The sequence below is a fragment of the Urocampus carinirostris genome, chromosome 15, assembly GCF_059441175.1.
Source record: "Urocampus carinirostris isolate Australia breed hairy pipefish chromosome 15, RoL_Ucar_1.0, whole genome shotgun sequence".
In the NCBI taxonomy this organism is placed as follows: domain Eukaryota; kingdom Metazoa; phylum Chordata; class Actinopteri; order Syngnathiformes; family Syngnathidae; genus Urocampus; species Urocampus carinirostris.
The window spans coordinates 1,369,973-1,442,061 of NC_142363.1; the positions used below are offsets into that span (position 1 = coordinate 1,369,973).

A 72,089-nucleotide genomic window follows, 5' to 3' on the forward strand; every position below is an offset into this window, starting at 1 on the left:
AGCCTTCAGTTGGTACAAAATGCTGCAGCGAGGCTTTTAACTAATACAAGAAAGTTTGATCACATTACCCCGATTTTAATTTAATTTCCCCCTATGTTTCGGTCTGGAGCTTTCGCTCTGAAAATGTTGGTTCACTAGTACAAGAGCCAAGAAGAGATCGGCAGGTTCAAGAGCGTTCTCCATTCAGGTCGCGGTGCTGTGGAATGCTCTCCCCCCTGAGATTCGATCTGAAACCTCATTGGAAATGTTTAAATCCAAGCCTAAAACACACTTCTTTTCTAAAGCATATGAATAACCTATATTTTATGTTGACTATATCTGTGTAGTATTTGCCCTCGTGTAGGTTTTAGATCAGGGGATGGTGTCATAATAGTCTGTGGTTTGCAATAATCTGTGGTTTGTCTAGCCCTTTGAGACTTTTTGTGATTAATGGCTATACAAATACACTTGACTTGACATGTTTATGTACAAACAAATTTAAAATTCCTTTAACATATGGCTATTCTAAAACAGTTTTAGGGAGTTGATTACTGTATATGCGATGTAGGCTAATGTGCGAGTATGTATGGTTGTGTTGGTTATGCTGATCTTTTTTTTTTTTTAAAGTTGAATATATTTTACTATCTCTGCTTCAAACTACAAATTCCTATCATTGGCTACATTTGAGAAATACACATGTTTTTTTATTTGGGTTGCAGCTTGCCATTAATGGCGGGTCCAGAAGTCTCAAGTCATGGGTGAGGACCCAAACGTTGGTCACAGACCCGTTTTCAGTTGGTCGCGGGCCTCTGCCTTGACAAATCATTATACATTTACATATACATACATTGTTATTATATTTTGACCAATTTTGTTTGGCGGGCTGGGTGAAGTCAGACCGGTTGAAAACCAGTGCACTAGATGACCCAATACCGGAAGCCAATGTAAGACGAATTGACTTTGAAACACTCACAATGATCGTAAAAACAATATATTAAGTATCAGTTTTAAGCGCTTTATATGATATTAAGTGTTGTAGTATTACTGTACTTGTACGTTTGTAGTAGGATTTTGTATTACTTCTGGAATAAGATTTTTGTAGCATTTCTGTAGTATGATTTATTGGGTATTTCTGTGGTAAGATTGTTATAGTATTTCCGTTGAATTATTTTTGTAGTATTTCTGTAGATTTTTTTTTGTATTTCTGTAGAATTTCGTTAATGGTCAAAAACAACACTAAAATGGTTTGAAACAAACTTCAGGAAACTAAGCTGGACTGGAAAAAAGGGGAAGGTGGAAGACAAAGATTGAAAATGAAAATCCCTCAACACTGAATGTAGTCCCAAAATGTCCTTATGAAAGGTGAGGCTAATTAGGGGCAGGTGTAAGGTGATTGGACAAACTAATTAGGCACCCTCTAGTGGTCGAAGACACGCCAGACTCTTACACTTAGTGGTAAAAAAAACATTTATTAAAAAATGAAATAGAAAAAGAAGATCTAATTTAGTAGAATAATGGATTTTAAACTTTGGTAAAATACTGCCCCCTAGCTGATCTTTTCCTACACCTGCAAAAAGGCCTTGATGTCGGCAACTCTAAATCTGATTGGCTAAGTTAACAGCTTTATCGAACACTGATGTTATGCTACAGGGGCCTTCAATTCTGCTTGCGATGGCCTCCGGGTAGATTTCTAGCAACAAGTAATGGCTGAAATGTAATTGGTCAAATGCTTCAATATGAAATCATTTGGAAGCACTGAAGCCAGAGGAAAATCAATGAAAGGAATAAGTTACATAAGTATTGATGAACAAAATATAATTAACATCACTTGATTCACATATTTTATAGGTCAGCAGAGATGGCCTTACATACAAATGTAAGAAAAAGGCTCATCACCAATTGCCTCTCAAATGTTATGTGAGTCTTTGCGACTTCACAGTCAATGTGGAATCGTTCAGCAAGGCAGCAGGGGATTGTGAATTTATAATTATCTGCAATGGTTCACAGTGGCTCAGCAAATCCATACATGAAATAAGAAATCGGCAAACAGGCTGCGGTGGTCTGATCTTTATCTTATTGCAAAACAACAGTTGGCATTGTTTAATGTTTCCTTTAGGGAAGTAATAGTCTGCAAGGCTATAGCTGACTAATCTAAAAATGCTGAGAAGGGGATATACTGTACTGCTGTCTGTTTAAAGATGCCGAACCAATGTTCATGCATCTGGTGGTTGTTATTTCATCAATCAAATACAAACTCCGTAGTACATATGTGTAGCATTATATTGGTGGTTAAAAAAGTATTTGAACAAATAATCGATTAACCGATTAAACTGAAGGGAGAGTTTATCCTTTTAAACTAGTCTCGCTTTGTTAAAAGCACAACATATGTTTTGTTTTTTTAGATAATAATATCAGGGAAATGGAATGAAAAACTTTTTAGTCTCATATTCCCATACCTGTCAACCTCCACGGCTTCATGCCTGTACAAACTGTCGTATTTTCCCGTACAAAATGCAAAATAATCGTACACCATATTTTATTTTTATTTTTTTTCGGAATGATGCCTGAATGATGCCAAATTTGCGGTTTTCAGTACAGATTTCCTTGTACGTCGCACTCGCCTTAAAATGCATAAAAAACGTACTTTGTACGGCAAAACCGTACAGGTTGACAGGTATGTATTCCATAGGAACTTAGCTGTATTTCTATTCACCGTTTTTTTATAGATAAGATACGTTAACTAACACACACCCTCTCAGATTTATGGAATTTTCTGTTACTAACAATTTACTGAAGAGACTTGTACACTAAACAAAGAAAGAAAATAAAACAGAACATATCGTCATCCACTTGTTATTAAGAGAAAATTGTACCAAGTGGGACTCTTGGGGAAGAAGGTCTGTAGCAAGAATGAAAGTACTGATCATTAAACACGGTTTTAAGATAATCTACTCATTTAAATGATCAGGAATTATATTTCTTGTGTGTCAGAAATAAAAAGCTATTTGCTCCAGCACAAATAACAGGTCTTTGCATTATATTTTCTTGCTTTTCTCTGAGAACAAAAGAGGCCCCTCGGGGCTAAGGGTGTGTGAGAAGCACATAGCCTCACAAGGGCCTACAAAAAGCCAGGTCCCTTTTTGCAGTTGATCTGGACTTCACGGCGGTTTCACTCATCCAGGCGAAAGGTATGGCAATTCACTGGACCCACAACCCTTTTGGGGCATCCGGGGAAAGGACGGCAGGCGGCACTGGTGAGAGATAGAGATAAAGTTGTTCACTCATCCCTTTTAAATTGTGATGAAGTCACAGTCATCTGAGGCAGGTCCTGTGACCGGTGAGTTCCTGTTAATGTTTTTCAAAATAAAGTTCTCCAATTGGTTGATTATAATTATTGTAAGAATTGTAATTGTTAACAATAGGAAACATTTAATTCAAACGCACAGTGAAATAGTTCCTGCCATGAAATGACACACATATACAGATCATTAATATTTTGACTACACATGAACTTTTTGGGGTTTCAAATCTTTATTATACAGCTGGAAGATCTTGTCACTTATTTTGAATTGATTATGGGTCTTTCGAGGTTTGGCAGAGTCAGGGGTTGGAAAAAGGTTAGGGGAAATGGATTTGTGGCTGTGTAGTTCCTCGACACATGTAAGTCAGACCCGTGCAAAAATCGTCATGATTCGAAAAACAAGGCAGAGGAGTCATTCACTTTCTTGCGTCTTAACTCTGACAAGACCGAAATGTTAGTTATTGGTCCATCTAAGTGCTGTGACTTACTCTCAAAACTGCTGTGAACATTGACAAATGTCACATCACACAGAGTGACTCAGTTAAAAATTTAGGTGTCATATTTGACCACGATCTGTACTTTCAAACACATGTGAAGAAAATTACTAGAACCGCTTGCTTCCATCTTTGCAACATTGCTTTAATTCGTCCTATACTGTCTCAGTTGGATGTGGAGATTATAATTCACGCGTTTGTTACCCCCCGGTCTCAATTACTGTAATGTACTACTCTCCGATCTCCCGAAGTCCAGAATCAAGAGTCTTCAGCTGGTACAAAATGCTGCAGCGAGGCCATTAACTAGGACAAAAAAGTCCGATCACATCACGCCGATTTTGGCTAACCTGCATTGGCCTAAGATGTGATTTCAAGGTTCTCTTAGTATTATACAAAATCATACATGGACTTGCTCCCTCATATCTTTCAGATCTGATTTCCCCCTGTGTCCCGGTACGAAGCCTTCGTTTTGAGAGCGCCAGTCTTCTGGTGATCCCAAGAGCCAAGAAGTGTTCCGCTGGTTCGAGAGCGTTCTCCATCCAGGCACTGGTGCTGTGGAATGCTCTTCCCCCTGAGATCCGTTCAGCAACCTCAGTGAAAATGTTTAAATCTAAGCTTAAAACACACTTCTATTCTATAGCATATGAATAACCTATACTTTTCTTGGACCCTATCTCTGTAATATTTGTGATTGCAACATCCTTTGCTGTCTGGTAATCCTGAAATGGGGATGCCACATGTGCGGTACCTTCTCAAGGTTTCTTCATTTTCCTCATGTTGAGGTTTTTGAGTTTTTCCTTGCCCTCATGTTGGTTCCAGATCAGGGGATGGTGTAATAATAGTCTGAAAAAATAGTCAGTGTAATAACCTGTCAAGCCCTTTGAGACTCTTTGTGATTAAGGGCTATACAAATAAAAATGACTTGACTTGACTTGACTGAGGATAAGCGGTGCAGATAATGGATGGATGGATATTCCTGGTATATATTATCTATACTTTTAAATAATTAGCATTGTTTAGGTACACATTTTATGAATATTTTTGGAAGGTATTTCTAGTAGTTTTCAAATGTGGTTATTTTAAAGAAGATTTAGGAGGGCTTCCAATGCCTCTCTGTGTGTAATTCCTCACATGGTTTCTCTGCGCTTCGCTTTAGTTGTAAATTATTTGGGGATTTGAATGTGGTAGAATTGTTTTTTTTTCATAACCGGTGTTAATTATCATCATCGCAAGTACTGTAATGCATTATTGATTTTATCATTTTTCAACTCTACTGCCGTTACTTGGTGCATTGCTACGTTACTCAGCTACATTATAGAAAACAAAATCTGTATTTTAGTGTTTTATGACGGGCAGCACGGCAGCGCAGTGGGTAGCGCGTGTGCGACACAGTTCTGAGGTCATGATGTCGAACCTTACTGTGTGGAGTTTGCATATTCTCCCCGTGCTTGCGTGGGTTTCCTCCCAGCACTCCGGTTTCCTCCCACATTCTAAAATCATGCATGTTAGGTCCCTAGGTGTGAATGAGCGAGTGAGTTGTCTGTCTCTGTGTGCTCTGCGACTGGCTGGCAACCAGTTCAGTGTGTCCCATACCCACTGCCCAAAGAAAGCTGGGAAGGGCTCCAGCACCCCCGCGACCCTACTGAGGATAAGCGGTGCAGATAATGGATGGATCGATGGATATTTGCAATGTCAGCTAGCTAGGACAAAGAACAAATCACTTTTTGGATCTCTATGATCATACTGAGGATAAGTGGTGCAGATAATGGATGGGTGGAGTGTTTTATGATAATTTAGTCTTTTTGCCTCGTTTAAGTTCTGACAATCAATTCATTGAAGCAATGTATAAAGGATGTTTGTATTCACCTTAAAAATACAACTTAATATAGTTGTGGTGGCACTGTCTCAAGCACAGAGTATGAAAACACTGAATTTCTTTAGATGTAGATATTGTCCCTCCCGTATATATTCACATCTACTTGTATAGCGACCAACAGTCGGGGAAACTAAGTCCGGCGAAAATAACAACTTGAGACTCAGAGGGCGACCGGGTGATGCGATCAGCGGACGGTGCCGTAAGAGGAACGTGAAGTTTTCAAGATGCCGAGCAGGGATAAAGAACTCGAGGAAATTAAAAAGTCACTCGGCTTTTTAATGGATAAAATGGATATCGTCACCAGACAACAAGACACAATTTTGAGTTTAATGGCGGAAATCAAAGACCTTAAAAACGAAAACATGGAGAAAGAAAAGAGGATTATTGCGCTAGAAGGACGCGTAGCAGATCTGGAACAGTATACCAGGATAAATGACATCATTATCACCGGTCTGGACATCAAACCTCGGACCTATGCCAAGGCTGTGGCAAATACAAATATTGCAACAGATGCTGATGAGGATTCTGCTGAGCAACAGGTCATTGCTTTTATGAGTAAAAAAGGCATATCCATCAATGCTGAGGACATAGAAGCATGCCACCAATTAACAAGAGGTGACAACCGACCCAAGGCGACCATCGTAAGGTTTGTCAACAGAAAACGGAAACATGAAATCCTTAAGCAAGGAAAAAAACTAAAAGGGACTAATGTTTATTTAAATGAACACTTAAGCAAAAAAAAACTCTGACATTGCAAGACAGGCTCGATTTTTGAGGAAAACGAACAAAATACAAGGAACATGGACTTCAAACTGCAGAGTATACATAAAGTTAAACGGCACTCCGGAACAAGCAAAAATATTATGGGTTCGAGAAATGCAGGAGCTGGACAGATTTGCCTGAAGTGTAACAATGGCATCCTGGACTGACAATATGGACACCTTTATTACAGATCACAATAAAAAAAATCCATCATAAAATATTAGGCCATGATTTACCGGAACTGAGCATTGTTAATCACACTGACTCCAATAATTCAAGATTAGATGACTTCGATCCTGACCACAAATTCATATCAGCTAGCTCAGACAATTGCAAATATTATACTGGAAATGAATACAATACCTTTGTTAAATCTGAAGACAAATTCTCAATAATACACTTTAACAGTAGAAGTATGTACACAAATTTTGATGACATCACTGAATACTTACAACAATTTGAGAACCCGTTTAGTGTTATTGCAGTTTCTGAAACGTGGTTCAGTGAGGGAAGGGGTGTAAATTTTGAATTAAACAACTATAATCTGAACTATGTAAATAGAACTAACAAAATAGGAGGTGGAGTAGCTATATATGTGCACAAAAGATTAAAATCGAAAATATTACAAAACATGTCATTTGTCATTGACGATTTACTTGAATGTATTACAATAGAAATTATAAATGAAAAAAGGAAAAATATTATAGTCAGTTGTGTGTATAGAACACCGGGCTCAAATCTGGAAACTTTCACAAACTGGGCTGAAAAAACATATTCAACAATAAGCGCCAAAACACTATTCATTTGTGGAGATTTCAACATCGATCTAATGAATCCAAACAAACATAAAAACATTGATGACTATATTAATATGATGTACAGTGTGAGTTTGTACCCAACTATATTAAGGCCTAGTAGATTTACTTCACACAGTGCAACACTCATTGACAATATATTTACAAATAATATGGAATTTACAAACGTCAGCGGGTTACTGGTTTGTGATATTTCTGATCACCTACCAGTATTTACAGTGTATGATGAAAAGGTTACTAGACAAGAATCAATTAAGGATTATGTTTACAAACGAGTTAGAACTGAAGCGACTATTATATCACTGTATGATGACTTAGTTAAACAAAACTGGAATGCTATATATGGTACAGATGATGTGGATGGTGCGTTTGACATATTTTTGGAAATATTCACCAACAAGTACAACAAAAATTGCCCAATGAGACAAATTAATATTAAGAATAAATCTGTAAACCATCCATGGATAACTAAGGGTTTACATAATGCTTGTAAGAAAAAAAACTACTTATATAGAAAATTTATTAAACTAAGAACTAAGGAAGCCGAAACCCGGTATAAAACGTATAAAAACAAATTGACAGGAATATTAAGAGCAAGCAAGAAATTATACTATACCAATTTATTACATCATAACAAAAGTAATATCAAAGGTATTTGGGATATATTAAATAGTATAATAAAAGGAAAGAATGTAAGCAATGCATATCCAAACTATTTTATTGATAAGAACAGTGAAAATTATAATTTAAATCAAGTTGTGGAGAATTTCAATAGTTATTTTGTAAATGTTGGACCAGAGCTCGCTGCAAATATCCCAGAGTGCAGTGGTAAACAATTTGAGTCACTAATAAAAATGAACTCCAAGACCATGTTTTTATCTGGGGTTACGGAATCAGAAATCTTAGACGTGGTTAACAACTTTAAAAACAAAACGTCTATGGATTGTTTTGACATCGATATGGTACTAATTAAGCAAATTATAAACAGCATTGTGAAACCATTGACCTACATCTGTAATCTATCATTTCTAACAGGCACATTTCCAAATCAAATGAAAATAGCAAAAGTTATACCAATATACAAAAATGGGAACAAGCACATTTTTACAAACTATAGACCGGTATCTCTGCTTCCTCAGTTCTCTAAAATATTTGAGAGACTTTACAATAATAGACTAGAACAATTTGTAGATAAACATAAATTGATTCATGAAAGTCAATATGGTTTTAGAGCAAACAGATCAGCAACAATGGCAATTATTGATGCAGTAGAAGAAATCACCCACAGTATAGAAAAGAAGAGATACGCAGTCGGGGTATTTATTGACTTAAAAAAAGCATTTGATACCATTAATCATAATATACTATTAAAAAAACTGGAAAGATATGGCATCAGGGGAGTGGCTTTGAAATGGATTCAAAGTTATTTGACGGGGAGGAAGCAATATGTAAAAATGGGAGAGTTTTCATCTGAATATTTGGACATCTGTTGTGGAGTACCACAGGGTTCTATCCTGGGACCAAAGCTATTTAATTTATATATTAACGATATTTTTAATGTTTCAAAACTATTGAAAATAGTAGTATTTGCAGACGACACTAACATTTTCTATTCAAATGATAACTATATGGATTTGGTAACCTGTATTAATCGTGAACTAATTAACCTAAAAATATGGATGGATATAAATAAATTATCTTTAAATTTAAATAAAACCAAAGTAATATTCTTTGGTAATCGTAAGGCAAATCAAGATTTAGAAGTAAAAATGGATGGTGTCTCAATAGACATTGTATTGTAGTTTTTAGGGGTCATAATAGACAATAAATTAAGTTGGAAAACACACATCAGACACATACAAACAAAGGTATCTAAAAGCATTTCAATAATTAATAAAACCAAAGTTCTTTTACATTATAATGCATTGTATTTATTATAATGTTCTCTCGTTCTGCCATATTTAACATATGGTGCAGAAGTCTGGGGCAATAATTACAAAAGTTCACTACAGCCCCTTTTTATCCTTCAAAAACGTGCAATAAGAACCATACACAGGGTAGGATATCGGGATCATACCAATATTTTATTCATGCAGTCCAATTTATTGAAATTGGATGATTTAATAAATTTTTTCACTTCACAACTGTTATTTAAGGTCAACAAAAACATAGTGCCAGAAAACATACAAAGATTATTCACTCGGAAAGAGGGAAATTATAACTTGAGGGGCTGTGGTGAATTCAAAATCCCAAAGGTGAGAACCACCAGGAGAAGTATGTGTGTGTCTGTGTGTGGAGTCAGACTTTGGAATAATTTGCAAAATGAAATCAAACAATGTCCAAATATCCATGTGTTCAAATTTAAATACAAAAAAGCATTACTGGCGAAATACAGAGATGAAGAAAATGGGATATGACGGAGACTGGAAATACTGCACTTCAAACTAAAGCTAACTTGTTGTTATTGTGCTATTATCACATCAGAACTGTTATAAGTATTGTGTTTATTTTTATTGATATTATCACTGGTGCCGCAGTGACATTATGCGCATTATGACGTTGAGGGATGGGTATTGCGAAGATTAGTGTATAAAATATGTGATTATTGTAACTATTATAATTATTGATATCTGACCTATGTAATAAGTATATCCATGAGATTTTGTTGTATTGGACACAAGAGGAGCTATCTATAAAATGTATTTAATAGGGAAGATAAAGGGGTAGGAAAAATAAGCATCTGCTTCTGACTACCCCTTTTCGAACATGTTGTGTGACATTATTTCGTTGTTGACTCATTGTTTTTGTCCTGTTTTTATTTTTATGTTCGAAATAAAGTTTTCATTCATTCATTCATTCATTCATCTATGTCAGAGGCATTTTCTATGTGCATAATTGGTTAAGTGTCACCAGTGGCAAAAAGACGTGGCTTATACAACAGCATCAAACCAACAGGATACCAATGAACTAAATGTGAGCATTGTCACAGTGTGCTGACTTTTGGCATTATTATTTGTAAATTTTTACGGTTTACTGATCCCTTAACTGCTTGGGTCATTGGTGCATGACTGTGGTTTGTTTTGGGAAAGTACAGCCTGGCAGCACTCATCCCTCTCCAGACCATTTCTATGGCGTATGGGTTTGTTCCTCCACATAAAACAGATAGTACTGGTTTTAATGGTTACAGGTAGCAGGAAAAGTCTCCTAATCTGACTCAGATACATCATCTAGTTTCTGTCGTTTTTCGGTGTACAGCGCCATCTTGCTCTTCAGAGATGAGCTGGACGGGCAACTGCATTTATGTTACAATACTAATGCTAAATCCTGAATCACTTTTTTGGCAATATACCATGTCTGGAGAAAAGAGGAGTGGTTTGATGGCCAGAGACAAAATGGCTATGGCGCGTCTTGGTTAATGTTCAAGATTGCACAAGCAAAGAATAATGAGTTAACTGCTTCCACAGGTTTGTGTACACGTTTTCTTCTTTTTCTATTTTTAAGCAGTTTTAGGGGGTCAACAGATATAGTGATATGTTAGTTGATAGTCTCTAACTACTATATCTTAGTAATGTGCCCAACACTGCGTACAACATTGTTGATAATAAACAAATAAAAACGAACACAGTAATATACGTCCTGTCTGTTTCTGACCGTTCCGATCCATCGAAAAGATTTCTCCTGCCCCACCCAGAAAAAAAACAATCTGTAAGCCCATTACTCTCTCCTACTTCTTGCAGATCCCCTCCTTTCTTTGGTGGCCTCTGAAAAGCACCCCCCCTACTATCTTCATTGTAATGCAGATTTGAGGATCAAATGGGGGATGGGGCTAGCTTGGCGGGGGATGGGCCACTTGGAGGTTGGCAAAGAGGCCGCTTGGTGTTAAGTATGACCCGACTGCCCCGCTGTGCCTTGGCAGGCAGTCTGGCGTGAGCTGGCAAGACAGACATGTAGGTTTGGCTGGGCCAAAGAAATAGAAAAGTGAACTCTTGTATAAAATATTGCCTTCACATTCAACACGACTCAAGCTTTGCAGTTCAGACTCCTTATCTTAGGAATATGAAACCATGATTAGGCCTTCTCTTGCGTTAGGATCAACACCAACCCCTTTTGGATTTTAAACGCATACAAAAACCACGAACAGTTATTCCATCAAGGCTTCTTGACTTTGAAAGTAATGTCTATTTCAATGTAAAAAGAAAAAAATCCTCAGTACATAATATATAATGCTCTAATACAATATACAAAACTCAATTCCAATGAAGTTGGGAAAGTGTGTTAATTGCAAATAAAAATTGATCCAAGTAAATTGCAAATTCTTTTCAACCCATATTTAAATGAATGCACAGCAAAGACAACATATTTATTGTCTTCACTCATAAACTTTATTGTTTTGGGAGAAAATCATCAACTCTGTAATTTGATGACAGCAACACGTGCCAAAATAGTTGGGACAGGTGTCAATAACTACTCAGAAAGTGGATGAATGGAAATCAACCAACTATTTGCAGGTGAACAGATGAATTAGCAACAGGTGAGAGTTGTTACTGGGTATAAAAAAGGGAGACCCGAACAAGCTAAGTCATTCACATGCAAGGATGGGGCGAGGTTCACCTCTTTGTGAACAACTGCGTGAGCAAATTGTTGAACAGTTTAAAAACAACATTCCTCAAAGTACAATTGCAAGGAATTTAGGGATATCATCATCTACAGTCCATAATATTGTGAAAAGGTTCAGGGAATCTGGAGAAATCACTGTGCGTAAACGGCATGGCCGTAAACCATTATTGAATGCCCGTGACCTCCGAGCCCTCAAGCGGTACTGCATTAAGAACCGACATCAATGTGTAAAGGACATCACCACATGGGCTCAGGAACACTTTGGAAAACCACTGTCAGTCAATACAGTTCGACGCTATATCCGTAAGTGTGGGTTAAAACTTTATGTTGCAAAGCGTAAGCCATTCATCAACAACATCCAGAAACGCCGCAGGGTTCTCTGGGCCCGAGCCCATCTAAAATGGACTGATACAAAGTGGAAAAGTGTTCTGTGGTCTGATGAGTCAGTTTTCCATATTGTGTTTGGAAATTGTGGACGTCGTGTCCTCCGGTCCAAAGAAGAACAGAACCACCCAGACTGTTATGCACGCAAAGTGCAAAAGCCAGCATCTGTGATGGTATGGGGGTGCATGAGTGGCCAAGGAATGGGTAACCTGCACATCTGTGAAGGCACCATTAATGCAGAAAAGTACATTCAGGTTTTGGAACAAAGTATGTTGCCATCCAAACAGAATCTTTACCATGGGCGCCCTTGCTTCTTCCAGCAGGATAATGCCAAGCCACACACTGCACGTCTCACGACAGCGTGGCTTCGTAGTAAGAGGGTGCGGGTGCTTGACTGGCCTGCCTGCAGTCCTGACCTGTCTCCCATTGAAAATGTGTGGCGCATTATAAAGCGCAGAATAAGACAAAGGAGACCCCGGACTGTTGAACAGCTGAAGCTGTACATAAAGCAAGAATGGGAAAGGATTCCACTATCAACGATTCAACAACTAGTCTCCTCACTTCCTAAACGTTTATTGAGTGTTATTAAAAGGAAAGGTGATGTAACACAATGGTGAAGAAGCCCCTTTCCCAACTACTTTGGCACTTGTTGCAATTATAAAATTCTAAGTTTATCATTATTTGCTTATGGAAATAAAGTTTATGAGTTTGAACATGGATAATCTTGTCTTTGTGGTGTATTCATTTAAATATGGGTTAGAAAAGGTTTGCAAGTCATTCTATTCTAATTTTACTGACATTTTAAACTTTTTCCCAACTTCAATGGAATTGACTTTTGTAATAATAATATATATATATATATATATATGTGTGTATTTACGGATTTTTTTATTTTATTTCATTTAATATAAGGGATTAATATAATACAAAATACATTAGTTGAATGCAGTGGGGATTTTTCACAGATTCTGATTCCCCTGACGTGTCAAAAAGACGGAAGACGGAAAAGAGAGAGACGGGAGCAGAGACGAGAGATGGGAGGCTCGACGAAGACTAATTAGACTATTTCGACAAGAATTCGGCAAAATTCGATGGAATTCACTTAGCTAAATACTTTAAGAAAATAAATCTGCCCCGGTGTGAAAATGCCTGTCTCTTGTCAATATTTTTCCCTAAAATTAAGAAACGAGCATGCATTGTTAGGAGAATAAAGTTTGTGTCAAGTTAGTGGAGTCAGATAACTAATTCGAACAATTTGGTAAACGCTACATTTGTAATATAGTTCAATTCCTAACATGTATATGTTTATGTATATATATATATATATTATATATATATATATATATATATATATACAGTAAGACCTTGGTTATCGCGGTTAATGGGGACCAAAACCACCCGCGATTAGTGAAAATACGCGAAGAAGCGGCGCACCTTCAAAAAAAAAAATATATATATATATATATATATATATACTGGACTGTCTCAGAAAATTAGAATATTGTGATAAAGTTCTTTATTTTCTGTAATGCAATTAAAAAAACAAAAATGTCATACATTCTGGATTCATTACACATCAACTGAACTATTTCAAGCCTTTTATTATTTGAATATTGCTGATTTTGGCTTACAGCTGAAAAAAACTCAAAAATCCTATCTCAAAATATTAGAATACTTCCTCAGACCAAGTAAAAAAATAATTTTATAACAGCAAAACTAAATCAAACATTTGAAAATGTCCATTGATGCACTCAGTACTTGGTTGGGAATCCTTTTGCACGGATTACTGCATCAATCCGGCGTGGCATGGAGGCAATCAGCCCGTGGCATTGCTGAGGTGTTATTGATGCCCAGGATGCTTCGATAGCGGCCTTCAGCTCATTTGCATTTGTAGGTCTGGTGTCTTTCATCTTCTTCTTAACTATACCCCACAAATTCTCGATGGGGTTCAGGTCAGGGGAATTAGCAGGCCAATCAAGGACAGTGATGCCATGGTCAGTGCACCAGTTACTGGTGGTTTTGGCACTGTGGGCAGGTGCCAGATCATGCTGGTAAATGAAATACTCATCTCCGTAGAGCTTTTCAGCAGATGGAAGCATGTAGTGCTCTAAAATCTCTTGGTACACAGTTGCATTTACTCTGGACTTGATGAAACACAGTGGACCAACACCAGCAGCTGACATGGCTCCCCAAACCATTGCTGACTGTGGGAACTTCACACTGGATTTCAAGCAACTTAGATTTTGCTCTTCTCCAGCCTTTCTCCAGACTCTGGCGCCTTGACTTCCAAATGAAATGCAAAACTTGCTTTCGTCTGAAAAAAGGACTTTGGACCACTCTGCAACTGTCCAGTGCTTCTTCTCCATAGCCCAAGTCAGACGCTTCTTCCGTTGTCTTGAGTTCAGAAGTGGCTTGACCATGGGAATACGGCTATTGTAGCCCATTTCCCGGACACGTCTGTGAACTGTGATTTTGATACCTGGACTCCAGCTTCAGCCCACTGTCTTTGAAGCTCCCTCAAATTCTGGAAGAGGCTCTTCTTCACAATTTTGTTAAGGCTGCGGTCATCTCTCTTGGTTGTGCAGCGTTTCCGGCCACATTTTTCCCTTCCAACAGACTTTTTGTGGATATGCTTTGAAACTGCACTCTGTGAACAGCCTGCTCTTTGAGAAATTTCTTTTTGTGTCTTACCCTCCTGATGGAGGGTATCAATGATGGTCCTCTGGACAGCAGTCAGATCAGCAGTGATTTAGTTTACTGAACCAAGCTGAGTGTTTTTAAGGCTCAGGAAACCCTCGCAAGGTGTTTCGAGTTAATTAGATGATTCAGGTGATTAGTTGAATAGCCTACTTGTATACTTTTTCATGATATTCTAATATTTTGAGATAGGATTTTTGAGTTTTCTTAAGCTGTAAGCCAAATTCAGCAATATTCAAATAATAAAAGGCTTGAAATAGTTCAGTTGATGTGTAATGAATCCAGAATGTATGACATTTTTGTTTTTTTAATTGCATTACAGAAAATAAAGAACTTTATCACAATATTCTAATTTTCTGAGACAGTCCAGTATATTATGATTATTATTTTTTTAATTATCTATTATCTAATTATCTTTTAGACCCGGTTAATGGGGAACAAAACCACCCGCAAAGAGTGAAAATCTGCAAAGTAGCGACGACCCTTCAAAAAAAAAAAAAAAAAAAAAAAAATTTTGTAATGATTCTTTTTTAGACCCGGTTAATGGGGACCAAAACCACCCACTAAAAGTGAAAATCTGCAAAGTAGTGACGCCCATTCAAAAAAAAAAAAAAAAATCATCTCATCTCATTATCTGCACCGCTTCACGACAGGGCTTTTACTTGCGCCGCACCGTGGGTGCCGTTCGGTCGCTCCCGCGAGCGAGCCCCTAACCCGCGGCGCGGGTGCTTTCGGGCGCGATACGTGTTATGCCGAGAAATGCATCCCTGCCGAGAATTGCATCCCCTGTCGCAGGAGCGCGCACACGTCACTCCTGCTACTACAACCACTTCTTGGCAGGGATGCATTTCTCGGCATAACACCGTGCTCGGGTCGTCGGCTGAGGGGTCTTCCCCAATTACGGGGGTCCCGCGCACGTCCGCCGCCTTTCACCCGCCGTGCGCAGACGGCCGCCTGTCGTCGTGCCGCGCTAATGGGGTCGTCGGACGATCACACCCGCCGCCTTTTCTCGCGTCGCGCTGTGTGACGCCGCGTCCGCCGAACTCGCTCCGTCGCGCGGCCCGGGAGTGACCCCCGCTGCATTTTGTAGAATACGGTCGCGCTTTATTGTTTAAATAAACGCGTTATATAGACTACGATCGCTTAATTGTTTTAATTAGCTCGCTTTATTGTTTCAATATGCGTTTTATAGAATAGACTAGAATAGAATATGCCTTTATTGTCATTATTGTCATTATTGTCATTGTTTTATATAGAGTACAATCGCTTTTGTTGGAAGCGCAGCAGAATGCGCGTTCACGCGAGGGGGAGAGGATTTTGCACAGGAGTCGGATTTGGGCACAACACCGGCCGCTTTATCCCGCATCCGCTGACGTTCCGCCGAAAAAACCCGCAAAAAGTTAAAATCTGCGAAGCAGCGACGCCACTTCAAAAAAAATTTTTTTTAAATGTTTTTTTTAACCATTACAGACCGCGAAGCCGCGATTGTTGAACCGCGAAGTAGTGAGGTCCCACTGTATATATATATCCATCCATCCATCCATTCATTATCCGCACTGCTTATCCTCAGTAGGGTCACGGGGGTGCTGGATCCCATCCCAGCTATCTTCGGGCAGTGGGCAGGGGACACCCTGAACTGGTTGCCAGCCAGTCGCAGGAAACACTGGGACAGAAAACTCACTCACTAATTCACACTTGGGGACAATTCAGACTGGCAAATTGAACTGACATGCATGTTTTTGGAATTTGGGAGGAAACCGGAGTGCCCGGAGGAAACCCACGGAAGAACGGGGAGAACATGCTAACTCCACACATGAGGTTCAATCTCATAACCTCAGAACTGAGCCGCACACACGCTAACCACTGTGCCGCTGTGCTACCCTATATATCAGGGGTCGGGAACCTATGGCTCGCGAGCCATATATGGCTCTTTTGATGACGGCATCTGGCTCTCTGAAAATTTCTGAACGAAACAAATTTTACTAATAATGTTATTTTAGCAAAATAATTAATAATAATAATAAAGTCAGAAAAAAACATGTCAAAAAATAAATAAATAAATACACACATTTTAATTTATATATATTTTCACCTGCAACTTTTCGTTCAGGCACGCAGCGAAGAGCCAATCTGTTCTCCGGTGAGCGGGAAGGTCCGCTACCCGGAAAGTCTAATTTTAATTGATAATTTACAACAATCTGCACAAGTCATTTTGAAGCAAAGAAGAAATATTTCCTTTCGTTTTTGGTTAGCTTTTTTTATGCAGGGTGAACCCTTCTAATCAAGATGACGAAAAGGAAAAGCGATGAAGATTACCGTACGTTTCAGCAGGAATGGACAGAGCAATTTGCCTTTATTGAGAGAGCAGGTTGTGCAGTGTGTCTTATATGCAATGATAACATTTCCTCGATGAAACGGTCAAATATAAAGAGACACTTCGACACACGCCATGCCACATTTTCAGCGAAATATCCAGTGGGAGACAAGAGAAAGAAGGCCTGTCAAGAACTACTTTCTACAGTCCAGGCGAGTCAGCAGCAGCTCCGTGTATGGGCCAAACAAGGTGATTTTAACTCTGCTAGCTTTGCTGGTTCTTTAGCAATTGTGAGGAGCGGGAAGCCGTTTACAGATGGCGATTATGCCAAATCATTCATGCTTGATGTGGCCAACGAGCTTTTTGACGACTTTAAGGATAAAGATAAAATAATCAAACGGATAAAAGATATGCCTCTTTCAGCAAGAACTGTGCACGATCGTGCCATCATGATGTCGAAACAAGTGGAGAAAAAACAAGTGAATGACATAAATGCAGCAGAGTTTTTTTCCCTCGCTTTGGATGAATCAACAGATGTCAGTCATTTATCCCAGTTCAGTATTATTGCACGCTATGTTGACGGTGACTCGCTGCGTGAGGAAAGTCTTGCCGTTTTGCCACTAAAAGGGACGACGAGAGGAGAGGATTTATTCAAGTCTTTCATGGAGTTTGCAAATGAAAAGAATCTACCAATGGATAAACTTATTTCTGTGTGTACCGATGGTGCTCCGTGCATGGTGGGGAAAAACAGAGGATTTGTAGCGCTGCTTCGTGAGCAGGAGAACAGACCCATCCTCAGCTTCCACTGTATTCTACATCAGGAGGCACTTTGTGCGCAAATATGTGACAAGCAGCTTGATGACGTGATGTCACTGGTCATTCGGGTGGTCAACTTTATTGTTGCCCGAGCTTTAAACGATCGCCAGTTTAAAGCACTGTTGGATGAAGTGGAGAATAATTATCCCGGTCTTGTTTTGCACAGTAATGTGCGTTGGCTGTCAAGAGGGAAGGTGCTTAGCCGTTTTGCAGCTTAGCCGTTTTGCAGCTTGCCTGAGCGAAATACGGACTTTTCTTCAAATGAAAGGCATCGAGTATCCCCAGCTAGCGGACACTGAGTGGCTCCTCAAGTTTTATTATCTTGTGGACATGACTGGACATCTGAACCATCTCAATGTGAAAATACAAGGCATTGGAAATACAGTCTTATCCCTTCAACAGGCAGTCTTTGCATTTCAAAACAAGCTGGAAATCTTTACTGCGGATATTGAGACTGGTCGTTTACTACACTTTGAAAAACTGAAAGTATTTAAAGATGAGTGCACAGCAAGTGACTCCCCTGAACATTTTGATCTCCATCAGCTCGCAGTTTTCACATCTTCTCTCCTGACGTCATTCAAAGCACGCTTTGGGGACTTTCGTGAGCACACTAGTCTTTTTCAATTCATCACTCATCCGCACGAGTGTGATTTGGACAAAGTAAACCTGAGTTTCATCCCCAATGTCTCTGTCAGAGATTTTGAAGTAGAAGTTGCTGACCTGAAGGCCACAGACATGTGGGTTAATAAGTTCAAGTCACTGAATGAAGATTTGGAAACCCTTGCACGAGAACAAGCAGAGCTGGCAGGCAAACACAAATGGACAGACATGGACAGACTTCAGCGCGCAGACCAGCTGATTGTCAAAACCTGGAACGCGCTTCCCGTCACGTACAAAACACTGCAGCGTGTGAGTCTTGCTGTATTGACCATGTTTGGATCTACGTATGCATGCGAACAGTCGTTCTCACACCTAAAACACATCAAAACCAACCTGCGATCACGTTTAAAAGATGGAAGCCTAAACGCCTGCATGAAGCTGAACCTCACCACCTACCAACCGGACTACAAAGCCATCAGCAAAACCATGCAACACCAAAAGTCGCAATAATAGTAAGTCAGAAGTACTTTTCTTATCAATAAATACCTTTAATTTTATTTTGAACAACGTGTTATAACAGAGTCTTATTATAATATATATATTGTTGGTCTTCTTCGATTTAGATAAGAAATTGCTGACCTGAGGGCCTCAGACAGCGGTGAACAAGCAGAGCGGGCAAGTAAACATGGACAGATATGAATAAAACCTCAGCCTGCAGACCAGTTGATTGTTATAATTATAAATAATTGTTAGTTTTTGTTATTAACTTACAATGTCGTTCAAAATAAATTCTGTCTTATTATACTATAAACTCGTTGATTTTCCTCTTCCATTTAGCTGTTTTTGGTATTAAAATATACATATGGCTCTCCTAGGATTAGATTTTAAAATTTGGGTTTTTTCGGCTCTTTCAGCAAAAAAGGTTCCCGACCCCTGCTATATATATATATATATATATATATATATATATATATATATATATATATGTCCAATACCTCTATGGAGGCTGTGGAAGCTACTGCGGAGAATTTGGATAAAGGGCATAATCCCAACATCCTGGAAAGAGAGCGGATGGGTGCTTTGTCCCCAAGGAAAAAGACTCGTCTGATATAAGCCTATTCCGAACCCATTCTCTACTAAGTGTTGAATGTAAGATATATTTTCTCAGTCCTGGCACAGAGGCTGACAACGTACATAGTCAAGAACAAATATATCGACACATCAATCCAGAAAAGTGGCATCCCAGGGTCCTCTGGATGTCTGGAGCACACAAGCATCATCGGCCAGTTGATCCGCGAGGCCAAGGAAAGTAAAGGACACTTAACCGTCGTCTGGCTAGACTTGGCCAATGGAAATGGGTCAATTCCCCATGATCTCATCAACACTGCAATGGAGCATTACCATATCCCACACCACATAAGGGGAATGATCACCTCCTACTTCAGTGGATTCAAGTTCCGGTTCCAAACCACCCAGTTTAACACCCAGTGGCAAGACTTGGAGAAGGGGATCGTCACGGGGTGCATCATCTCCCCCATCTTGTTTGTTATGGGCATGAATCTACTCATCACTGCTGCGGTGAAGGAGACTAGAGGGCCGATGACGAGGTCTGGCACATGTCAACCTCTGTTGAGATGCTTTATGGACGACTTCACTATTACAACAGTAACCCATGTGCAAGCAAGATGGATCCTGAAGGCACTTGACGAGGTAGCAACCTGGGCTCGGATTAAATACAAGTCTAGAAAGTCAAGAAGCATTCGAATCCAAGGAGAAAACATACCATCAATCAAAAATAACCCAATAAAACGCCTCGGAAAGTGGTACGATTCATCTCTGGGCGAGAGGGGCAGAGTTCTCAGGAGAGTGGAGCAGGCTAATGAGTGGCTGCAAAGGATTGAGCGATCAGGACTACCAGTTCAAGACTTGGTTGTTCCAGTACGGTCTGCTACCAAGACTGCTGTGGCTGCTAACGATCTATGAAATCTCTATGACGGCGGTTGAAGGAATTGAGATGAGGGCAAATAAACATCTCCGCAGGTGGCTTGGGATTCCACCAAGCTTCACATCATTAGGGCTTTACATCAGGTCGGGGCAGCTGCAGTTTCCCCTGTCTTCGGTAGTGGAAGAGTTCAAGGTGGCCAAGTTTAGGGCTGTCATGATGCTCAAAGATTCTAGCGACGAGTTGGTTAGTGGCGCGGGCGTGATTACAAGATCGGGGCGTAAATGGGTAGCAGACAGCCAAGTACATTAGACAGGTTGAAAGATCTCATCGGAAATGCATGCGTAGGGCGTTAGGGACTAGGGTCTACTCATTTCCAGCAATGGTCAAAAGCTGATCCAAGGCAGAGGAGAGACATGGTGCAGGCCGAGGTCCGTCAACTGGAGGAGGAAGGCAGGTGGTCCAGAGCGGTGGAGCTTGGAGTCCAAGGAGCCTGGGCTAAGTGGGACCTACCAAAGCGAAGGATCACCTGGCCAGAACTCTGGAGGTTGGAACCGTTCCGGATCTTTTTCTTGCACCCATCAGTGTACGATACTCTTCCAACACCAACCAACCTGTACAGGTGGGGGTTGAGGGAGGACCCAACGTGCAGGCTATGTGGTGGGAAAGGGACACTGGCGCATATTCTGGCAGGATGCCAGATTGCTCTTAGCCAGGGCAGATACCGCTGGCGCCATGACAAGGTCCTCGGTGCACTGGCTTACATCTTGGAGCAGGAAAGGCGAAAGAAGCACGAACCTCAACCCAGTCCAATACATTCCATCAAGTTAATCAGGGAAGGGGAGAAACCAGCATCCTCCAAGAAGACGAAAAAGAGCCTCCTGCAAACAGCACCAGCGTGGGAGATGAAGGTAGACCTGGGAAGGAAATTACACTTTCCCCAGGTAGTCCAAACTTCCTTGAGGCCAGACATCGTGATTTGGTCAGAAGAAGCTAAAAAAAATCATCCTGATTGAGCTAACTGTACCATGGGAAGAAGGATGCAGCGAAGCCCATGAAAGGAAAAACGCCAAATATCAAGAGCTGGTCCAACAGTGCAGAGACAAGGGATGGCAGACCTGGCTATTCCCAGTGGAGGTCGGGTGCAGGGGCTTCCCAGCAGAGTCTGTATGGGACACATTAACAGCTCTGGGAATAAGTGGAAGGGAGAGGAAGGCAGCTGCCAAAAGGGTGGGGGAAGCCGCGGAGAGAGCCTCTTGCTGGCTCTGGAGTAGGAGAGAGGAGTTTAGCTGGGGACCAGGACAAGATGGGCAGTGACTGGCCATCACTGCCGGCCCGCCAACTCGAGGCGTTGTGGTTAAGGGTCGAAACGCCCAGTGACGGTTGGACACCACCTGACGCCCTATAGTGCGGAAAATACGGTAGTTTCACAAGCCACTGTATATATGTAATGGGTGTAATAATAAGTTTTGTTTTGTTGAAATTCCTGCTGAAATATGTTTGTATAGTTTGTAGGGCAGCACGGTGGGGCAGTGGTTAGCGAGTGTGCAGCACAGTTCTGAGGTCAAGAGTTCAAATCCTGCTACCAGCCTTCCTGTGTGGAGTTTGCATGTTCTCCCCGTGCTTGCGTGGGCTTCCTCCGGGCACTCCGGTCTCCTCCCACATTCCAAAAATATGCACTATCAGGTTAATTGGCCGCTCCAAATTGTCCCTAGGTGTGAATCAGCGAGCAAATTGTCTGTCCCTGTGTGCCCTGCGACTGGCCGGCAACCAGCTCAGGGTGTCCCCTGCCCACTGCCCGAAGATGGCTGGGATGGGCTCCAGTACCCCGCGACCCTACTGAGGATAAGCGGTGCAGATAATGGATGGATAGTTTGTGTATAAGTGTCCTGCAATGACGAGTCCAACAGTGCCGCTTGCTGGTATGGGGTAAGTTTAGTTCAGCCCGATTTTATGACCGGAAGGCGGATATTGTTAGCAGTCTCCAACGCGCTGCTTACGGTAAGCCACAACTTTTTGGTGCCATGCAAAAAGTAAATGGACAACATTAAAACCACAACTGACAAATCTTGCAACATACACAGTAATATAATCAATGTTGTCAAGCTATTTGGATTTATTTTCATTTTGTTTCTGTTGCCATCGATGTTAGTTGCCGTACGTTGCACTGCACTGAAAGGCTAATTTCCTTCATAGATGTGGAAAACCAGCTGAGGCGCTAACCACATGGTGTCTGTATGTTGTGTCGCTCATTGCAGGTAAATTGTACTCATTTTTTATACTCGTTATTGTAATCATTTCTATTTTCACAAATTTATAAAAAGGATGATCTTGGTTACGATTAAGATAGAAAAATAGGTCGAGTTGAATTCATTGTAAAAGTTAAAACCACTATACGATCACTTGTTAAAAGTATCTTGTTAAAATGGATGTAAAAATAATTGTCATGGTTGATTTTCTGAACTTGTATTGTATCTTAACTGTAAAGAAAACTATTTGATATGCTTTGAGGAGTCTTCAATGCGCTGCTAACAATGTTGCAAACCAGCGCAGGTGCTAACCACATGGTGTCTGTATGTTGTGTCGTTCATTACAGCAAGTGTAATAAAAGCCTCATCCTGAATGTGGATCCTTTGGTGGGACGGGTACACAGTATACTTATATACATGTGAATTTTTTGATGAATGATACGTTGGCACACTGACCTAGTAATGCTGCAGCTTCATCGCCGGTGGGAATGAGCTGGCCCACACACACGAACACATACTCCTTCGTCAGCTCAAGCGTGCTTTATCATCCCCATCTACTTCTATCTGTTTTCGCCCCTGGATCATTTAATGTAGATAGAAGCGTGCTCTTAAACTGTTAAAACAAAACAAAAGTTACGACTATAAAAGTAAGTGAGGGACAGACCTAAACAAGCTTGTTATCATTTTGCCCTTGACTGTCTCCCCACCGAATGCCCGGTCGGGGGATGGAAGTGTTGGTTGCCTTGGCAACTGACTGTGGCATGTCAGTACTCATGCAGAAGTGTTGGGAGAGGTTACGCAGCATCATGTGTGCGTCTGCCACCAAAAGGGAATCGGCTGAGTGGAGGCAAGGGAGGGTGAGCTCAGTGGGGGATGCCAATTGACACAAGATCAGTAAAACGATTACTGTTCATCTTGCCGGCTTCTTCAGTTTGTCTCTGGGCGGCAGCGTTGGCAATTAATCCATCGGCCATGCAAGCCTGAATCTTGGCCAAGTGTCGGCCATCTCGCTATGCTGAAACGGTCCCTGCCAAGATGGCTGCCATGTGCAGCTTTGTGCTTGCCTGCTCGTCAGGGTGCTTCGCAGTCAATAAGCCTGTTGATAGAGCAAATTAGCATAAGAAAGTCCTGTCTCCTAAATAGACGCGATCCTATTCATGGCAGTGCAGAGAATTGTGGACTTGATTCTCTTTAGAATTACAGTAAGTGCCCGGCAACGCAAACGCCGTTTGAAAAAATGTACACAAACAAATGCTATTTAATAATCATTAACTACATGTCAAACAACAACAATGTATAAAGTCTCTTACAGCTTTTCTTGACATAGACAATAAAAAAACGGGCATTTACTGTGAGGTTGTGGCCATTGTTGTGCACTAGGAAAACTAAAATCAAATCAAACAATAAACCCATCCAATTAGCCAGCATTAAGTCTAGACTAACAATGGTTAAAAATAACAATTGTTATTATTATTATTATTATTTTCAATTATTTAGCGTAATTCATCTGGTGTGGTCAGTTTTATAACCAAATATAACTCGTTTGTCATTAAAAAACGTTTTGGATTATTTTTCGCCATGTGTGATGTGTTAACAGAGAGTATAATACACTGCAAAGGTGGACTTCATAGACTTTTCAGATAAAGGGGTTAATTAAAAAATAATTTGCTGGCTGACTAATTATTTACATTCATGCACCTTTTGTCAGCCGTCTCCAAAGTCCAACCAGTGGGCCAGTTACGTCCCGGGATCACATTTTTACTGGCCCGCGGCCTCCGTCATAAGTATGGTGACATGTGGTCCGCCAGTAATGTCGACCGCAGTACAAAATAAATTTGTACATAAAAAAAAAAAAGCACCATTTCACCAAACGGTGGCAGTAGCCCTTTGACCACATTGCCCTAGGCTTTACGTAAGAATTTTAACCCACTCCAATTCCAACATCGCGACTGCAAAAAGAATATAGAGTTGGCTGAGGGCCGACACTTCCAGAATATTGGAGTATTTTTTTCCCCGATATTTCAGAATCAACTGCATCTGCCTGATTAGGCAAGAGACTGGTTGTTTTCAAAGAGTAAAATAAAAATATCAAGAGGCGCTGCCAGACGAAACATGATGACTACAAAAAAGCTTACTGGAAACGAATTCTGTGAAAACGTGAAGCAACTGGAAGCTGTTTTCATGACATAGCATCGCTAATCCATGAGTCCCTGTGACTCGAGTAAAAATGCTACAAAGGTGAGCTATGAGGTCACTATGATAAACGCTATGCACAGCAAACTTTTCACAGAGGGTGAATTTATTGAAGACGGTTCAAAGAATGCCATGCGGAATAGTCGGCCCTCACATTTTCAGCTTGCCAAATCTGGCTTGCTTTAACAAAAGTTTTGACACCCCTGACTTATGTGAACCCATTCCGGGTGACGAAACCCAATGGCCTCCATATGTACAAGTTATAGCTCAAGCACATCATACGCATTCAATCTTATTGTTCAAATTTCAGAATTGGAGTACATGACCAAAAAAATCAAATCGTTAAAACAAGCTTGTAATTGATGTGAATAAATTTGTGGGTATTTGGTCCATCAATTTCTGCAAATCAATATCGCCTGAAAATAACTTTTAGCATGCCAAAAGTAAACCATTTGTCCCCCTCGCCAAGCCTCCCTACTTGTTATGCTCATTCAATGAGGCCATTTATCTAATTTGAACGTTTATCCTGAGTCAGACCATGAAAAATGAGCAACCACACAAACAAGGCCATTAATCGGCTCCGAGGGGGGGAAAAACAGTGTGGGAGTAGATAAAGAAGCAACGTATAGAACTTGACTAAAATAAGTTGTCGCAAGTTGCAATTTTCATGAGAAATTTCATCTTTTCAGTTTAACAAAATGCATACCTACCAACATTACCCAGTGGCACTGCTAGAAAATTTTCATAGGGGTGGCAAGATGAGGCAATCTAAAATCTTAGAGTGGCACACCAAAACTAAAAGCCATGATTCCAGGTTATTGAAGTAAGACGTTTAGGGAAAAAACTAGGGTCTTGATCACAGACTTAAAGGGATTACGAAATAACTTTTTTTTTAATAAGCACGGAACGTGTAATGTTCCACCCCACAATCATACAGATATGTTCCAAAATATTCCACATACCATGGATCTGGAGAAAAGACTTTTCAAAGTAGACAGTTTGATCTCATATCCCCTCGAGTTGTGATGTCACCGGATGACAACAAAACGTATACAGGCGTGTCAAGTTGAAAAACAGACAATGGTTGTAGTATTCAGCGAATGCATATCGCTCATTTCCGCCTGGATGATTTGGAGCTTTGCCGACCATGTTGCTGGGGAACTTCTGACTGTGTTGTCCGTGTGGCATGCTTTGATTATCAAAAGCTGCTGGGGTAAGTTTACCTGTCGTTGTGTAGAATGTGATTTCCTTTTTTGCCTTCGCCTCCTTTTAGGTATGTGACTGTGACCTTTCCTTTTGTGTTTTTCGCGGCGTGTCTTGCAATCAATATAATATCGTCCATTGCTCCCCGTTAACAGGCCGGCTCCTGAAGGCTTCCAGTTTTGTATAGTCTGTAAGCGGTCAGATAGCTGGGCAGCCTCCTGTGCACATTGTTTTTTCTCCCAGCTGTATTTGTGTGTGTTGCCATGGTAGTTTTTCTGTTGTTGGCTCCCGGTTATCCTGGCTGCTTACTGCAAGTTTTGGATCATCCAGCCTTCGTCTTTTTCCCGACGATCAGTCCTGGTTTGTCTTCCATAGCATTTGGCTAGCCTGCAGATAATGGGTGGGTGGATGGATATATATATATATATATATATATATATATATATATATATATATATATATATATATATATATATATACATACATATAATTATTATTAGACATATACTGTACAGACAGTTTGAAGCAATGCAGACTGTCGTAGTGGCAGGTGTAGGAAAGGCCCTCCTCCGGCCTTACATTGGCTACGGCCCTGGCCCATGGGAGGAGCTTCTCCTGCTCATTTGGTGTATTTACGGCTGGGTTCGTGTTTGTGGTCAAGGTAGTTTTTTGTTGTTGCTGTCCTGGCTGCCTCCCGGAGTTCCATCGTGCCTTGTCCCGGCTGGTTTAGCCTCTGTTAGCTCTCTGTGTTATTTTTGTCAGCTGTCCTTAGTTTGGCTGCTCATCATTTGTTTTACCATTGCTGGACCCACCTGCGACACAACTTTTAGGAGTTCTTCACAAAAACTACCAAAACTTTGCTTAAAACGCTCAAAACAGTTTTGACTAATTAACATGTAAAACAATATGGGTACTGGCTTGCTAGGGTGCTGGTGTTCTTCAGATTACGTCAGAGCTCAGGAATCTCAGAAAAATAATTGGGATATACCAATGAGATATGATGCAAAAAACATGAACTACTTTCTCAACTTATGTATGTTTTAGAATTTGGGTATCCCTTTAAAAGCCTCCAGAGTGTATTCCACCCTGGAATCTTGAGCACAGTACAAGCGCATAACTCACATTCCATGCTAGTGACATGTTAGGGGGATAGGATGGGGGGCTATTTGTTCCCAAGGATTCTTGGAATTTCAGACAGAGATGCGTAAGATAATAAGAAGGAAATCATAAATTAATTGAGACAAGAAAGAGGGCCGTGATCTTACTTTCGGTCATAGTGATGGGAAAGTCTGGTCGACATAACGACTTTTGCATGGTCATTGCAGTTGAACATTTTTATGTCCATCTGAGCGCATGACAAAAACGCAGCAGTGTCACCTCAGGTCTCCAATAAATATTGTAGAGCAGTCGTCCAGAACATATAATACATATATATATACATATATATATATATATATATATACCGTATTTTCCGCACTATAAGGCGCACCTAAAAGTCTTAATTTTTTTCAAAAGCTGACCATGCGCCTTATAATACAGTGCGCCTTATTTATGGCTCAATATTAAATCGCAAGGTCTCGCAACTTACGCAACAGCCGCCGACTCGATTTTCCCCCGAACGTGGAGTAGTCCGCGGTGTATGCTGGGATTTATATACCGGCGTTTCATTGGCTAACCAATGTGTCAATCATCATTTGAATCGATCGCTATTGGCTAAAGTTATTCGGAGCCTCGGATTGGCTAGAGGGCCAAAACAAACCCTGCAATTGGCCGAAAAAGATGTGTCAATTATCAGTTAAATCGATCGCTATTGGCTGAGGTTATTCGAAGCCTTGGATACGCTCGAGGGCCAAACCAAACCCTGCAATTGGCCGAAAAAGATGTGTCAATCATCCGTTAAATCGATCGCTATTGGCTGAAGTTATTCGGAGCCTCGGATACGCTAGAGGGCCAAAACAAACCCTGCAATTGGCCGAAAAAGATGTGTCAATCATCCGTTAATTCGATCCCTATTGGCTGAAGTTATTCGGAGCCTCGGATACGCTAGAGGGCCAAAACAAACCATGCAATTGGCCGAAAAAGATGACTGAATAGCAAGCTTGCTAAAGTATGCCATAAAGAAACATGTTTCAGTAGTCTGTATTTGTAAATATTTTACTCTCCTGGATTTACTACACTCACGGTTTTAAGAAGACCATGATTGCTTATCATTATTGAACGTGATAACTTAGGTGAGTTATGCAGCTTTATATTTTCCCGGTCTTGTTTTAGAACGATCTTGATGTTGCTCAATTCCAAGTGTTTATTGTCATATGCACAGTAAAGTAGCGAGCGAAAAAGAAAACAGAAACTAAGGAATGGTTGGCATTTCTTGAATTCCAAGACTTTAACCTTCCGAACGATATTTGAAATGACGCATTTAATTGACATCGTGCGGACACCGCATCCGCACGTGTCTACAACACGTATTTGCTTCTTTGCAAGCTTTGGGAATGTTAAGGGGGTAATCAGTTTGACTGAATCATCTGACTGTTTTGTCGACGTTCCCATTGTACCGCCTTATAATCCGGTGCGCCTTATCTATGGAAGATATAGGACCAAAAACTATTTTTTGGGGGTGCGCCCTATAACCCGGTGCGCCCTATAGTGCGGAAAATATGGTATATATATATATATATATATATATATATATATATAAACACACCGTATTTTCCGCACTACAAGGCGCACCGGGGTCGCCCCTTGACCTGCGAATAACTCTAGCCAATAGTGATCGATTCAAATGATGATTGACACATTGGTTAGCCAATGAAACGCCGGTAAATGAATCCCAGCATACACCGCGTACTACTTGGCGTTCGGGGGAAAATCTAGTTGGCGGTTGCAAGTTAGTTAGAAGACTTTGCGACTTAATGTTGATCCATAAATAAGGCGCACTGTATTATAAGGCGCATGGTCAGCTTTTGAAAAAAATAAAGGCTTTTAGGTGCGCCTTATAGTGCGGAAAATACGATATATATATATATATATATATATATATATATATATATATATATATGGCAGCACGGCAGCACAGTGGTTAGCGTGTGTGCGCCACAGTTCTGAGGTCGTGAGATCAAACCCCCTGTGTGGAGTTTGCATGTTCTCCCCGTGCTTGCGTGGGTTTCCTCCGGGCACTCCGGTTTCCTCACACATTCCAAAATCATGCTTGTCAGGTTAATTGGCTGGTCCAAATCGTCCCTGGGTGTGAATGAGCGAACGAGTTGTCCTGCGATTGCCTGGCAACCAGTTCAGGGTGTCCCCTGCCCACTGCCCGAAGATAGCTGGGATGGGCTCCAGCACCCCGACGACCCTACTAAGGATAAGCGGTGCAGATAATGGGTGGATGGATGGATATATATATATATATATATATATATATATATATATATATAATTATTATTAGACATATACTGTACAGACAGTTTGAAGCAATGCAGACTGTCGTAGTGGCAGGTGTAGGAAAGGCCCTCCTCCGGCCTTACATTGGCTACGGCCCTGGCCCATGGGAGGAGCTTCTCCACGATTTTGAGGCGTGGTTGAAATACTCACACTCGCTTTTAGTCTTTCTTCGAATTTCAGCTCAGACGTTGAGGACTTCATATTTAGAGGAACGTTTTCATAGGAACAAAAAAGGATTCGTCAGCCACATTTTACCATACCCACATCTGGACGTTTTAATCTTGAATAAAGAAAACTCGCACATTGAAGTTTTATATTTTCTGTTGTTTTTGTTGTGTGTTTAGTTAATTTCTTGTCAATAAAATGGGAACCCACATGTCAAAAGGAGATGTAGCTGTTGAGGGGAGCGTCGCTGTTGATCCTGCACCCGCTAAAGCTAACGGCCAGGTGAGTTTATTCACATTTTATATTTGGATTTTTACATTTCCACTTCAACATTGAACCGAACCGGCGAGCAGTCACATGGCACCCAACGCCCACCACCAGCGTGCTGCCGAGCTGTTGCTTGGATACTGACAAATTTACATTGAGCTCTTCAATAATTGAATGCTTTTGGTTGGGGCGGATTTATTTTTTATTTTTCTTACCGTAGTTCATGTGATCCCGCCCGCCCCCCTACTTACTAGCATCGACCGTGCCTTTGTTCATTTTGGGTGCATGCTCCCTCACGGAAACGAACTCCAAGCCACCTCGTTAATTTTAAGTGAGAAATTGCAACAAAATGCGCTCAATGCGTTTGTTACATTAGAATTTTGTGGCAAATTTGGAACAAAGTGTCTGCTCGCTAAATCACGATGCATTCTCAGTTTGAATTAAATGCTCGGAATCTAATTGCGATTCATTATCAAAACAAATTTATAAATATAAATGTTCACTCTCAAAAATTGAATGTATTTTTAACTGATGCAATGTCGATCTCTAAAGCCAAACACAAAAAGGTGATGATGAGCGCAGTTGTGACGAAGTGATTCCTTTGTTCTTTAACGGTGAAGAGAGCGCGCGACGTTCCTGCCATCTATCGGCTTGTTTGGGTAGTGCAGAGAGCGGTCGACGCCCCGCCCTCACTGGTTCTACAGTAAATTATTTAACTAAGATGGAGGATACCACGTTATTCAAACAAACCCATACTGGCCAGTGTGATTAGGGTTCAGATATTAGCTTCCGGCTATCGGCTTGGGACTGTGTGTGTGTGGATGGGTGAATGTGAAGCACAATGTAAAGAACTTTGGGAGGTCCTTAGTTACTTGAAATGCGTTTTAAGAATGCAGACTTACCTTACTCGCTTGGCGTAGCGTTCGTTATCTTTAAGCACTTTTGCACACAATATCCAGTTTGGACCAGTTAAGACCACGAGGTCTCACTTTGGCGCAAGGGTGAAGTTGATCTGCCGCACCCCCTTGTGTGTGTTGGCTGCTCAGTCATTAAAGGACTAGGCAGTATCTTAGATAACATTAATTTCTGTTGCCTCGTGTTAAACGCGTATATATAGTTTCCCGGCGCTTATTTCTTCTGTATCCACCATTTAAGATTAAAGAACGTGACCGAGGTTTAGGCTGAACAATACATACTACTGCTTTACGCCCCTTAAAACGCTTCCCCAAATCTGCCTTTGTTTTTTATTAATTAGAATTAAATAACAAAAATCTTGACTTGAGATAAGTATTTCAGTCTAAATCTTTTTTTTTTTTTTTTTAATAATTCTCACTTCAACTATAGCATTGGGTTGTTGTTTTGGTAAGTTTGCCAATTCCGGTTCAAACAAGTTTATTCGTTTTTTTAGTATCCTGGAGAGTAGTTCTGTTTTGTGTGTTTAAAATAGAGTGCATGATAACATCTACCTCTTTTTAATGTCAAAAGGCCGACATGTAAAACACATACAGATGCATACATACCATAAAAAGGCTTGCTAGGCACCTTAAAAGATTGAATTTAGAATATTTCTCCTGTATGTATGCATTAACAATGTCCAACTGTATTCATAGAGCCCTTAGAATGTGTTTTAACCCATGCTTTTTGCAACGCTGTTCAGGGTGGAACACATTGGGTAAGAGGAAGGGAGGGTTTTATATATAGTTTCAGGCCCCCACCTTAATATGTAAGTTTAAAGGTTGAATGTTTATTAATTAGTGCCTCTTTTTTGTAGAAAAAATAATTGGAAAATTACTATGCATTTAAAACAGGCAACAATTCATCAACTATGCTGTAAACGTGCATTTAAAAAATACGCATGGGTCAAGAAATACTCGCTCTTGAGTCTCCGGACTTTTCAGCACTCGTTTTCAGTTGTACTACGCAATACAGAGACATGTGGTGGTCAAATATTACACACCGTGCAGCCCACACAAATTATGAACTCTGTTATTAGATGGTGAATGGTCTGCATTTATATAGCACTTTTCAAGTCAATGAAGACCTCCCAAAGCGCTTTACAATGTGCTTCGCACCTACCCATTCTCACACACACTCACACACCAATAGGGAGTCAGCCATGCAAGGCGCCTACCTGCTTATTGGGGGCATCAGGGATTCAGTGTCTTGCCCAAGGACGATTAGACATATAACAGGGAGGAGCCGATAATCAAACGTGTGACCTCTTGATCCCAAGACGAGTGCTCTACCTCCTAAGCTAATGCCGCCCTGATTGATCAATTTATTTTCCCATTAATTCTTAATGTATTTTTACTTCTAGACATAATTTTGTATAAGAAATTTCATGGAAGATATTATATAAGTGTAATGCTTTTATCAGTGCTTTTCTTGTGGAAAACCTGATTTGGCCCAGCCTCACCCAGACCCTAGTCTTGGCGGCCCCCAAGTAAATCACTTTTGAGACCGCTAACTGAGAGACTCTCTTCTTATTTTGACATACTAAGGTTTATGGCGCGTCATGTGTTTGCCATGTTGGATTTTTAGATGATAAAAACCCTCTGTTCTGCAGGAAAACGGCCACGTCAAGACTAACGGCGACGTCTCCGCCAAGCCTGACGGGGAGGCGCCAGCCGCTGAGGGCAATGGCACGGCCGAGCCTGCCAAAGACGGAGAAGCCGGCGCCAGGGACGCCATTGAACCCGCTCCGCCCACGGATGGCGAAGCCCCCAAAACCAAGCGCGAGGCCCCCAAAGACGGCAAGAAAAAGAAGAAGTTTTCCCTGAAGAACTCCTTCAAATTCAAGGGCATCTCGTTAAAGAAAGGCAAGAAGAGCAGCGAGGAGGCCAAGGAGGAGGCCCCTGACGCCGCCCCAGCAGGTGAGGAGATGCCTGAGGAGAATGGGCACGCAGCTAAGGAAGCCAAAGACGAGACAACGGTTCTTGAAGACAAAGATGGCGTTGCCGCTGTTCCGGAAGGAGAAATCAAGGAAGCCGCCGCGGAGGCAGTGCTGGTAGAAGAGGCCGCCCCTGTCGCAGCCCCTGCTGAGGAAACGACACCAGGCCCCATTGAAGGCGATGCCATTGCGGAGTGAATGCGCCCGGGCGACTGAACTCATTTTCCAAGATTAAAGTATATAAATATATAAAAGAGAGACTCATGCCACATTCTTAAACAAGAGAAGACAAAAAGGATATATCACATTTGCTGAATCAACCACCAGTTCACATGCCTTTTTTTGTTTTCGTAATCTTGACAGACGGAATCTCACCGGGCCTTCAAATTGATGAAAATGTCCCCTCCTAATGGTACACACAGGACATAGCATGTGGTGAATGAAATGAACCGGATGTGGAGCCAATCAGGACTGACTTTACACACCCCTGACTCGATTCTTCGGGCATCTTCAACGTGGCAGCCCTATAGTTGCCATTTTTTTCCCCTTTTTGGGATCTAACGATTGCCGTGTCTGCACAGCTGGGCATACTGTTCAAAAATGTCCTTTTTAGAAGTATACATTCCTACGGTTTGCCCTCAAAATTTCAAGTATTTTGTCATGTATGGAAAAAATGAAAGGGTGAGGTTGGGTCAGTGTGTTTTAGTGCGTTTGGATTTATTTTTATTTTTTGTTTAGGCTGAAATCCGCGCATTTAGGCTTCTGATAATTGCGGCGTTCACATTTCAGAGTTTCTGATGCAGGGGTTGGGATTGTGTACACAAATGTAAGCTTTCTATCTGAAAAACATTTCTCTGTAAATATTGGCCAATGTTTTTTGGTTCTCTTGATTTAGCTATCGTTTAAAGATGTTAATGGTTTTATTGTAACTTTTAATAAGGGTAAAAATAAATGTTTGATCCCCTCTTGATGTGTTCTGCTTTTTTATTTACACACATTTCCTTGACATAACATACCATAGGTTACCATGATAAAAATAACATTCTATGTATTATGTGCTGCATAGCAATAGATAAAATGGAGCCCCACTAGTTTTAACATTTTGCATCTAAATTAAGTTTGACTGGATCTTTTAAACCAAGGTTATTAACTATAATACAGCTTTTCTAAAGTACTGTATTATCTGGACTATAAGGTGCACCTTTTAAATACAAGATGAAATCCTTCTACATACAGTAGCCATTTATATATGAATGAAATTTATTTGGTCCAGTAAGTTATGTATATTTACTTTCAATTTATTCTTGTATGCAACCCTTGCTCTTACTGTACTATCAAATTCATGCACTTAAGAGTCCGGTAAGCCTTATTGTGGGAAATCTCATAAAGGGTTATTTTGAGGGTGCCCCTTATAATCAGGTGACAATTATAGTCCGAAAATACGGTACAGAATGTCAGAAATGTTTCCCTGAATAAATGCTCCTACATGCAGTAGCCATTTGTGTATGACTGCATGCATGAATCCTATTAATTTAGATTACTAATCCATGTAGAATAATGATCAGGTATTCCCTAAAAATGCATAATTACAATGAATACAGTATAATTTATTAATAAATCAATCATTTAGTTGTGAAACCAGTTTTTCACAACATATTTGTTTTTAAATACATTTATTTACTGATGTTTTTATTAAATGCACCCTCCCTCTTCATATAGTTGTAATTTGATGCCCATTAGTTGGGTGCATTTTGTATTTGAAAAAAAAGTCCCATAAAGGAGGATTTTGAGGGTGCGCCTTATTGTCCAGGAAATACTGTTATTCAGAAAAAAAAACATTCTTTTCAAGATATTTATGCAGTCCAGAATGGATTATCCCTATATTTTGCACATCTTCATCATCCCAGGGATCTGAAGGCCTCCGGTGATGTCCCCTCGATGACCCCTTAGGTTTGACTGTAAAAAAGAAATTTGCACACCCAGGTTGGGTCAGTTAAAATGTTTTCTGTCACAGTCACTTATTTAAACTCATTTTAATTTGCTTTTTTTGTACATCCCATATGGTTTTTATTACCTGTCTCAGTTATTTTTCTCATGTGACACTGGTTCTAATTCTTACAATAGAATGGTATGTCTGCAAAACCATTTACTTGTATTAGCAGAATTTATCTCTCAATTTTTCTTTCAATTTTCTCTTGTGTTTGAATTTTTGTCTATTTTTTTTCATTTTTCTATTTCCTTCTTTTGTTGTATTTTTCTTTCCTTCTTATAAATTATTGTTTTTTTTTCTTTTCTTACTCCTCTTCCTTTCACTTTGACATCTAGTGGGAAAAAAATACACACTGTCCCTTTAACTCTTATATTAAGGCGATTACCTCAAACTATCATTTTAGAGGGTGCAATTGGCCCCCGGGCCATGAGTTTGAGACCCCTGCTTTAATAATACAGTACATGTTGAATATCCTATGCCCTAACTTCTACAGCCATAGACACAGCAGATGGAAATACTGTTATGAAAACATTCCGCCCACAGGAAATTTAAATACGCACAAATGGGACCAAATGATAAACGTTAATGTCAATCCCAATGTCAATTTAATTGGCTCAGATGATTTTTCCCCCTACCAAGCACTTAAGGTGGGGTGCGTAGTTTGAGGTAACCTTAAAAAGTTGAAAATGTATCTATTACAGATGTATTAACAATGCCCAGCTGAGGTCAAACCTGTCTAATAAAACACAAACCATGTGCTACTCTGCTGCTATCTCCTGGTTTAAAGTCACGATTGCAAGTTTTCAAATGACGTACCCCACTTGAGAGGTAAAATCGAAGCAATGAGAGACCAATCCATTTTTCAGAGATTTTTGAGTTTTTCCTTGCTCTGTCGTAGGTTTCAGATTATGAGACGCTGTAATGGTGGTCGGTGCAGCCCTTTGAGACTTTTTTTGTGATTAAGGGCCATACAAATAAAGATGACTGGACTCGATTGTATTCATTTTTATGTATGCGGACCGACAGCGTGTATAATTAATGGTGGACTCAGTATCCGGGTGTTTGGCGCTCTTTGGTGGAGGAAAGACCACTGTTTTATCATAAATACTTTCTTTTTATTTTGTAATATTTGACAAGAGTTGATATTTGACAGGAAGTGTAGAAAAGTGAATGAAATGCAGCGGACTCCCAAAGCGGGAATTCCTTATTTAACAGAATCAGACTATGCACCCTTGGATTCGGATCCTATTTTCATGAAATTCTGTTCATTACTCTTTATATCGTTTTTGACAGCCATTTTGCGACACATATCAATGCATACATCAATGTATCAAAAAGCAAGAAATCCTGATCTGTTGAACTCCATGCAAACGAGTGTTCCCAATCGTTGGGTATTTGCAAAACGGAGGGCACGCGAACGCACCGCGCGGCGCCATTTTTTTACGGGGGGGCTTTTGGTTTGAGAACATGGCGATGGAAGCCTGGTACATGGACAATTCTGACGAAGACCAGAGAAAGCCGCACCAACTTGACCCGAACCGTCCCGTTTCGATAGGAGAGTTAAAAAAACTCGGAGTTTTGCATTGGAAGGTAAATAGAAGAAGGTAAATGTGATGTCGTGTCTATGGCAATCACGTGCTCCCCTGCACATGATCCCTTTACCGAACTAATCTGAGTTGAATATAAATTGGAAGCAGTCAAGGTTTAGTAAAGTTTTGCAAAATTGGGAAATTTTTAACATCAGTTTTTCGCGAATTTTTCTTAAGTCCAAATAATAAGTCCATCCAATAAATAACAAATTACAAACGCAGCATGCATTTATAAAAACAAAATAGCAACTTTTGTAAATGCTACAGTAAATATTATCACAAGACACTGAATCCCTAATGCCCCCGATAGCAGGTAGTTGCCTTGCATGGCTGACGCTGCTATCGGTTACTTAGTGTGTAAAGGGAAACGTGTGAAGCACATTGTAAAGCCCTTTGGGAAGTCTTTATTGACTTGAAAAGCGCTATGTAAATGCAGACTATTTATATTTAATACCGTTTGTTAGATTTCTGTGCAGTTACTTTTCTCATTTTATCTTTGTGGTGTTCAGCGGATCACACACACTGACACCCGCTCAACGTCATTAAAATGGGCGGGGCTCTGGCTGCAAAGTTGACTCTTACAAAGGGGATATGGAAGGAAACAAGGAAAAATGCGCGTAGTTTAGCCCAAGTAACAAGTGCAATGATGCAGTGTATCGGAGTAAGAGTACCGTTTCTTCTTTACCTATCTACTCAAGTAAAAGTATTGTGATTTAAGTAACAAATATTCCAATACTTAGTCAAGTAAATCTAACAGAGTAAATTAAATTGGTTACTGACTACCCACCTCTGGTTTTCACTTGCAAACATGGTGCTTGTTCAAAAGATAATTTTTAATATTGCGATTACCTGTTACGAAACTTCAGACTTAAAGCATGTTTTCCATTTAGACTGAGGAGAGTTAGTAGATCAGGCAAGCAAGTGGTCTTCCTCTGGTTTGCTAGACCAGTTTCCTTCACCAAAGGCAAGGTTATCCACGGGCACCAGTGTATATATAATCTATAACAAGGGTATCCAACCTTTTTCAAGTTTAAAGCTACTTTCTGTTTCTAATTAGTGCAACAGGTACCCAGTTTGAAAAGGACTTCTAAAAACGTATCTTCTTATTACTATGTTATCACTATGTTATTACCAAGTTAATCCCTAGAAGTAGGTTTAAATAGACTCAGTAAACTACTAAAAACTAATTTTACTTGAAAATCAAAATGACCCAGCACTAACCTGGTGAGCTGTTCTCAGACAAGATCTGAGGAAACCTTGGCCAACATTAGGGGACCCCTGGTCTAAAAAATCTTTTGAGGGGGATGATAAACCCTAATCATGGTAGATCACTATGTGGAGCGCTCCACTTGGGGCCGAGAGGCCACAGGCCTGATTCCTGGCACCTCTGAGTTAAATGTCAAAGGCAAGACACTGAACCCCTAATGCCCCAGAGCAGGGGTGGTGAACACGTGGCTCTAGAGCTGCATGCGTCTCTTTGCCTCATCATATTTTCTATATACTGTGGCTCTTTGCCTTGTTTCATGTTTAGTTTTTTTTTTGTGTATTGAGGGTGGACACTTTCCTTGAAATCAACACAAGAACAATACTTGTATTGTAAGGAGAGGAGTGTGTTATGGGAAATAATATGTTTTTAATTGTGTGTGTTTTTGTGTGTCTGTCTGTCTTGGCAGGTCAGTGCGTGGCGTGGCTCTTTGACTTTCACAGTTAAAAAATTCCGCTCTTTGTGTCAAACTTGTTCGCCAACCCTGTCCCAGAGCCTTGCATGGCTGACACCGCTATTTCTGTGTGTGTGAATGGGTTTGTGTGAAGCACATTGTAAAGCGCTTTGGGAAGTCTTTACTGACTTGAAAATTGTTATGTAGATGCATACCATTACCAAATGCTCCAAACCATGCAAGAAACCTACATCGAGAGGCCGTAGAGAACATGTCTCTGTAAAGCGGGGGAAGAAAACCTATGCCTCGCAAGCCATATCTAATTCTTTTAATGAGTACCTCTGGCCTGGTGATTAAATACAATGTGCAAAGCTAAGACAACACTAGTTTATTTTAGGGTTCGGTCCCGTATATGAAGGGCACAGTCTTGACTACAAATTACAGTCAAAATGTCACACCAACAGACCTCGTTCTGACTGGAAATTGCTAAATAATCCTTTATATTGAATCTCATTAAACAGTGTATGTTCATTGTTGAGACACTTTATGACAAAAAGCCACATAACAAAGTGTAAACACCCAGAAGCTTTTGCAAAGCACCCCGGGCATTTTGATTGGGTGGTTGGAATGGGCTGAACTATACGCGCAGTGTGCGGAATCCATCTCCACGCTCAGCGCTGTCTGCACTGAAGCTAAATACAGACGCCCCCTTACTTACGACCATTCAACTTACGAAAAACTGTAGATACGAACATTTTTTTCGGCGTGTCAAAAAATATCTGGACATTGCTGTAAGTTAGATTCTGTATCGTAGTGCTTCTTTTGTATTGTGTGCACTTTTTCCAAGTACAGGACAGTACTGTAGTGCTCCATTCCGCCGCTACCAGTGTGTGGCGCTATGAGAGGTCACCCAGCATTCACCCCGAAGAAAAAATCCGCTATTTCTTCCCAGTTCATGTGTAAACATTCTATACCAGGGGTGTCAAACTCAATTTAACCCGGGGGCCACACGAGAGAACAAACATTCTCTCGGGGGCCGGAATAGTAGATTAGAGAGAACGAAAAAGGAGAAAAAGAAATAAGAGAAAGAGAGGGAGAGAATAGTAGAAAGGGTGGGACAAAGAAGGAGAGAAAGAGAGAGAAAAGAAAAAAGAGAGCGAGCGTGAGAAACAAAATAGATAAAAAGAGAAATAGTGAGAGAGGGGTAAGAAAGAGAGAGAGAGAACAAAATCTAAAGAGAAATAGAAAGAGACAAGGAGAGAAAAGAGAAGGAGAGACAGAGAGAAGGGGAAAGCAAGAGAGAGATAGATAGAGAGAAAAGGAAGTTAGAGTGAAATAAGGTAAAAATACAGAGACAAAGAGGAACAAAGAAAGAGAAAAAGAGAGACGGGGCTAGTGAAAGAGAGAGAGATAAAGAGTGGATGGAAGATTGAGAGAGAGAGAGAAAGAGAGATACAAGTACAGCGTTTGTGAGAGGCACCTGGCTTTGGCAACATTAAGTGGATATATTTCAACCTGCAGCTCATTTTTCTCTTGCACTTCTCCGAGCGTTGACTCGCGGGCCGGATTTAGTCCCTTAGCGGGCCTGATCCGGCCCGCGGGCCGCCCGTTTGACACCCCTGTTCTATACTGTACCTCCAACGCGCTAAGAACCTAAATATTTTTATTGTTTAATATCTCGTGCATCCATTCAATATGGTTGGTATAATTGGAAAGAAGAGGCGAGCTGTTTCTTTTGAAATGAAAGTGTAATAAGAAAGGTTAATGCGGTTGAGAAAATGGTTGGATTGCTTTTTTTTTCGGCCATTTTCTACCACGGCGGAGGAAGTCGCCTGTAGCGGCGGAAGGAAGCACTACAAATGTTCTGTACTCGGAAAAAGGTGCACACGATACAAAATCCAACTTACACTAATGTCCGGATATTCATAAGTGTCCATTTTCTTCAAATGGTTTAAGAACAGCATCCTATTTACTATGGGTGCATCTTGGAATCAGATTTTAGGCAAATTTTACAGGAATGTTAAGCGGTTAAGTAATTGTGGTAGGGAGACAAATTTTAAGTGGTATATTTATACTGATATTTGAAACGGGTTCCGGCATCATTAATATTTCATACAGTTCATTAAATGTCACATAGTGAAATAAAATTGTCTTTAGAATTAGCTGTTTGTTTGGAGATCTTGTTTGTCAATTTTCTTAGTATTTTGCCTTAAATGTATAGTATGTCTACGCCCCAACAACAACAACAAAAATAAAATCAAAATATCTTTTCTTTTATGCCTCTTCGTGTCAAAAAAGATCCCAACCCCTGTTAAAAGGTTTCACGAGTGCACTTTTAAATTGGCTGACTATTGTTTATGCACAAAAGAGGCAGAAATCAAAAGTTAGTGGAACATTCCCACACTGAATCCTGCAGGGTGTTTGATAAGACCCAATGCCACTTTACCAGCAGTAAATCAGTACAACACTTAGGACAAAGTAAATACTATTGCCAGCTAGATAAATATATTATATATATATTATGGTAACAGATGATTAAAGACAAGAAGTACATAAATATGTTTGAATTTCTGGATAATCATAAAATTAATTAATCAGCATTAACTGATAAAGGTAATTAAAATATTGATGTGATGATTAAAAATAATTAAAAAGAAATGAATGGAAAAACCACACACTAATGACTATATGCAGTGACACATTTCATTATATTAACAATATCAAAAGTATGGTTTTCATGCCTAACCTTTTATTTGATATTTTTTGGCAGCTGAATGCTGATACTTATGAAACCGATCCAGAACTGCAACACATCCGAAACGAGCAAGGTTACTCCTACATGGACATCATCACTGTTGAGAAGAACACACTGCCAAACTATGAAGAAAAGGTTCATCTAATTGTTGTGTATATATAATAGTTAAAAGTGCATACCTGTCAACCTCCATGCCCGTAATAATTGTCGTATTTTCCCGTACAAAATACAAAATAATCGTGCACCATATTGTTTTTTGTTTTTTTTTGAATGATGCATTATGGGAAATCCCCAGGCGGCAGACGCATGCGATTGAAAAATTTGCATTTTTCCGTGCAGATTTCCTTGTACGTCGTACTCGTCTTAAAATGCATCAAAAACGTACTTTGTACGGCAAAACCGTACAAGTATGAAAGTGGGACGCGTAGTTTGAGGGGTCCAATTTTAGTATATGCGAAGCCGAAGCGACCACAAAAAGTTGGAAGTTAAATATTTTCTCTATTTTATACAGGGATCAGAATTTTCCGCGGATCCGCGGATTTCCGCTGTTTTTGAACCCCAAAGGCATTCCGACTTTTTCACTTTTTCTCTTGCGTAGCAAACAAATTAAAAATCCGACTGTCTCACTCTTTCCTTTATTGCTCTGGCGCACCCTGGCGGCCGTTAGAAAAATTGGCCGCATTGTTGCTCAAGCTGCAGGGACTGAACTGCATTTGAACTTATCTTGCAGTATTTACAAAAAAATGTGGGCAAATTATTTTAATCTTCTAAAAACGTTACTTAAATGATAAATATAATATAAGCATGGTTTTAGACAAGTAAATTGCCTAAAACCCAGGAGCGTGGGGCGGGGGGGGGGGGGGGGGGGATTTACTGGGGGGGCTCCGCCCTGCTTTATTCCTGGACCTGGCTATTTCAGCTGAAAATGAAAATCTCCATTCTGATCCCTGTTTATATGTCTTCACAATGCCCAACTGAGTTCAAATATTCCTTATGGTTTATTTTCCATTTCTTCTATCTGCTTTTATTTCACTTTTATCAGGCCTGTTGGAGACGAACAAATCCCCCAAAAGATAACACGTTCAAGCGTGTCTAAGAAATAAAGGCAAACCATTTGGTACTCTGCTGCCATCTTCTGGCTTAAAGTGAATATTTCAGGCTTAAGTTCTAAATGACACGCTCTGGCTTTAATGCGTAGATTTACTCAAACTACTAGTTTGTGTTTGTCCCACAGTAAGCCAGTTGATTACAAAACAATTCCTCTTTTATCAGTTAAAGATGTTCTTTGAGGAGCACTTGCACCTGGATGATGAAATCCGCTATATACTTGACGGGCAGGCCTACTTTGATGTCCGGGACAAAGAAGACCGCTGGATAAGAATGGCAATGAAGAAGGGTGACCTCATTACCTTGCCAGCTGGCATCTACCACCGCTTCACCTTGGACGAGTTGGTAAAGTCTGATGGAGGAAATACAGTGGTTATCCTTGTACAGTATATAAGCTTTTTATTCACATGGGAATTTCAATACAAATATCCCTTGGTTTTCACGGTTAATTGGGACCAGAAGCACCCGCGAAAAGTGAAAATCTGCAAAGTAGCATTGCACCTTCATAAAAGTCCCCAAAGGGTTAAACTAACCTCGAGGTTATGTCATTACCGACTGTATATGACTGTAATTTAGAGAAAATTGCTTGAATTGTAATAATTTGGTTCAGAATCTTATTGAGTGGTTACTTTGGCCAGCAGGTAGTACTCACGATTTCCCACCAGAATTAATACGAAATAGCCTCATATTGTCGAGCATTTATCATGAAGGAAGCAATACTCCAAACATATTTTATTTTTAACTTTAAATTATTGATTTTGCAGTTCACATATATGGATAATGATTTATCAATCCAGAAGGTCCCGAAGGATAATAATATAGATACTCAATGCAAGAGCTTTAATACTAACAAACTATGTTTATTTAATGACAAGGAAAAAATGGTTTGAACAAAAGAATAAAGGACATTGTTGACAAAAGAAACTCGCATTTCTAAATAAAAGAGGAGAAACCGTGTGGGAAACAGTAAGTTGAGTTAAGATGGTAAGGTTGTAATTTCTTAGAGAAACACAGAATTCTGTATAGTGCCTAATTTGAGAAACGTTCCCAACAAATGTGCTAAGCCTGGCGGCTACCCAAAAACCAGCCAGTGTATTAATAAATGAGGCCGGCCGGGTTTGTGAGTCACGTCTTGGCACACGGCAGAAAGCATTTGGGGTGGGCTCACCGGATCTCACACAGTGGGGAGGGAGTGGCCCATGGGTGAGAGCCAGGTCTTGTCCCTTGTGCAGCAATATAAAAAAGGGCAGTAGGTTGGCGGACCTTGCCCATGTGCCCTTCCCTAGCGGGCCTGCTTGATGAATGCGCAGACATTTGACGTGAAAGAAAACCCACAATTTGGTTGCCAATGCTAAACTTTCTGCTGGGTACGCGTGTCAGTAAATTTCTTCAAATAAACATTTTATGACCAGGAATGTCTGTAACATGAGTGAAAGGGGTTGTGGTCTCTGTAGTAGGTACGATATGTTCCCTACCTAACATTTTTTCTACAGAAACAAAAAAACAATTATAGATCTATAAAAAAATAACAACCAACACATAATGTCATTTGAATGAATGGCTTTATTGTCATTATACAAAATTAAAACAAAATTGGAGCACATTTGTCAAAAGCACACAGCTTCCGATGTGAGCAAAGAACCCCCAATTCAGGGTTCCTACAGCCTGAATTGTCGAGTTCAAGTGGAGTTCAATTCAAGAACTTTTAAGACTTTTTAATAACTTGAAATCAAATTTAAAATCAAGTAAAAAAAATCACCACAAATGATACAGAACAAAAACAATAAACAAAAAGGATGTTTACAGTACTTCATGGAGCCTCATCCAAAACTGGCTAACTATCATCAATTGCAGACCTCAATGATGTAATTTGTGGCCCCCACTTTATTATGAAAGTTAAAGGCATAGTGAGTATTATTTGACCACTAGATTTCACCGTATTCAGTTGTGCAACCGAAAACGAGTGCTACAAAATTACAAGTTAGAATACAAACTACAGAGACTCAGTGACCAAAATGCACCATTTCTCTAATCATTTCTTAGCCCAGCCTTTTAGGGGAGAAACAAAAGAGAAAAGAATGTAGTTGGAAAGTAAGATAAAAGGAGGGAAAGAGGAAAGGGGGATAAGTAAAAAAAGAAAAGGAAAATTAAAAAAGGAAAGAAAGGAAAAAAAATCCTTTTAAATCTATTTTGCGAAGGGAATTTTAGAACTTTGTACAGCTCTTTGAGATTCCTTATAATAAAGGGCTATTATATTATTTTTCATTATATTTAATTCGGTGAAATAGATTGCGCATGCCCAACGTGGCTGTTTGACTGATAGCCTATCACAGCTGTCAGGTCGTCGGAGCGTTAATAAACAAAGTTGTGTCTGTACGATGTCACCAGTCACTTAAACATCATATGAAAGTTTAAACTCTTGGGATTCAAGGTATGATGACCATTTCAAAATATACTCATCACGATTAGTCTGAAACAAGATTCCCGTAAACTATAAAAACAGGATAGCTCACCCAAAAACACTGGAAACCTCTACTCATGACACGATTATTACTCCAAAACACATGTTTATGCCGACAGATAAAAAAAATATGCATGTCTTCTTTGACGTTTTTTCTTGTAATTCGTTCGTTCGGCTAAAAAACTCCTCACTAAGAACAAATAGACTTGTCAGATTATCTTCAATACGTCCGTTAGACTTTGGACTTTTCATGTTTAGTTTTTTTTTTTTTGTGTATTGAGGGTGGACACTTTCCTTGAAATCAACACAAGAACAATTTGGCCAATTGCAAGCTTCTTTGACGATCCTTAGCCTGTGACAACCTATAAGGGCCTGTTTTGGGAAAAAAAGAAACGTCATGACCAATTCGGCTTAAAAAAATCTTAAGCCAATAGTGACCGATTTAAATGGTGATTGACACATTGGTTAGCCAATTAAATTACCAACATAAATATGTACACATTTTCGGTGTGTATCCAAATCAGAGCCGATGGTAAATGTGTTCCAAGCCAATCATGATTCACTTTAAAGCACCATTATTACGCGCAAGCGTGCAGAGTCATGGATTCATTTCTAAAAAGAGAAATTTACAACTCTTTCACCATGTCTAAAAATTGACCAAAGTGAAATAAACGAATGCTATGTTTAAAGGGCTGTGAACTGGTCATCTTCAAATTGCCACTTTTGGAAACGCTTAAACCTACCATTGGAAAAACGTGTAAAATACAATGTTTAGTTTATCAGACTAATCAAATCAAATGTGACGAATCAAATTTGACAAAGTACTTGGTAAGGCTTCAAATTATAGTCTCACCTGTTTTCTAGCTTAGATGCCAATAGCCCATTCCACACCCATATAATCACAAAAAAAAGGAGGCGAGAATAAAAACCTATTTCTGTGTGTTCCAATTCAGATTACTCAATGTTAGTAGAATTTTCAGTGATTACTTCATTTGGGGACAAAACTTAATAGTCTTACCTTTTAAAAGAGGCAAACCGTCCATATTCTCCAAATTGTTCAAAAACAGCATTCAATTTGCTTAAGATTCTTCTTGGATAGGGATTTTAGGCACATTGTACTGGAACGGTAAAGGGGTCATTTACATTCAATAGCATCTCCTTTTTATGGCATTTTGTGACCTTAGCCATGAGTTACGGAAAGAGAATGGTAAGGGAGAATGATGACAATTGAAGCGAAGCAACACAAGCGCATTTTTCGTATGAGTGACCAAGCCAAGGAGTACACAGGGTTCGTGCGGGTTTTTGAAATCCTTGAATATGCTTGTATTTTAACGTTGTGTTTTCAAAGTCAGGAAAATGCTTATATTCTGGGTAAAGTGCATTAAAAATGCTTAAAATTGTTGCCATTGGCATGTTTCTTGGCAGTCTGACTGTAGACCACACAATAAATGAAGAAAAAAAGGGACATAAAAAACCGCCAACACGCATGCTCCAGTCGCTTGTCATTATGGTGTCATGTGAAGCGTCACTGCATCCTACTGGTCATACCCAAGAGAACATCTTTTTTGGCTTGGCTCACTGAGAATAGCCAGATTTTTCGCCCCTTCACATGTTTTTTTAATGATATATTATCAATAATAATATCATCCCTGAAAAAGACATGAAATATAAATTAAAATATTCACAGATTTATAAAAAATGAGTAAATTATAAAACAATTTTACATTTTTACACACTGAAACAATTTAAAATCGAACAGCAAAATCCCTGAAAACGCAAAATAATAATATCTATCTATCTATCTTGGTCTTATCCCTCGAGAGGGATGACCGACAGCAAGACAAACACGTACAAAAATACAAAAAAGGGAAAAATTTGCAAAAAAACACACACGGAATTTTTTGGACCATGGCCAATCCAAATGCCCAAACAAGTTAAGCACCTCGGCACCCAAGTTGGTCATGCTTTCGTCCCTTCAGATGAAACGGGACACAAGAAAGCGGCCATGTCACTCAGGTCAGGGTGACACAACACACTTTTCTGTTCAACAGCAGGGCCTGACAGCTTTTACTGGTTTACCCCTGCCGCATCATATGGGTGCCCTGCCCATCCCTTAAAACGTGTCTAAACATCCCACTATCCTTTTACAACACCTCTCCTTCCATTTATTTCTGCTCTGTAGATCCTCTTCAACATTTCCTCCTAATCCATCCTCTCCATGTGTCCAAACCAACCGAGTACTCTTATTCACACGCTTGCTCAGTTCCACTACTACTCCAATTCTGTCTCTCACAATTCCATTTCTCAATCTATCCAATATGGTCACTCCTAAAATACTCTTCAAACACTTCATCTCAAAAACATTTCCTTCTCAAATCTGCGTTCAGAATCCAAGTCTCTGCACCATACAACACAGTCGGCACAATCACACTCATACAGTCCCCTCTTAACATCCATACTCATACTCTTGTTGCTCATCACTCTCCTCAGCGCACCCAAAACCTTGCTTCCTTTATTCACTCTGTGCAATACTTCGCACTCCATTCAACCAACTGCAGCCACATCACAACCCAAGTACCTAAAGCAGGGGTGTCCAAAGTTGTTTTGGTGAGCGCCAAATACAGAAAAATAAGCAAAGGCTCGGGCCACACAATAGAGGTGACGTATTGACACATGATTAATGTGTGTATTTCTAACTCGCCTATAATGTGAAGAACATTGCTCTCAGTGAGAGCAGTGATTCTGTCCTTTGGATTGAAGGATGGCTGGGATGTCAGGAGAAAGTTTGGTGGTTGAGACGAAGGACTTCACAGAGATGGCAATTAGTCATTCTGGATTTCAGTCTGCTTTTGTTCTGATTTAACAGAGAAAATGTTTGTTCACATATGTATGTTGAGCCGCGTCTCATCATAGGATACTTGGCATTATCCAAACTCTGATAGAAGTCAGGGAGGGAGAGAAGCTGATGTTGACTCTTCAGAGAATCATCACATTGCATTTCAATCAGTTCTAATTGAAGACTCTCTTCCACTTCTTCTGCATCCACCAGGAAGGGGGTCGAGAACAGCTTGATTTGTTTTTCAATGGCAGAAAAATCTTAAACGCTGGTTGAATTCTGTCACGAGAGATGTAATCACTGACACAAATTTCTCCTTTTTAGCAGAAAGGTCTACCTTTGGGAAGGCAGATTAGATTTCAGACAGCGCAGGGAAGTGTGCAGCATTAAATCTTCGTAGTTGTGTCTCAAAGGCTTTCATGTGCGCATAGAGGGGTGACACCAGCTGTGGACAGGACATGGACAGGAGGGGTCTGTTATATTAGGCTCTCTCCAACCATAATATAACAGACCCCTCCCTCCTGTCCCTTAACTCCTCAATTGCGGCCTTCTCCCCATCCAAGAGCTTGTCTGGGTCCCGGGTCACTGCAACCTCCTGGGTAACGACCTTGCAGACGAGCAGGCTAAATTAGGCTTGGCCCTCCCTCAACCTACCGCCCCGCTAGACCCACAAACTCGGCTCGCCATTATTCGCAGGAGCTGCAAACCCCCCCCATCTACCCACTCACGTCTCATTTCTCTTACCTCTTCCCACCACAACCCGGAGGAAGAATCCCAGCTCTCAAAGAAATACCTTGTCGATCTTATACGATTCCGGTCCGGTCATCACCCCTCCCTCCGAAGATGGCAACATTTGACGGGGAAATGCGAAGATGATCTGTGTCGTCTCTGCCATGAGGACGAAGAATCGGCCGAGCATCTCTGGCTACGGTGCCCTGCACTCCAGTCTGCCCGATACCACCTCCAGCTGGGATTCTCCTTCGGAGAACTACGGAGCCTCCCACAAGCGAGTCTAGCGCTACTAAGGATTATCCTTAGGCGCCTTGAGTGACTCAACAACAACAACAACACCAGCTGTTCTTTGCCTTGTAGATTCTTGTTCAGTGTATTCAGATGATGAGTGAGATCAACTAAAAAGGCCAGGTCTGCCAGCCACAGAGGGTCACTCAGTTCATGAAGAGGTCGGCCCTTCTCTTTCAAAAACTTGTCGATTTCTGATCTCAGCGAATAAAACCGCTGCAGCACGGAGCCGCGGCTGAGCCAGCGCACATCAGAGTGGTAGAGTACATCCCCGTACTCAGCATCCACATCAGATAAGAAAGCTTGAAATTCCCTGTGGTACAGTCCTCTAGCTCGAATTATGTTGACTGTTTTTACAACAGTGTTCACCACATCGCCCAGCTGGACAGTCTTGGCACACAGTGCTTCTTGGTGGATTTTACAGTGCATCCTAACAGCCTCACCTCTGCTCTCTTTTACCTTGGCGCACACCATGGATGCCATTCCTTTGCGCTCACCGGTCATGGCTGGAGCTCCATCCGTTGTTACTCCACAGAGCTTGTCCCATTTAAGCCCCATCTTTTCAACTGCCTCTGACACAGCTTCAAATATATTTCCACCAGTCGTTGTGCCTTTTAGGCTCATGATATCAAGCAGCTCCTCTGTACATAAAAAATTATCATCGACTCCCCGCAAAAAAAATAACAGCTGTGCGGTGTCTGTGGCGTCTGTGCTCTCATCGCATGCTATCGAGAAAAAATCAAAAGCACAAGCTTTGTCTCTCGGCTGAAGTTCCAGGTTAGCCGTCAAGTCCTCAATTCTCTGCACCACTGTATTTCTGGATACGCTCACGTTGTTGAAATCCTGCACTTTTTCCGGACACATTACTTCTGTGACTTTGATGAGGCACTGCTTTATGAAATCACCGTCTGAGAACGGGCTGCCATGCTGGGCAATAAACTTAGCAACTTCATAGCTTGCTGTTGTGGCATTTTCCTGTATGTTAGCACGAAAAAAAACTTGTTGAGCGTGCAGGCTAGCCGCCATTTGCTTGAATTTCTGTGCTCGTTCGGTACCTGTGTACGATGCGTAGCTCTGATGCTTGGTCTCATAGTGCCAACGGACATTATACTCCTTCATCACGGCAACATCTTCATTGCAAATCAAACAGACACACTTTCCGTTGATTTCTTTGAGGAAATAGTCATTTTCCCACCGTGGTTGAAATCTTCTGCACTCACTTGCTATCTTTCATTTCTTCGGTGCTGCCATTTCTGGTGACTTGTGGTAAATGTTTTTCTTTGCTTAATTTTGTTTAGTGGAGAAGCACCTTTTTTGTTACTGGCTCCATCAAGTGTTAAAACTGAGAAGCGCAACAGAGTTGAGCTCAAGCGCCATGTGCGGGCCATATTCAACTATATTTTCAGAATTTGCTGCGGGCCAATAAAAACTGACCCGTGGGCCAACTGCGGCCCGCGTGCCGTAGTTTGGACACCCCTGACCTAAAGCTTTCAACTTCTTCCAGTGCCTGTCCATGCAACCTTATTTCTAACGCCATGCCCACTCCATCACGTGAACACTTCATCACCTTAGTCTTCCCAACATTCACACATCACTTACGCCAATCACACACTCTTCCAAACTCCATTACCAACCTTCTCAATGTTTCCTCAGAGTCAGCCAGAAGTGCTGTGCCATCTGCAAACAACAACTGACTTACCTGCCACACCGTTACAATACATTATGTCTACACCTCTGCCAAATACTCTTGCATTCACATCTCTCATCACACTATCCATGTACAGTACACATTTAACAGCCTTGGTGACATCACAGACCCCTGTCTCAAACGTATCAACACAGGGAACCACTCACTTGTCTCACTCCCTACTCTTATACATGCTCTGCTGTTCACATAAACTCTTCAATGCTTCCAACAACTTTCCACCCACTCCATACATTACCATCACCTGCTACAACGTCTCTCAACTCTGTCATAGGCCTTTTCCAAGTCCTTGACAGCCAAATAAACATCCTTACCTTTTGCAAAATATTTCTCAAACACCTGTCTTACTGCAAACACCTGATCCACACATCCTCTTCCTCTCCTGAAACCACTCAGCTCCTCCATAACCACGTCATCTGTTCTTCCTATCACTCTCTTAATCAAGACTTCCATACAGCTTACCCGGCACAGACAACAAACTGATACCTCTCCAATTGCTACATTCATACTTATCACCTTGACCCTTATACAATGACACCACACAATCACTACACCAATCAACAGGAACCACACCACTTAAAAAGCATACATTCAACAAGCGCACTAACCAGTCAATCAAGGTCGTGACACCTTTTTTCAAGAATTCAGCAGTACAACCATCCAACCCAGGCGCCTTCCCCCCTTTCATTTCTTTCACTGCCTTTTGCACCTCCCGGGTTTCCACAGGCTTCACATTTAAATCACCCAACACGGGCATTCTTCCCATACCACCGATCTCCTCGACTCTCACTTCTCTCCCATCCTCCACATTTAGCAACTCCTCAAAATACTCTGCCCATCTCGTCCTGACTGCACTACCGCTAACCAGCAATCTACCATCCTTATCTTTCACTTTCTCTTCCTTTCCAGACTCTCTCTTTCTTACTCTTTTCACTTCTTTCCAGAGCACTTTTCTCCTTTCCTCAAAGTTCACTCCTATCCTTCGACACCATTCATCATTTGCTTTCCTTTTCGCTGCTTCCACTACCGCTTTTACCAACCTTTTCTTCACTTTATACCTATCATACGCATCACCACTCTTATCTTGCAGCCACTCCTCAAAAGCAGGTCTCTTCTCTGTCCACAGCCTCTGAGATCTCATCATTCCACCATTCACTTCCTTTCCTAATACCTCGACCAACTTTTTTCATTCCACACACTTCTTTTGCACTCCTCAACACTGCCTCTTTAAACTACTTACATTTTATTTCCACACTCCACTTCTTTTCTACTAATTCGTTCCTACTCTTCCCCTAATCCTCTTTCCTTTTCTGCCTTATCAACTCTGACAATTTCACCTCTTCCCTCACACTCTTCTTATAACAAGCCCTCCACGGTCCATCTATTCTCAGTTTTCCTTCCACATAAAAATGATCAGAGATAACACTCGTTTCACCTCTGTAAACATGCACATCCAACAATCTACTTAACATCCCTTTCCTAACCACTACATAATCCATCAGTGCTCTTACCACCATCTCACCACCATCCACTCTGGCAGAGGTATACTTATTCACGTCCCTTTTTTTAAACAATGTCTTTGCAACCACCAACTCATTTTCCACACATAACTCAATCAATTTCTTCCCACTCTCATTTATTCCTGGTACTCCATATCTACCAACAACATTTTCAACCGTTCCATGACCCACTCTAGCATTTAGGTCATCGAGTATTACCACTTTCCACCCTTTTTTTGCACTTGCCACAATTCTGACAAATCCTTCCAGAACTGCTCTCTTAGCACTTCCTTCTGAACCAGCCCATATGCATTCATAAACATCCATAATTCTGAACGCCACTTTAACCTCACCCACATCAATCTGGAAGATATCTCTTTTCACTCCACCAGTTTTTCCAACTAACTCTTCAGTGCTATGAATTAAATGATAACGTGTAAACATTTTTTTAGCTAGCTACAATTCTCTTTTAACCAATTTAGACACAGATCCTTTGAAACACTTGCACAAACAAATTAAGCTCTTATGTAGAGATACCACTGCATTTTGAACTGAAATACTTATGTTTTTGCGCCTAAAAAGGTTAAAATTAAATTATCAGAGTTCCTACATTCCCTAAATGCAGCATTCTTCCTAATCTTTACTTCAGGGAAGTCAAACTCAGTTGGCTCTATGGCCAGATCCATACTTTCTGGTTCTGGGCTGGCCGGATAAGTAAAACAATCTACACTTAAATTTTATATCTTACCGCAGTTTTTCAGTATTATGCTTTATCATTCAGCCTTCCTTAGTAGCCTACCCTACATGTTATAGATGAGAAGGTATATTTCTAAATGTAACACATTTTTCACAAAGAAATGGTAAAATGTATATATGTATATACAGACGTTTCCCTACTTACGAACATTCGAGTTAAGAACAACGGTACATACAAACATTTTTTTCGGGATTTCGAAAAATATCTAGACTTTGCTTTGAGTTAGATTTTGTATTGTGCACCTTTTTCAAGTACAGTACAGTACAGTCACTACAGTAGTGTCATGATTATTTTTGCCGCTACCGGCCTGTGGTGCTGTGAGAGCTCACCCAGCATCCACCCCAAAGAAGAAATCGAGCTTTCTCTTCCTATCACAGTCCCAGTTTACAGCTGGCCGGAATAATCTCATCCAACGGGCCTGGTCCCACTCGCAGGTCGTATGTCTGACATGCCTGCTTTACACAGTACATAAATCTACTCACATCTGCTACAGTCTGAGTGTAAGCACATACTATGAGTCCGTATGAACACCGTATGAATATCGTGTCCTATATGTGACATACTTGGAAAAGCATAGTGAGGGTCAATGGGACTTTAAAAATGATTTCACTCAAAATACACTGAAGATCATAAGAGAAAAACTAATAAAACATTGAATATTTTTTTAAATACCATCTTTAATGCTCAAACGTTTAATGACATTTTGTTGTGTCTATACCATGCTACTACAATACTTTTTCACGAACCAGATAAGGCATTTCAATGAAAAGCTGTACATAGCCGAAAATGCCACGATTAAAATTAGAGAACACTTTCAGGTACCTCCCACTTAGTTGTGCTAATCTAGTTCATGGTACTAATTTCCTTGTTTATCTAACCCCTATTTACTTGGTGACAAAGTTTTGGTAAATCACCGAACTATGGATGAGGCTGGAAGAAGAAGAGACAAAAATCACACCAGAGCAGTGTAAAGGACTAGCTCTATTCTCTGGCCGTAGATGTCCTTAAGTCATTCGCAGCAGAGGCCTGTACACTTTTTACTAATTGCTAATTGTTTTCCCCGTGCCACTGACAATGCAATGACTGTCATTGTTGTTCTCTCATTTTTATCAGTACGTCTTTTGACAAATGTTTTTTTTTTTTTTTTTTGTCCATGCTTTCAGTCGCTTTGTAAAAAAAGATGAAGTATCCTGATACAGACACAATAAATGACATTTAACTGTGGAATGGTGAAGATGGCATCATTTCAAAATTATTATTTTTTTCAAATGACTTTTTCTCTAATTTTAAACTCCAGTGTATACTGCACACCCAAACTTTGAGGTCTTTTTTGTGGAAAAAAAAACACAAATAATTACGGTAGTAGACATCCATATAATTAATTATGACATGTGTTTATTCTTTTCCTTCGCATCATTTTATGTATGAGATTGTGGCCTTTGTGTTTTCCGCTTTGTGTGTTGTGGGTGGTATTATTTTGTCCAGCTTTCTCCCCGTTAGTGTCGGGGCAGCTGAGGCTTTCCTGTTTTGTTTGCCGTGTCCCTGTAGCTGTTGCTGCTTTTGTTGTTGGTTCCCTGTTAGCCTGGCTGCTCGCCGCATGTTTTTTGATTGGCTAGCCTGGCGTTAGCGTTGGTTTGCCATGTTACTCAAGGTTTGCTTTTTCCCGCCCGGTTTTGCACTTAGCCATAACTGTTACCGGTTTACGTTGCTGGATCCCGGGTAGCCTGGCTGCTAGCTGCGTGTTTTTTTCGCTGAGGCTGCAGCCGCCTTGCGTTGATCCGTCCTGCTTAGCCCCCTGTTCCAAGCTGTCCGTGTGTTGTTTTGCTAGTAAGCCGCTTTTTGGCTGCTTGCCCTTTGTTGTACCATTACTGGATCCACCTGTAACACAAAGCCTAGGCATTCTTCACAAAACTACCAAAACTTTGCTCAAAACACTTGTAACCTCTTTGACTAACTAACAAAACGGCGACTGGCTTGCTAAGGTCCTGGTATTCCTCCGATTATAGCTCAGATGACAAAGACAAGACACGCCGTCTTCAAAATGCATTACAATCATCCTTCACTGTATAGTGGTTTACTTTTTGCGGTTTCCATACTTCACATATTTTGAATTAAAATGCCTTTAGTTGTTTTGTGAAAAAAGTGTTGTAGTAGATATAGATACTTTATTTATCCCCGCAGGGAAATTCACATTTCCAGCAGCATCCCTTCGCTGAGAACAATAATAAATAAATAATAATAATAATAATAATAAATAAAGCAAAAGGAATACAATATACAAATACCCAATGTGACGTGCTAATAACCACTGTAGCGTGTTGTATTTAAATAGTGCTACATAAAATACACACTGCAATAAAAGTACGGTAATATGCAATGTAGGGGGTGTGGTTTAATGTGGGCCTTTACTCCGCCGGGTGGAGTTAAAGAGCCTCATGGCATGAGGAAGAAAAGATCTCTTCAGTCTGTCCGTGGTACAAGACAGTGACAGCAGTCTGTCGCTGAAGCTGCTCTTCTGTCTGGATATAATGCTGTGTAGTGGATGGGATGAATTGTCCATGATAGCATTGTACAGACATGACAAACTATCAAACTGTTGAGCAGTAAAGATGGTATTATTTAAAAAATATTTAATTCTTTATAAGTTGATCTGTTTTGATCTCCAGTGCATAGCCTACCCATGATTACAATGTTCCTGGTTACTTTGAAGATTCAACATGCACATTGTATTGATTGTATTTTTTTTTTTTGGTCTCTATAGAATTACACTAAGGCCATGAGACTGTTTGTCGGGGAGCCGGTATGGAAGGCTTACAACAGGCCAGCAGACGACTACGAGATACGAAAGAAATATATAACTTCTCTGCAGGAATCCTGAAAATGTGCGCTAATACAAGAGTCCATCACCATGTGAAATATGCAGAGAAAGAAAATGATTCTGACAAATCTTTCCTTGTATTTTAAAACGCTAACACTAAAGTTCTAAACCCTGTTTCCATTTTATTTCCCCTATCATTGTTTTATGTTGTAACTTAGTCATACCATTTGTTTGTGTAAAATAACTAAACTTTCCATCTTGCCCAGTATGGTAGCGACACATTTGTTTTACTGTGTGAAGCATACTCACCACAAACATCTAGGCAATTTACTTATTTTTTTCTGTCTGAAATTATTGCTATTTAAAATGACTCATTTTGAAGTCCCTTCCAGTTTTATTTTGGAGTATTTCTATGCACTTTAAAATGGAATTTCATGTAAAGACGCTCCCCTACTTACAAACATTTGAGATACATAAAACGGTAGGTAAGAATTTTTTTTTAGCTATGTCGAAAAATACTTGGACATGGCTGTAAGTTATATTTTGTATTGTGCACCTTTTTCAGATTATAGGACAGTACTCTAGTGCTTCTTTCCGCTGCTACCAGCGTGTGGCGCTGTGAGAGCTCACCCAGTATCCAGCCCGAAGAAAATAATCTGGCTTCCTCTTCTTAGTTCGTGTGCCAACACTATACTGTATCTCCAGCGCGCTAAGAACTTTGAAATTTTTATTGTTTAATATCTCGTGCATCAATTCAATATGGTAGGTATAAAGTGTAAAGAAGAGGCGAGCCGTTTCTTTTGAAACGAAAGTGGAATAAGAAAGCATTATGTGGTTGAGAAAATGATCGCTTTTTTTCGACCACTATCTACAACAGAAAAGGAAGTCGCCTAACTCTTGAAGCTCATCTTTTAAAAGTAAGTTAAATTTAATTTTATTTATCTTTAGAGAGCATATTATTTTATTAAATGTTTATTTTTTAGTGCAAAACAATACAGGGTACTAATACAAGCCTTAAACATACTTGTATAAAGCTTAAACATACATCCCATACAGGTTAAGAAAACCTTACATTATGACCAACACAACTAATATATCACAATATTTTAAATAATGTATTAATAATTTTCATGAAGAATCTGAAGAAATACATCCATTGTTATACACATGCCCTGCGACCGGCTGGCAACCAGTTCAGGGTGTCCCCTGCCCACTGCCTGAAGATAGCAGGGATGAGCTCCAGCACCCCCGCGACCCGGACTGAGGATAAGCGGTGAAGATAATGGATGGATGTTATACACGTATATTACACAAACAGGGACACACACTGTTCAAATGCAAGGTTTGGGTAACAATCTCATTTTCAAAAACCTCGAACTGCTCAGTCTAGCACTTGTTTTACCCGTCTAGTCACGCATGTGGATTTGAACATGCGGAGGAAGAGGGTGGTGTAATGGTGCAGCCCTTGTGATGAAGGGCTATACCAGGGTTGTCAAACTCATTACAGCTGAGGGGTACATGCTAGAAAAAAATGTCACGAGGGCCGGACTAGTAGATTAAAGAGAAAGGGTGATAAAAGTTAACAGACAGTTAAATAAAGCAAAGGGGGAGAGAAAGCACACAAAATGGATACAAATTGGAGAGGAAGAGAAAGGAGAAAAACTACAAAAGAATGTTGGAAAGAGACAGAAAAATAAGAGAAAAAAGGAGTGAGGGTGGGGAAAAAGTGAGAAAGAGAAAGTGAGGGGGAAAAGCAGGTGAAAAGGAGTAACAGGATGAGAGGTAAAAATAAACTGAAAAAAATAAGAGAAAAGAATCCCGCTCCAATTAAATTTGCAAGTGGTGCTTGGCTTTGGCGACATCAAATGGACATATTTATAACTGCGGCTCATTTTTCTCTTGTACTGCTCAGTATTGTCGTGCGAGCAGGATCAAAATCCTTGGTGGGCCTAATTCGGGCCGCATGTTTGACACCTGTGGGCTGCACAAAACATGACTTGACTTCAAGCATCTCAGCTAGTGCCGTGATGACAAAACAGGATTATTTGTCAATATTGCTAATATTTTATTGGTAATCCATAGATTTTTATAAATTCTGTCAAAATTATGGTTGGCAAGGGGCAGAGATTTAAAATGTTGAATCCTGATGTCACTTTTACATCGCAATAATTACATACTTAACACATTGGCAGGATAAATTGCTTATTTAAAATACAATTGGTCTTTTTAAAATATGTGTTTCGTTGTTTCTCAAATACATCTAAAAGTTTCCTAATTATTTGGCATGTGGTAGATCATTTTAGGAAATTGTTTCTACCTAAGTTCTAAAGTCAAGATTTTAAAATGCTATAGCAGTGGTGGGCAACTGAAAAGCCTGCTGTGTGTGCTGTAGTTTTCACACACGGCAGGCTTTTCAGTTCAACCCGCCAAACAAGAATCGGCCCCAGTATCCTTTTGGGTTTCACCAAAAGTATATTTTTTCATCGAGTACTAATGTGTTCCTTGTGATGCAGTGGTTAGCACATTCACCTAACACATGAATGGTCCCAGTTTATGACCATTATTCTTTTATTCGGAGTGTTACCGTAAAACCGGACTATAGAGCGCACCTGATTATAAGCCGCACCCGCCACTTTTTAAGTGAGTTGCCACTTTTGAACTTACATTGGCTGCACCTCTGTTCAAGCAGTGTACGCACGCACTAAAACTTGTGACACAAGTTTAACCCAGACCAGGCAGCAAGGTCCACGATTGTAACTTTTGGTTTGAACGATTTTATTGATACTATTAACAGCAAATAAACAATGTGAGGTTTGAACAATTTTTCTCGACAATTTTAACAGCAATTAAGCATATTCACAATTTCATTATATCTGACAATATGACGTTTTAACAATTTTTTCCGACATTTTTAACAGCAATTAAACACACAATTTTATTATATCAAATCCCAACCATATTTTGAGTTTTTAATTGACACTTTTAACAGCAATTAAATACATTCAGAATTTTGGTTTGAACAAATTTATTGACACTATTAACAGAAAACAATCATGACAATCTCAACAGCAACTAAGCACGTTCACAATACAGGGAGTGCAGAATTATTAGGCAAATGAGTATTTTGACCACATCATCCTCTTTATGCATGTTGTCTTACTCCAAGCTGTATAGGCTCGAAAGCCTACTACCAATTAAGCATATCAGGTGATGTGCATCTCTGTAATGAGAAGGGGTGTGGTCTAATGACATCAACACCCTATATCAGGTGTGCATAATTATTAGGCAACTTCCTTTCCTTTGGCAAAATGGGTCAGAAGAGGGACTTGACAGGCTCTGAAAAGTCAAAAATAGTGAGATATCTTGCAGAGGGATGCAGCACTCTTAAAATTGCCAAGCTTCTGAAGCGTGATCATCGAACAATCAAGCGTTACATTCAAAATAGTCAACAGGGTCGCAAGAAGCGTGTAGAAAAACCAAGGCGCAAAATAACTGCCCGTGAACTGAGAAAAGTCAAGCGTACAGCTGCCAAGATGCCACTTGCCACCAGTTTTGCCATATTTCAGAGCTGCAACATCACTGGAGTGCCCAAAAGCACAAGGTGTGCAATACTCAGAGACATGGCCAAGGTAAGAAAGTCTGAAAAACGACCACCACTGAACAAGACACACAAGCTGAAACGTCAAGACTGGGCCAAGAAAAATCTCAAGACGGATTTTTCTAAGGTTTTATGGACTGATGAAATGAGAGTGAGTCTTGATGGGCCAGATGGATGGGCCCGTGGCTGGATCGGTAAAGGGCAGAGAGCTCCAGTCCGCCTCAGACGCCAGCAAGGTGGAGGTGGGGTACTGGTATGGGCTGGTATCATCAAAGATGAGCTTGTGGGGCCTTTTCGGGTTGAGGATGGACTCAAGCTCAACTCCCAGTCCTACTGCCAGTTTCTGGAAGACACCTTCTTCAAGCAGTGGTACAGGAAGAAGTCCGCATCCTTCAAGAAAAACATGATTTTCATGCAGGACAACGCTCCATCACACGCATCCAAGTACTCCACAGCGTGGCTGGCAAGAAAGGGTCTAAAAGAAGAAAAACTAATGACATGGCCTCCTTGTTCACCTGATCTGAACCCCATAGAGAACCTGTGGTCCCTCATCAAATGTGAGATTTACAAGGAGGGAAAACAGTACACCTCTCTGAACAGTGTCTGGGAGGCTGTGGTTGCTGCTGCACGCAATGTTGATCGTGAACAGATCAAAGCACTGACATAATCCATGGATGGCAGGCTTTTGAGTGTCCTTGCAAAGAAAGGTGGCTATATTGGTCACTGATTTGTTTTTGTTTTGTTTTTGAATGTCAGAAATGTATATTTGTGAATGTTGAGCTGTTATATTGGTTTCCCTGATGAAAATAAATAATTGAAATGGGTATACATTTGTTTTTTGTTAAGTTGCCTAATAATTATGCACAGTAATAGTCACCTGCACACACAGATATCCTCCTAAAATAGCTAAAACTAAAAAAGCCCCACTCCAACTTCCAAAATATTCAGCTTTGATATTAATGAGACTTTGGGGTTCATTAAGAACATGGTTGTTGTTCAATAATAAAATTAATCCTCAAAAATACAACTTGCCTAATAATTCTGCACTCCCTGTATTATATTTCAATATGACGTTTTTAACAGCAAACACAATGTGAGGTTTGAACAACCCTTCTCGAAAATCTTAATAGCAATCAAGCATATTCACAATTTCATTATATAACATCTTTGTTAGTGTCAATAGATCCGTCCAGGCCAAAGTCGATAGTCCTTGGTCTGAACAAATCCACCGACACCAACAGCAGCAAAACAAACACGACAATCAAAACAGCCATCAAGCATATTCACAATTTTGTTATATCTGACAATATGACGTGACGATATGACGTTTTAACATTTTTTCCTGACATTTTCAACATCAATTAAACAATTTCAGAGTTATTATCTTTTAACAGTAGTTAACCAACGTGTAAAGAGCAATACTATTGTGCAAGGGCATAGCTCTGCCATCCCATCTCCCAAGCAGCATCCTTCCAGTCCTCTGTGTGGGTCCTCTCCCTTCTTACTTCTACTTTCCACAACCCAGGCCATTGCTGCCGGGACGCCCACAGTGTAGCTACGGTTCCCCTCCGGGTGGGTGCAGACAATTCTTCTTTATGGCTGCGTCCTAGGCCCGCCGCTCGCAGATTGTATGGTATCTGCAGCCATTTGGAGCACAGCCACGGGGGGGATCTGCCTGCACCTCCATACCAGCAGGTTTTTGGAGGTCCAGATGGCGTCCTTGATGGCGGCCAGAGTGAGCCAGTTCCTGGCAAAGTCGTTCCGAGACCTCCTCGACCGACTCACCCCGTAAAGCACGTACTGTGCATCAGGGACCTCCCCTGCTGGCAAGTCCGGGAACTTTCCTAGTTCGTCGGCCATTGTCCACAAGTCCTCGGCAGCGTTGCACTCACAAAAAAGGTGCCTCACCGACTCCTGGGCGCCACAGCCAGGTCGAGGGCATGTCGAAGTCGCTGACATTCCTCGGTGGTGCATTACGGCTCTGACTGGGAGAACCTCATGAGCCACCATCCATGACAAGTCTCGTAGTCTGTCTGGGAGGACAGGATGCTTCACGTTGCTCCAAACCGTTGTAGGTTCGCCAAACGCAAGCCCCCGCACAGGACTTACTGTTGCTCGCTTTTGCACAATAGCAATAAGGGCCCTGTGGTTTTGTAAAGTGTGACATTCTTGTGTTTCCAAATCAAACTTCTTTAAAAAATCCCGAATAAAGAGATGTGTTGGTGGCAAGTTAAATGAAACTGGAATCAAACGATTGTTTGGTTCAAGCTTTAGCTTCCGCAAATATGAGCCCATCCAAAACCGGGTCATCGCTTGACTTTTCGGGTTGTTGGGTGGGCCCACAGCGTTTTGGAAGTGGAGAGAGACATATTTGCTTCCCAGGAAAAGCTGGAGGTCAGGCACACCTTTCCCCCCTTTTTCCTTTTTCTTTTTCATTGTATCTCTTTTTATCCTTTCCCACTTTGTGCCCCAGACAAAGCGAAAGATGGCTCCGTCCAGTTGTAACAGCACGTTTCTTTTGGGCATAAAAACTAAACTGATTGACAAAAGCAGTGGGAGGATGATCGCTTTGTTGATTAGGACCTTCCCCTCTATTGTCAGTTTTCTTAGTGACCAAAAAACAAGTCTTTGCTTAACTCTTCTTGTCACGTCATCCCAGTTGGTCTCGCCTCCTCCATCCGCATTGAATTTTATCCCTAAGATTTTCTGGTCTGTCTTTAACACTGTCAGTGGGAGTCCTGCCTTTTCTGTCTCTTTCCACGTTCCATAAAACTTCACTTGTGATTTTTCTCTATTTAGCCTTGACCCAGACGCCCTCCCAAACAGGTCAGTCAAGTCAAGGGCTCTTCCAACAGATGCGCGGTCAGTACATAAAATATTAAAATCATCCATGTACAAAACACACTTGGTAATTTGTCCCCCACTTCCTGGGATATTGATCCCTTCGACAATTCTATCTTTTCTTAACATTTGTGCCAAAGGTTCAATGCAAAGAACATAGAGAAGGGGAGACATAGGGCAACCTTGACATACACCGCAGTTGATCTCGATTGCTTCCGATAAATTCCCGTTAATCATGAATTTGCTGTAGATGTCTCGGTATAGCAGTCCCACCCACTTGATGTATTTTTGGGGAAAACCACATTTTTGCAATACCCTGAAGAGGTATTGGTGCGAGACTCGATCAAAGGCTTTTTCAAAGTCTAGGTTTAGGACCGCTAGTCGCATGTTTCTGTCTCTCGCATAACAAATGGTGTCACGGATCAGCATGAGACTGTCGCTGATCTTCCTTCCCACGATGGCACAGGTTTGGTCCGGATCAACCAAGTCTCCCAAGACTACAGACATTCATGTTGCTAGAAGCTTGCTGAAAATTTTACAGTCCACGTTTAAAAGCGTTATGGGTCGCCAGTTTTTTAAGTCAATTTTGTCTCTTTTTTTGTGCAATAGAGTAACTATCCCTATTCTGAAACTGTCTGGCATGTTGTCTCGACTGGAAAATTCGTTAAAAACAGTAATCAGATCTGGTGCTAAAATATCCCAAAAAGTCCGGTAAAATTCGAGGTTGAGCCCGTCCTACCCGGGTGATTTGCCTTTTTTCATAGTCTTTATGCAATCATTCAGTTGGTCTTGGGTAAAGTCCGATGTTAAAAAGGGGTCTTGACGCACTGATCTTGAAATATGATCTAATACATGCCCCATTTCATTCTCATGTGTTTCTTTCTTTTCAAATAATTTTTTTGTAGTAGTCTTCGACTAATTTGGTTATTTCACTACTTTCCTTTGTTATTTGCCCGTTTTCGTTTTGAAGTTTAAAAAGCCCCTCATTTTTGCTCATAATTTTTTTTAAAAAGTAGCGTGTACATTTTTCTCCTTTTTCTATTTCTCTTTCTCTGCTTCTTATTATGATGCCTTTGCTCTTTATTTCCGCCAAAGCGTTTAGTTCTTGTTTGGTCTCTTTGATTTCATCATTAAAGTCCATCCCCTTTTCTGTTAGGATGAAATAGCGTTGGAGTCTTCTTTGTAGTCCCGACATGCGTTTCATCTCTAAGTTTCTTGTTTTTCCCTGCATTTTTAAAAAGGTCTGTGTTTGTTTCTTTGTCATTTCCCACCATTGTGCTCGTGAATCATACGAGTCTTGAAGGGTCTGCCAGTCTTTGTACAGCTCCCTGTATTGTGCGGCTAGAGCCTCATCCTCCAGCAGGGAGCAGTTTAACTTCCACAGACCCTTCCCAACAGTCATACCTGAAGGAAATGAGAGAGAGCAGGACAGTAGCAAGTGATCCGAAAAAAAACAGGAATTAATCTTGCATCACTCTGTGCTAAACCCCTTGTAAATATGTAGTCTATTCGAAAGGCTCTGGCATTGTCACTACTGAACCAGGTGAAGCCTTCCTCTCCTGGATGTATGGATTTGAAACAGTCCTCCAGTTTAAATGTCCGGCACATGTCTTGTAATAAAGTTGATGTTTTATCTACTTTGAACTCCTCATCGGTCCTCTTTCTATCCTTCCTACTTAGGATGCAATTAAAATCTCCCACGATTAGTGGTTGATGGCCTAGCATATGCGACTGGATGTCCTCTAAGAGTTCGTACCTGAGTTGTCTGTCGGCATGGCCATATATGTTAATGAGGTTAAAATCATTCCCTATATAAGAAAGTCTTGCTAAGATTGCGCGTCTGTCTCTCATCACAGTACTCCCCTTTATGATGAGTTGAGGGTTGTTTATTAAAATGGCTACCCCATCGTTACGGTTTTCATTCGAGCCACTCCATAATGACGGATATGGCCAAATCTCTTCCCACTCTTTATAATTTTTTAGAAAGGGGATGCAGCATTCTTGTAGTAAAAACACATCCGTTCTGTTTTTAAGAATGATAAAACACTGTGAGCCTTAACCTTTGATCTCACACTTCTCACATTGATAGTAGAGAATGTAATGTTCATAATTGTTGTTAAAGTATTTAAACTACTTAGACAAAACCGGGGGATCCGAGTCCATTCTTTGGAGAGTGTCACCTGTGTCAGACACATCACTTAAGAGCAGTACCTCATTTGGAGACTCACCGGGGAAAACTCTGGAATCCTCTGACTCTCTGTCTGTGGTTCCAGGTCTTCCCCTTTTTTCTGGGTTAGGGGGTGAGCCAGAGGATCTATCGAGGGGTCTCTTACTTCCCTGCCCACAAAGGGTCAGATTTTTTCCCTCCCCGACTTCCTCCGGCTCAACTTCATACAGTTCCCTTGTGGGCTTTTTCATCGGCAATCGGCTTTCTTCTAAATCTCTTTTCTTTGTTTCCGGTGTTTTCACCACCCCCAATTTTGTCTTACTTTTACCCCTCTTTCCAGTGCCCGTATGGGTTTTTGGAGAGTCGTTCGCCTTTTCGACTTGTTTGTCTTCTCCAAATCCCGGCAGTGGCGTAGCAAACAAATTTGCTAATTCAGACTCTCTTCCAGGCCCTTCCTGATTAATATGTGTTTTTGGAGTGGCAGTTGCCTTTTCTATTTGTTTGTCTTGTCCAAATTCAGGTATTTTATGAGAAATCGAATTAAAATTTCCAGGTCCTTCCTGATTCAAATTTGATTCTCTGGTCTCTCCTCCAGGGGTTTTGGTAGGGACATCTGTATTTTCAATTTGTTTGTCTTGTCCATTTTCTTTGTGCATTTCTTGATCAAATTCATTGGGTATTTCCATAACTTTATTCATTTCCTGTTCATCTTCATTGGGTATTTCCATAACTTTATTCATTTCTTGTTCATTTTCATTTGGTATTTCCATAACTTTATTCATTTCATTGTCTTTGTTACATTTATTCATTTCATTATCTATGCTGTCTGACATCATTTCATTGTCTTTGTTAACTGCCTTCCTAGCTTTCAATTTGTTAGCAAACGATTTCGGGCAGTTTCTATAGAGGTGGTTCGTTTCTCCACAGAGGTTGCATTTTCTGCTATTGATACATTCCTCAAAGGAATGTCCAATTGTCCTGCACTTTCCACAAAAAAATCGATCACATACCTCAGCCAGATGCCCATGCTCACCACATTTGCGACAGAGTTTCGGTTGCCCTTGATAGTGGATAAAGCCACGGTTTTTCCCCAGGAATATAGTCGACGGGAGGTGTTTCAGTCCCTGAAAGCCCTGAGGATCTTGCCATTGTTGGATGGGTACCCTCCAGGCACCAGTCCAATAGCCTTTCTCACCCCTCACCTTCATAGCCTGGCCTTTTACAGAGCAGTATCTACTCAACCAATAACAGACGTCATCAGCACTCACCACCTCACTAAACATTCTAACAACGACAATCTTGTTAGCATTATCAGTCAGCTTCTCCACTGTAAATCCAGAAAACTGGGGCCTCACTCCCTCAAAGCGATTCCAAAACTCTTGATAAAAAGCGGCCGTTACAAAACTTACATCAAAGCCCTTGCCAGAAGGCATTTTTATGACAGCATGTATCTCCTCCTTTTTAAACTTCGGAAGCTTTTCAATAAACTTGTCAATAAAATCCAGCCTTGACATTCCCTCCAAAATTGCCACAACATCTTTGAGCAAGAATCGTACGCAGTTATGTCTCCGCCCGCCGGTATAATGCCCGGCCATTGCAGGACTCGGCTGCTTTACTTCTAGCTCTATCAAAATGGTTATAATTGTAAAATTAATAATTAACAACACACTTAAAACCAATGCCAAGGAGAGTATAAACGCATGGAACGAGCAGTGCTAACCTGATGCATCCGCCATCATAGACAGTACATAATCCTAGAACCACAGTTGGCCACGATTGTAACTAAATAAATAGTAAACAATCTTAGAACCACAATCGGCATCATGAATGGAAAATGATACCCATAATTAACGTATGATGCAGACTTGTAAAGTCCGGGTCCCGTTGAAAGTAATCCAAGGAAACAAAATGTATATTTCCAAAGTTAAGGGTGGGAAAAATATATATTCACTATTGTCCGCTGCGACAACAGACAGATCTACCGGTAACTCAGCTTTACCCCACTTCCCATCAGCCCGCGTTTGCTCCGCCCCTTCTTTTTGATTCGCTCGTAGAACACATAACAGAATAAAAATCTCTGAAATAAATGCATTCCAAAATTATACAGTTGCAAATACATATTATACATGGTTACACATATTTACGAAGAAAGACTACACCGAGAGAGTTTTCAAAGCTTTAATAATAATATAACTTTCATCCCAAACCGTTCCTTTGAAAAGTACCAACACGCTAGTAGGATCACGCTCGCAATGCATCAAACGTGTCGGTCAAAAGAAAGCATCCCGTATTGTGAAATTCTTGTGTTTATGATTGGGCACTTCAAACCCAGGCTTTGATGCCAAGTCCTTAGCTTGGCCTTGATGCTAGGTCCTTAGCTTGGCCTCTTTGATTTTTGCATTTCGGAGATGGAATATGAGCTTGCTCTGTCCACTCCACGCATCGGCCCGGTATTGCAGTAACTCCGGGAACGGTGCATTCGCAATGATCGCAGCAAGGCTTTAGGGCTAGGACCTTAGCTTGGCCTTTTGGCTGAGAGTAAGTGTCCCGGCTCCTAGGCTTTGTAGCATATAATGAACTGACCGATAACGGATAATGGATAACGAAGATAGATCAATAACCCTTAAAACCCCCCCCCCTCTTGTGACTCTAGAATTGTGTAAGCAGTACAGCCAGGACCTTAACTTGGCCTTGACTTTGATGCTAGGTCCTTAGCTTGGCCTTGTTGTTTTTGGACAGTGGCTTTGATGCTATGTCAGTCCTTAGCTTGGCCTTTGCCATGATCTTTGATTTTTGCAATCCGGAGATGGAATAAGAGCTTGCTCTGTCCACTCCACGCATCGGCCCGGTATTGCAGTACCTCCGGGAACGGTGCATTCGCAATGATCGCAGCAAGGCTTTAGGGATAGGACCTTAGCTTGGCCTTTTGGCTGAGAGTAAGTGTCCCGGCTCCTAGGCTTTGTAGCGTATTATGAACTGACCGATAACGGATAATGAATAACGAAGATAGAACAATAACCCTTAAAAAACCCCCTCTTGGTAGCAAGGCTTTGATGCTAGGACCTTAGCTTGGCCCAAGGCTTTGATGCTAGGTCCTTAGCTTGGCCTTTTGGCCGAGAGTAATTACCAAGGCTTTGATGCTAGGTCCTTAGCTTGGCCTTTTGGCCTTATGCTTGAGAGCTCATTTTTGCATTCTGGAGATGGAATAAGAGCTTGCTCTGTCCACTCCACGCATCGGCCCGGTATTGCAGTACCTCCGGGAACGGTGCATTCGCAATGATCGCAGCAAGGCTTTAGGGCTAGGACCTTAGCTTAGCCTTTTGGCCGAGAGTAAGAGTCCCGGTTCCTTGGCTTTGTAGCGTATTATGAACTGACCGATTACGGATAATGGATAATGAATAACGAAGATAGATCAATAACCCTTAAAAACCCCCCTCTTGGTAGATTGTCCTCAACTTCCTCCTCATAACTGTCACCATCAAGGGCGTCTTACTCATTATTGGGACGTACCTTTCCTTTACAGACAATGTATGCATAAACTTACAAGTTGCAGACTTTCGTGGCGCACATATTCTACTGGTCTTAATCTTACCTTTAATACTCCAACGCCGCAAGAAAAATTACATAAATCGGCCGCTTCACTGAATAAGCCGCAGGGCTGAACACTTGGGAAAAAAGTAGCGGCTTATAGCCCGGAATTTACGGTACATATATAATTCTATTCATAAAAAAAGATGTATATTACATATATATTATACATATATTTACATAATGAAATATACCATGTAGAGCAGATTTTAGCAAGTATGTCTATTCACAAATGCAAATCAGAAAATAAGACACATTATCCGGTTTTGTAATGTATTGCCAAGGTATCAGATTCAGGATGCTTGTAAGATACAAGAGATAAAATCAATCAACCGTTTTTTTTCCCCACCTGGCCTTTGCAACCTTTGCAATTTTTTCCAACCCCTTAACATTCCTGTAAAATCCCAATCCAAGACATACCCAAAGTAAATTGAATGCTGTTATGAACTGTTAGGAGAATATAGACAATTTTGGTCTCTTTTAAAAAGTAATACTGACATTTTGTCCCAAACAGCAATAATGACTGCAAGAGCTACTAACATTGTTTATTCTCACCTAATTTTTTTTATTGAATGTCTGCAGAAGAGCGTAGCATGGGTATCTTAGAAGGAAACAGGCGAGACATTAGCGTGAAGCCTTACATGGTACCTTGTCAAATTTTATCCTTATCTGAAAATGTAAACATTGTATTTTACAGATTTTTCCAAGGGCATGTTTCGGCCTTTCCAAAAGAGGCAATTTGGAGACAACCAGTTTACAACACAAACACTTTGCAAATGTGTATTTTACTTTTTTTTTTTTTAGATATTGTGAAAGAATTGTAAATGTTTAACTAATATCTTCAGAAAATCAATGATTTTGCATATTTCTGTATAATAATGGTGCATAAAAATAGATCACAAACTGCATTTTGTGCACCTTAATTTTGTGCTCAGATTTGAATACTGGGGTTGTATTCAAGGTGCCATATCTTGGGATTTTTTTTTTTTTACTTTATATTTCTCACACACAGTTTGACAGAGGGTTGGGTCACCCATCATACAGCAAAATATGTTGGGAATTTCATCAGCTAACTAATGTGTCAATCATCATCCGTTTTGGTTAGTTCTGGCTGAAGATATCCGGAGCTACAGGAGGCTAATGCAGGCTGTGGACCGTGGGAAAAAAAGCCTGCGGTTGGCCAATGTGGTCTAAATTAAAAGGTAAGAGACTAACGACCACATTGGGAATAATTTTACAAGTCTGTTTTTTTAAAATTGAATTTTGGAGTGAAATCAACTAATTTTAAGAAGTAACGCCAAACAAAGCTTTTAAGGGGATTGCTTTTTATCTGGCTGTATTATCATGTGCTTGGGAGTAAATATTTAACAGTAAGATTCTCCTGGATGCATCGACGAAATTTTTGTGGGCATTCAACTCGTTTAATGATGGCCAGGGCAGGTAATTGGGTAATTGTTGAGCAACGCTTACTTTATACTTTTCAGGTATCTTGCTTAACACTGATAGGGATGTTTCTGTGACGAGTATATTTTGAAATGGTCATCATGTCTTGAATACCAAAAGTGTAATCTTTCCAATGATATGAAGTATTTCAGTGACTGGTGACTTTGTAAAGAAACGTATTTATCAATGCAGCCTGTGACTCAATGGGTTTGCCCACGCTTGACCTGGATAAAACATTTTTTTATATTTTGTAAATTGATATTAAAAGGAAAAACTTGAATTTTTTAATTGTTCTTTATCTGTGTACAGGGGTGTAAAGAGCGCACACACGCGCATGCAAGATTTCATTGACCACAGTGAGTAAAAATACCTACTCAAGTAGGATATGGGGAGTTAATCTAATACAGAAACACTTACAGGACAATTTTATAAAAAGGACCTATGAATAGGGCTGCATAATTCACCAAAATCGAATCGATATCGCAATAAACAGTGGCTTGCGAAACTATTTGGCCCCCTTGAACTTGCTACATTTCAGACTTCAAACATAAATATACAAAACTAATTTCTTGTGAAACATCAATAATAAGTGGGACACAATCATGAAGTGGAACACACTTGATTGGATATTTTAAACTTTTTTAATAAATATAAATGAAAAAGTGGGTGTGCAAAATTATTCAGCCCCTTTGCTTTCAGTGCAGCATACTCTGTCCAGAAGTTCAATGAGGATGTATGAATGATTCAATGTTGATCTGAATGGCTAATGATAAACAATGGAATCCACCAGTGTGTAATCAAGTCTCTGTATAAATGCACCTGCATCGTGATGGTCTCAGAGGTCTGTTTAAAGTGCAGAGAGCATCATGAAGAACAAGGAACATACCGGGCAGGTCCCAGATACTGTTGTGGAGAATTTTAAAGTTGGATTTGGATACAAAAAGATTTCCCAAGCTTTAAACATCTAAGGGAGCACAGTCCAAGCAATAATATTGAAATGGAAGGTGTATCAGACCACTGCAAATCTACCAAGATCAAGGCGTCCCCCTAAACTTTCAGCTCATACAAGGAGAAAACTGATCAGAGATGCAGCCAAGAGGCCGAAGATCACTCTGGACGAACTGCAGAGGTCTACAGCTGAGGTGGGTGAATCTGTCCATAGGACAACAATCGGTCATATACTGCACAAATCTGGCCTTTATGGAAGAGTTGCCACTCTTCCAAAGAAAGAAAGAAGCCATTTCTTAAAGATATCCATAAAAAGTGTAGTTTAAAGTTTGCTACAAGCCACCTAGGAGACGGAAGAAACATGTGGAAGAAGGTGCTCTGGTCGGATGAGACCAAAGTCGAACGTTTTGGCAACAATGCAATACGTTATGTTTGGCGCAAAAGCAGCACAGCTCATCACCCACAACACACCATCCCCACAGTCAAACATGGTGGTGGCAGCGTCATGGTTTGACCCTGCTTTTCTTCAGCAGGGAAAGGGAAGATGGTTAAAATTGATGGGAAGATGGATGGAGACAAATACCGGACCATTCTGGAAGAAAACCTGATGGAGTCCGCAAAAGACCTGAGACTGGGATGGAGATTTGTCTTCCAACAAGACAATGATCTAAAACCTAAAGCAAAAGATACAATGGAATGGTTCACCAAAAACATATCAAGGTGTTGGAATGGCCAAGTCAAAGTCCAGACCTCAATCCAATTGAGAATCTGTGGAAAGAACTGAAAACTGCTGTTCACAAACTTTTTCCAGCCAACCTCACTAAGCTCGAGCTGTATTGCAAGGAGGAATGGGCAAAAATATCAGTTTCTCGATGTTCAAAAGTGACTTGCAGCTGTAATCGCAGCAAAAGGTGGCGCTACTAAGTATTTACTCAATGGGGCTGAATAATTTTGCACACCCACTCTTTCATTTTTTGTTAAAAAAAGTTTAAAATATCCAATAAAGTGTGTTCCACTTCATGATTGTGTCCCACTTATTGTTGATGCTTCACAATAAATTACAGTTTTATATCTTAATGTTTGAAGTCTGAAATGTGGCAAAAGGTCACAAAGTTCAAGGGGGCCAAATAGTTTTGCGAGCCACTGTAATACAGTGCGCTGGTGTAATCGCAAACCACTGCGATTTTTTTCAAGTATTCAAAGTTCCAGTTTGTTATTTAAGTGTTTGGCCAACATGAAATGTCACATTTCGTGGTTTAACACCGCTGGCCCATCAGAAGCAGGTAATAATGTCGACCACCAATAAAGGCGAGGCAAAGTTTGCAAGATGTGTGTGAACGACCATGATAGGGTGGTGTAAGCTGCCAGTCTGCCAAACAGTCCTTGCACTTGTGACAACCAAAACAAACACCATACCTCGTAGTTTTAGTGGCTCACATTGAAAATTAATTCAGTTTTAAACCGGCCTCGGAGAGAAATCAGAATAGTGCAAAGAAAAGCTGATCACCAGCGGGTGCTGCCTGGATTTTTATCACGTTCAGGAATTGACTGAGGCGGAAAGGAAAGCTAACAACTCTTAAGCCACGACTGCCGAACGTGGCTCTTCACCAACCCATGAAACGGACGACTTGGAGCTACGACTCGGGGAAAATTGCTACATGTGTTAGTCATCACAAAGACCTTGCCAGAGGTCGCTGGGACCCGACTCTAGCGTTTAGTCTGCCAGACACTCTCTCAATCGTTTTCTTAGACTGAAAGAAGTAGCCCTCCAATTTCGTTGTCCTTCTGTTTAATGAAAATAAATACAATTTATACAACTGCGATTCTGTTTTTATTTGTTCATCTATCGTTGATATTTTGTTACAGTTGTATACTCTGCCTCTACATCATCTCAAGTTATGTTTTTATGTCACTATGTTAATGTTCTTTTTTTTTCCCATAATTGTGCAGCCCTACTATGCATGCAGTGCAAGTTTTATTTGACTTTGCCCTTGTCAAGTAATTATTGTAAACCTGCAGGTTTGATATATTGGACTATTCTAGGCTGTGTCTGCTTTTTAACTGACCCATAAACTTTCATCTTCCCCCAAAAATGAACTGTGAGCGTTTGTTACCCCAACTGCTTTTGTATAAGAACAAAATTCAATCATGATTTAGAAGAGCCAATCTGGAGCAGAGGTGAGATCTTTTGACCGAATCTGACCCAAGTTTTGGCCTAAAATGTCAAGCATTACGTTTGGGTCAGGCTTTTCTCTCGCTGATTTTTTTTTTTTTCAAATATGAAAATGTATCCTAAAATTATGT

At 40.5% G+C, this 72,089-nt stretch overlaps 3 protein-coding genes, 1 long non-coding RNA gene and 3 pseudogenes across 5 annotated transcripts in view; 5 read left to right on the forward strand and 2 right to left on the reverse strand.

Moving 5' to 3' along the window:
- Positions 1-1,593: 1,593 nt before the first annotated feature.
- On the reverse strand, positions 1,594-24,693 carry LOC148351288 (uncharacterized). Of its 2 annotated transcripts, XR_015852870.1 has the most exons (4): positions 24,545-24,693; positions 23,554-23,942; positions 23,303-23,459; positions 1,594-3,230 (listed from the first exon to the last, which is right to left on the reverse strand). It is a non-coding gene; the product is annotated as an uncharacterized LOC148351288 (long non-coding RNA). The 2 variants fall into 2 exon arrangements; XR_015852869.1 differs by having other exon boundaries at positions 23,303-23,942.
- A 5,133-nt stretch (positions 24,694-29,826) lies between these two features.
- Positions 29,827-33,969, forward strand: marcksl1a (MARCKS-like 1a). The gene is made up of 2 exons (XM_088354411.1): positions 29,827-30,130; positions 32,682-33,969. Exons 1-2 carry the CDS (start codon positions 30,047-30,049, stop codon positions 33,201-33,203), a joined length of 606 nt encoding a protein of 201 aa, XP_088210537.1. The 5' UTR covers positions 29,827-30,046; the 3' UTR covers positions 33,204-33,969.
- A 2,447-nt stretch (positions 33,970-36,416) lies between these two features.
- adi1 (acireductone dioxygenase 1) lies at positions 36,417-55,468 on the forward strand. The gene is made up of 4 exons (XM_088354183.1): positions 36,417-36,585; positions 41,013-41,132; positions 42,270-42,449; positions 55,144-55,468. Exons 1-4 carry the CDS (start codon positions 36,463-36,465, stop codon positions 55,258-55,260), a joined length of 540 nt encoding a protein of 179 aa, XP_088210309.1. The 5' UTR covers positions 36,417-36,462; the 3' UTR covers positions 55,261-55,468.
- Positions 55,469-66,151: 10,683 nt separating this feature from the next.
- On the forward strand, positions 66,152-66,290 carry LOC148351291 (U2 spliceosomal RNA; annotated as a pseudogene).
- A 278-nt stretch (positions 66,291-66,568) lies between these two features.
- Positions 66,569-66,688, forward strand: LOC148351292 (U2 spliceosomal RNA; annotated as a pseudogene).
- A 266-nt stretch (positions 66,689-66,954) lies between these two features.
- LOC148351293 (U2 spliceosomal RNA) lies at positions 66,955-67,082 on the forward strand (annotated as a pseudogene).
- Positions 67,083-70,070: 2,988 nt separating this feature from the next.
- trappc12 (trafficking protein particle complex subunit 12) overlaps positions 70,071-72,089 on the reverse strand; it is a 52,776-nt gene continuing 50,757 nt past the window's right edge. Inside the window, exon 12 of the mRNA XM_088354182.1 lies at positions 70,071-72,089. This exon is cut by the window's right edge and continues 846 nt beyond it. The gene's annotated coding sequence lies outside the window, so the exon portion shown is untranslated.

Excerpts from the sequence above, each read along its gene's own strand:
- marcksl1a (XM_088354411.1), top strand. The coding sequence starts at position 30,047 with ATGGGAACCCACATGTCAAAAGGAGATGTAGCTGTTGAGGGGAGCGTC. Across the intron at positions 30,131-32,681 it reads CCGCTAAAGCTAACGGCCAG|GAAAACGGCCACGTCAAGAC; the intron begins GTGAGTTTATTC and ends TCTGTTCTGCAG.
- adi1 (XM_088354183.1), top strand. The coding sequence starts at position 36,463 with ATGGCGATGGAAGCCTGGTACATGGACAATTCTGACGAAGACCAGAGA. Across the intron at positions 41,133-42,269 it reads TGCCAAACTATGAAGAAAAG|TTAAAGATGTTCTTTGAGGA; the intron begins GTTCATCTAATT and ends CTCTTTTATCAG. Across the intron at positions 42,450-55,143 it reads GCTTCACCTTGGACGAGTTG|AATTACACTAAGGCCATGAG; the intron begins GTAAAGTCTGAT and ends TGGTCTCTATAG.